The 72,089-nt window shown below is 37.3% G+C and overlaps 1 long non-coding RNA gene across 1 annotated transcript; it reads right to left on the bottom strand.

Moving 5' to 3' along the window:
* Positions 1 to 31,729: 31,729 nt before the first annotated feature.
* LOC107079881 (uncharacterized) lies at positions 31,730 to 69,527 on the bottom strand. Its single transcript, XR_001480788.2, has 3 exons — positions 69,358 to 69,527; positions 41,154 to 41,223; positions 31,730 to 31,927 (listed from the first exon to the last, which is right to left on the bottom strand). It is a non-coding gene; the product is annotated as an uncharacterized lncRNA (long non-coding RNA).
* Positions 69,528 to 72,089: the final 2,562 nt, after the last annotated feature.

Genomic DNA, 72,089 nt, shown 5'->3' with positions numbered 1-72,089 from the left:
AGCAGTACACTGTCCATCGTTCACCACTACCATACACACTACCATCCTTTTATCATCAAATGATAGATCTCTGCCCTGCTGTGACTCTGTGATTTATGACATTCATTCATATTCAGATTTATTTATAGAGAACCAAAACCGCATTCAGTAAACAGTCTACATGTGCAGTTCTTTACCGAACATAAACATGCTTGGAACCATATTGTCCTTGCCAGGCTGGTACTGGGCATATGAGCATAAACTGGGTAGCCCTAAGGTCATTTACAGAGATGTAACCAAAGAAAAAACTAAACATGGTTAATTATTTTATGTCTTGTGTACTGTAGTACACTTTTCTTTGTTCCTTGCTACAGATGGATTTTGATTGACTAAACCAAATGAAGTCACCATACATTAATTATACCTCAAGTTTACAGACCTTTAAGGGTTTTTTAAGCAGAATCATGTTGTATGGTTTCCTTTCCTTGATTTCTGATCTCAGTGTAGCTTCTTTTTAATGTATATCTCTCTGGTAGTCTTGTCTATCTGATGGCATACACTATCCCTATCCTGAGAAATAAAAAATACATCTTTAAACTCCACCACAAGGAACTTGTATGCAGTGCAGCACTTTCAGAATGCCTTCGAATTTAAGGTGAGCATTTATATGTTGTATTTTTCAATGTGAAAAATGCAGTGCTTTGCTAGGACTCCACATCCAACTTGTATACCGTTTTAGAATTAAATGCGGTTGTTGTAAAGTTTGCACCTCTAATGTGATGTAGCTTTAGTGTAACTCCCCTGCTTCTTGTGGTTCTTAAGTAGATGCTGGGCAGAGGCAGCAATTTAAAAAGCTTCCAAAATATATTATGTGATCATTTTCTTGTGTTGTTCCACTTGGGGTGTGCCAGGATCAAACAATAACATTATTCTTTCATTGTGGCTCAGTTAGTGCAGGTAAACTGAGCATGCGCTTGTACTGGCTGAAGGTATACCCTGGTGTGAAATTAATGTCAGCTCAAATGCCTGTAAATGCCTGGATAACACTGCGATTTCCCCTTTGTCAGGCAAAAGATCCAGAACACATAACTATTTTGTTACACAATTCGTTTTTCTTTCCTCTGGCATCCTGTTATCAAAATACAGGCTACACAGCCTAAGCTGCTTTCCTCTTGAAGAAATGAAGATATAAATGTAATAAAGAAATGGCATGTTATTAGAAAAGACACAGCAGGCTGTTTGTGTTTCTAACCCACATGGTTCCAAACCACATTTTGTTTTCTAAATGCTGCATGCTTTTTCTCATTTTAATATGCGGTAATTCAGATGACAACTTTAATTAATTCATCAGGCTGCAGTGGATTGCAGTACACATTTTACAGTACTGTACAGACCTTTTTCATATTTTAAAATTCGAAACTTTATTGAAGAGCTGGAACTGCTCATTATTTGCTGATGTCTTGCTGATGCTAAAATGCATTGGGCTTTTACATTGGTAGGTTCTAAAGGTTCATATATTGTCTTGAAAGTAAACTGCCATTATAGGTAATGGCTATATAAACTGATAATAATATTACCCATGCGCAGAATATTCATGAAAGGCTCCCCAGTGACATGCCCAGTAAAAGCTGTTTCTCAGAATGTAGATTGAGCCCTGTGGTCCTGGTGTGACCATGCCTGGGATTGTCTAAGTGGCTGTCCAATACTGGCAAACCAACTCCAAGGTTTGGTGGGCAGGTCAAGTCCGCCAAGGCTGCCTCAGCTTTCAGAGCAGCTGAGACTCCTGGGATTTAACAAACGTTTGCAGTCTTGTCAGTGAGAGACTCTTTTCCTAACTTCTTCAAATCTGCAGTGCTACGGACAGGTGAATGTGTCAGGAGAATGTGGCTAACCACATGGGGACTAGACATTATACATTGACTGGACATGCCCAAAACTTTTTTTATGTTTCTTTAGCTCTCTGGGTATATTTGGTAGTTGTCTTTGTAGCCAAAATTGTAGCCAAGGGACTGTTAAAGGCCTGGTTTGAGGTGACACCCCTGGGAGTAACACATTGGTGATAGTGCCCTGAGTGAAGAAGAATCTCCATACTACTGCAACTCCAGGCTGTTAATAAAGGCTGACAATGAGACCAGGCCATTATCCAAGCTGAGCTTCATTCTTCTGTTCTGGCTTCAGCATTAGGGAACATCTGTTCTTTAAGCTTTTAAGCCCTCCTCCAGCTGTTTCCACCTTTGTGGAAGCTTAGCAATTTTGTTGGAATTACACATAGGCCTACTTGTATCTCGGTGCTTTTTGATTTCCTTTTACTTTATGAGTGAAGCTGAAATGAAACTCTTCATCAAGAACCTCCTCAGCCCTTATCCTCAAGATGTCCCCCAGAAGTTTTGTCCTGAAAAATCAAGGGTTAATGTAATGAAGAGAGAATCCTTCATTACATTATACATGGAAAGGCCAAGGGTGCTGTTGATCACAAATCCCTGTTATTATGTGCAGTTAAGTGGTTATGTTACACTTGAACTTGGTCACTGAAACTGAGGCCCAAATCTGGAAGTGGTCTTAAAAAGTGTTTTCCTAAATAAAGCATACCACAGATGCTAAATAAACCATTTTCTGATCCTTTTATTGTTTTAGTGTTAATGGTTAGTTCTTCTACACAACTGTTAGTTAGGTTTTGAGAGGCTGTACTGCGTACAAGAGGCTTCGGAGTAAAACTGTATGCCAACAGCACACTGAAAGTGTTCAAAAAGAAACAAACACATAAGATAATCAACCATGGAGTTATAAATGATACATTTTATAATTGTTTCAGACAGCTTCAACTTCACATAGTGTATTATTATAAATAATGTTATAAATAATAATAAACTTGATTTTAAAAGGCACCTTTAAAAGTGGCTTTTCAAAGCTCTTTAAAGAATAACAACAATAAAAATTAGAGGAGACAGTAGATGGGGTTACAGAATATGGTAGGAACAAAGGGGTAAGCAACAGAACCAGTTAAGTAAAGGTCCTTCTAAAGAAGAAGATTTGGAGTCTGCAATATGTACAGTATAGATCTGGATGTTATTTGGTGTCACAACACTGTCATCAGCATTTCAACCACATTCAGTCATTTTTTGGATGTAGAACTGAACTGCGTTTTAATGTGCGTTGGTTTAAAACACAGTGTCTTCAGTTCACAGATGCCATATACACAAATGACATTTGACTAGTTCCATATTTTCCCGTTTGGCAGCTAGCCTGTCTCATTAGAGAATCTGACAAAGCAACACTAACAGCAGTAAGGCTCAGCTACCTCCAAGGAGCTTTCCTTAAAATAATATGCATAATATTTCATATTTTCATAGTGGTACTACGAGTTAATCATTGGGTGTCCATACTAACTGTTCTTAGAACAACAGTATTACTCACCAAATTGTCACATCAAATATTGTTTCACTGAATGAATACCATAAGATGGTATTGCTGATGTAAGAGTGCATCCAAGAATTGCAATGTGGAATGGATCTTTATACATTTTTTATTATAAAAATATTATAAACGTAATATAAATTATATCTAAATTAATGTTTGTGTAATTAAAAGCCTGTCAAAATAAGTAGTGGTGACAGTTCATCTTTGAAACGGCATTAATGTATTTAATGTAATATTATTAATTGATACAGTATTTGACAATATCTTCTAGGTGTGAGTACTTTTTCTGTAAATCTGTAGATGCAGTAGCTATAGATTTTTTGTCAGTTAATTGCAGTTGAATAAACAGCATAATGTGTTCGGTTCCGGTTCTGTTCATTGACTAGATTGAGACTGTTCTTCACAGTGTTGCTTCTGCTTGTTGGAGGGATTAAAAAAGAGCACTGCTCCCTTTAGATGCTGGGGTGTTTGAATGCAAGACCAATGTAATCCTTCCATGAAGAGCTGTGCTGTTTGTCAACCTGCATAACTCCCCAAACATTCTAAAGATCATATTGCTAACATCAGTTTAAATCTGTTCTCGAACAGTCTTGTCTTCAGCATTTGCTACTTCCAAGGATCTTGTTTGTGATTCCTTTTTGGCTACACCAGATGCTGCCTGAAGAATGTGCTGATTAAAATAGTGACATCTCTTTTCTCTGGCGTTTGAATGACTGTGACAGAAATTAGCATTGTGCTCAGTGTGTGAAACTGCTCTGAAGGGATGGATATGTGATGTTACTGTCTAGGGGGGCATTAGTAGACTTGGGACCGTAGCCAAAGTTCTTCAAGCAACTGTGTTTTGTTTATTGTGTAACGAAATGCGATTTGAATTAGTTGACTGTGCTGAGGTATTAAGGAAGACTCTTAACACTGTGTGTAATCTTGAATGTAGGGCAAATGTATTACCCATTCATGCTTAAAGGCAGAAATCCTTAAATATTGCATCTTTTGGATTGCATTTTTAATGACAAATATAGATTGTTTGTACTCTACCATTTCCGTGTCTTCCGATCTGTCTCCAAGGAATTTCCCTTGATGAAAGGGAAACTTGACTAGTAAAAGAAAGTAGCCAAACAGAGATATGTAGCGTATTGTTGAATATTCAGATGTGTCCAGTGGATGTGTTTTTTGGTCGGAATTCCCATCTCAGCTGTGAAGCATAGAACTACAGGAAGTGTTCATGCTACTTCTTACAAAAACTGCTGACAGCTGACAGCTAAGCTGGCAAAGGACAGTTACACTTTGTAATTTGCCCCTTATGGGTGCAAGGGTGGGAAAGTGAGGGCTTTCCTCTTAAAACACTGCTCTGGTGCACTGTAGACCTAAGGAAAGGTGGAAGAGTGGATGTCAGGATCTCCAGCTCTTCAAGCACTGAGCAGGTATTTTACTCATGACTAACTGAAACTGTGTTCATAGGACACAGGTAGAATGTTTTCTTCTAGCCATTCTTCATTCTAGCATAGGTTTAGCATTTTACAGAGAAGAGAGATGGCTTTTGCTTGCTCTTAGGTGCCTGAGGCAAGCCCTGGGTGTTCACTGTTGCACAGGAAGTTGAGGGTAGCCCTGTGGACTAAGCCCACCCAAGCCTAGTGGTGCTCAAGCGGTTGCTCAGGGAGTTCCTGTCACAGCTGGCTAACTGGTCTAGGTTTCAGCCAGTGATGTCTACTCTACAGGACTTAGTCTGCACTCTGAGTTTCTTGTTGATTAAGTCTCGGGACTCTATTAAGAACAATTATACATGACTTGTTCATTCAGTGAAATTTCATCCTTCATCTTAGAGTGTCTTTACTATTTTAGCCTTTCTTTCCCTGGAAGCTGCAAGTAAGCATTGGGTTTCACAGCTTCGTCTCTGCAGACTGAGTCCACTTTTGTTTCATGTTGCGGAGTAGTTATCCGAATAATGTAACAAAGATGTTCAGTTAATCAGTTAAGACTTCTGCTTTTGAACTTCATTATCTAATATAGCCTAATAACCAGTGCTGCAGGGAGTATCATATATTACAGATACATAAAAGCTAAAATTAATCTGTTAAAGCAACTTATTGTAATGACCTCATATTAGTTCAGTCTCCAGCTTTACATTTGTTTCTTCAAAGAAAACATAGTTTAGATATTACCAGTTGTCTCTTTTTAATAGACAGCTGACTATTTGATCATTTGCTATTGCTCAGGACAGCTGATAAGTTTGGAAGAGAGTGAATGAACTGTTGTAGGAGACCAGGTCCACATGACCCCCTCATTAAGTCAGCTATAGCCACCTGCCTAGAAGCAGTGATTAGCAGATACCTTGTTTTTAACTATGAGTGTGCCTTATGTTTGGCAAGCTGCAAAGATTAGCTTGCATTATGCCTAGTTTATTTTTGTGCAATTTCTAAATGAATGTGGAAGAAGTACGGTTTTTAAGCTGTACAAATGCAGATCAATTCATACTTGAAATACTTTTGTGGTCTACTTATTGCCGAAACTATATGTAAACAATTTAGTTTTCAGTCCATTTTAAAATCTTAATTTAAAGGAGAACATACAGTGTTGTACGCACTTAAAGTAATTATCCTTTTTCTCAAATACTGTTACCCTTGGAGCTTCAAAAACTGAAGTATGTGTATATGAATCTAGTCAAATAGTTTAAAAATAAAACTGGCTACTGTATGTGACATGGTGGTACAAGGGATCAAGATGCCAGCTTCTGCTAATCTGTTTTAGGCAGTTGCCCTACCTGCTGTCATCACATGAGTCAGATGAGCAATAGTGATTGGTCAGGTGATATTGACCAGAAAGCACATAATATCCTGGGAACTACACTCTATCCCAAGCTCGCAGAGGGAGAGAAGTCTCAGGGAGTTTACTGCAAAGGAGGCTGAGTGCAATGAACTAAAGTGAACTAGCAAGCTAGCGAAAGGAAAGAATGTTTGTTATGGAAGTGGACGTAGATTGCGATTTGGAATTGCTTATTATATTTGTTTTTTCATTTGCCTGCAAGTGAGCATGTTAGCAGCCCAGTTCTAGGACAGAGATGTCAGGTAACAAGAGTCTAGATATCATGCCACCACGGTTATTATTTTCAGTTTTAAATCTGCCCAATTTGGAATTGCAAGCAATCTCCTCAGCTTAATATTACAACCCTTGTGCTGTACAGGGACAGAATCTGATTTTGTTTCTAATATAATTAGCAAAATAGGCCAGCATGCAGTTGAAATTTAAAAACAAAATCTACAAAAGAAATTCACACAACCTTAGATCAAGACTGGGCAAACATCTGACAGATAATATTCAATATAGACTAGTGGGGGTAGTAAGTAGTGCAGTGGTTACCATTGCTGCCTCATAGCACTGGTGCTCTGGATATGTTCTCCCTGTTTTTGCTTCGATTTTCTCCAGGTTCTCCAGTTTCCTCCCACAGACTGAAAACATACTGGTAGGTTAATTGGCTTCTGAGAACACTGGCCCTGTTGTGAATGTGTGCATCCTGTGTGAGCCCTTTGATTGACTGGTGTCCATTCCAGGGTGTATCCTGCTCCCATCACAGCCCTGTATTGGAAATGGATGGAAGTGAAATGAGAAAAAAGAAGGACAATATACAGTAAATGGGAGAGCTTGAAGAGGCCACTTGATAGAAAGATTGGCATTTATATAGTCACCTCATTTTCATTTTCCTGTCACTGTGAGGAAGCAACACAAAAAGCAAACCAAATATTAGGATATATAGTTTAAAGTACAGAATTCAAATTAAGTGATGGCATGTTAAAGTTATACAATCAACTGGTAAGACCACATTCTGAATGTTGTATCTTGGTGATCTAGTATGTCCACAAAATAGATATTGATGCTCTGGAATTCTTTCAGAAAAGAGCATCAGGATTGGTTTCCTGGCTGAAGAGAATGTCCTACGTTAACTGGAAGCATTGAACCTTTTTGATTCTGACCAGAGATGACTAAAAAAGATTCAGAATCTTCAAAGGCAGAAAATCAACCCACTGGATGTCTTCATATCAATAAGGAAACACAAACCAGACCCAAGTGCAAGCTGTGGGGAAATGCATTTAAAATTGAGAACACAGAATGATGTGGGAGTTAGGAACAAGCTGTCCAGCCATGATGATGAAGTTGATACCCTGGTTTCTTTCAAGCAGTATCAGTTATCCACTAAAAAACCCAATGAGCTTGAAAGACTGAGTAACCCCCTCTTTTTGTAACCATTTTATATTCTTAAAGATTTCCTATGCTTTAGGATTTTGGAATCATGAAGTTTGGGACTACCTGTATCACACCCTTTGTCGAAGATTAGTGCACAAGGAACATAGGAATATTCATCTTTCAAAAACTTTGTGATGCATTTCTGCTTTGCTGAACTGTAAACAAAGCCATTTTGTTCAGGTACCAAAGCATATCCTTTTTTTAGTAATTAATGTAAACATGTAGCTGATTAGAGTAGTGCCTTAATTGTCCTTAACCAGGCACAATTGAAAAAGCACTAGAGATCTTAAAATCCCTCTAGACATGTTATGAATATATGTCAAATGTTATCATGATTTATTGAATGCATGGTGGTTCAGTACTATGTTAGGTTTACAGTTCAGCTGAAGGTACCACATTGACAGAATTTTCTGCTGGAATTTGTTAGAAATTTGTTTGAAATGTAATTTAACTGAATGGCAGATGCTCAGTTTGCACATCGGCGACAGATGATGAAATGCTATAATATACAGAATACAGTTCTATAGGTACCATTTGAAATGTTAATGGTATCCCGGACGAGCCCTAAACGTTTGGCCAGCAGCGATATCACTCTGCATCTCACAACTGGCAGCCCCACTGAAGCCAAGCAGGTGTGAGCCTGGTCAGTACCTGGATGGGAGACCTCCTGGGAAAAACTAAAATTGCTGCTGGAAGAGGTGTTAGTGGGGCCAGCAGGGGGCACTAATGCCCCAGTATAGTGATGGGGAGACTACACTGTAAACAGGCGCCGTCCTTCATATGAGACGTAAAACTGAGGTCTGGACACTCTGTGGTCATTAAAAATCCCAGGGTATTTCACAAAAAGAGTAGGGGTTTAACCCCGGCGTGCTGGCCAAATTTCCCATTGGCCCTTACCAGTCCTGGCCTCCTAACAGTCCCTGTCTGTGAATTGGCTTCATCGCTCTGCTCTCCTCTTCACTGATAGCTGATGTGTGGTGAGTGTTCTGGCGCACTATGGCTGCTGTTGCATCATCCAGGTGGATGCTGCTCATTGGTGGTGGTGGAAGGGAGTCCCCATTACCTGTAAAGCGCTTTGAGTGTAGTGTCCAGAAAAGCACTATCCAAGTGTAAACAATTTTTATTATCATTATTATTATTAATAATAATAATTATTATCCACTTTCAGGATGATGATTTTACTTATTTTTTTACTTCAAGATCATACATAAATTGACTTCAAGATCATAGATATAGAGCATCTGTGATCTTAGAGCTTCCAGGGGCTCAGATGGGCACTCAGCCTCAGACAGGCAGATAATGTAAAGGTGATGTCTTACATAATGAAATCCTTGATTCATAACAGCAGTTTTCTGTGAAATTCACGCTACACGCAACCCATTGTCATTCATCATATAATAATAAACCTTATTTTATATAGTGCCTTTAAAGGTGGCTTCTCAAAGTGCTTTACAGAATGACAACAATACTTAAAAAGAATACATAAGACGAACCACAATTACAATATACAGAGGAGACCGTGGATGGTGGTACTAAGAAAAGCAGAGGGGTGAAGAATGAAACCAGTTAAGTAAAGGTTAATCTAAAGAAGAGGGTTTTGAGTCTGGATTTGAAGGAGTTTAGAGAAGGTGACTCTCTGATATCCTTGGGCAGAGAGTTCCAGAGCTTGGGGGCATAATAGGAGAAGGCCCTGTCACCTAGACCGAAATACATCTTAAATGCATTCAGCGTAATGGAAGGAATAGAGTAATAAAAGAAAATCACCAGTCAAATTATTTTCTAAAAAATAATCAGGATTGTATTGAGAACAACAGACAGTGATATAATACTAAACATGAATGAAAGAATGATAAAATTGCGTGCAAGTTTAATAACTAGAAATTAGTTCTATTTCATTGAAGAACATAATCAGGAAAGATCCTCTAAATCTAAGTCACCTGTTACTTTTTTCTCTGAGACCAATACATATTCAAATGAAACAATACTAACTGGTAATTCCTTCTGACTTCATTGCACAACCAATAAGGCTGTCCAAGAAATCCTAAATGCTGACCAACAATGCACGAACAACTCAACAATCCAGGAAGGCAACATTCTTGTTTCCTAAGGCTTACTTTGGACGCTCAATCTTAATGCAAACTGACTTTTACAACATGTCAGTCATATACCAAATTGTCTAACACTACATTCCTGGACTTCCATTACATCCTTTTCTGCTCTCTTAAAGTTGCTTTTTAAGTAAATATTAGGGCTCTGCTGCCATTGTTGTTCATTTTTATATATTTGGAAACAACAAAAAAAGTCCTAAACAAATGCAGTATTTGTTTTTTTTTAAGTGTTTTTTTATAGGCGTAATATCAGCCATTCTTTTTCTCTTAAATGTATTTATTTATTTTTTTCAAGTGGGGCCCCTGCTTCTCTGTTAGGCCCCCTGGGTATGGGGCTAGACAAACAAGCCTTCTGGCATGCATCCTGACAGCAGACAGATTAAAGACAGGGCTTCTTTCAATATGAATGCAAGCAAAATCTCTCCCCACTGCCTTTCGCTGTGCCTCTTGATCTGGGTTTGATGTGGATAGAAGTTCAGCTCAGGACACTCTGTCTGGCACACACTTCGCAATCTGTAAACGTGAAACCTATAGCTAGAGTGAGGATACTGAGTTTCCCAGTGTACTGCATTTATTTTTTCTGCTTTTCGAATTCTTTTGGCAGTGAGTGGGAAGTAAATGCACTAGGAGGTGAACAGCACATGTGTAAAACCTTAAAATCAGAGTTGATAGTTCATAGGATACTGGCAGTTACTCCTTGCAGTCATTTTGTGTAATTCCCTATGCTGGCTGTTTCCCGCTTGTAGTTTGGAGTTGAAAATTTTACTGTCTGAATAATGAATTTCTCATATGTAAATAAAGTAAAAACTATGTCTGTTTAAAAGTAGCTCAGATTAGTCTCCGTGAAAAGTAGGCTTCAGATTTTGCCAACAGAGGTGAATTTTCATTCTTTGCTGTAAAGGTATATGTTAAAACAGACTATTTTAAAAGTGAGATTGTTAGCAGGGCAAAATGGGAGGATTTTTAGAAACAATGTCTGCACAACTTATTACAATTACAATTTCCAGAACACCCTAAAAACTAAAACCTTTTTTATAGAGATTTGGATAAAAGTTGGGTGGATTGAAAAGTCAGGTGTTCTGTTTCAGTTGGTTTGGGTTTTTAAAGACAATATCAAGGTGAAAATCGTCTTAACGTTTTACAAGGTGCTCAACTATGATTCCTTGGTCACAGGTCTTAAAATTGTTCATAACGAAATATTGAAAAAATGTTATTAAGTTGTTTTTGAAGGTGAGGGAGAAAAAAAGCTGAAGGTTTGGGGATGAAAAACAGTCTCTTCTGGTAATTGAACCAACATTCTAGAAAAAACTCAGGCAGAAAGCAGCTCAGGCCATGAAAAATCTCTAAGTCCTACTGTACATCTACATTAATATAATTTAACATTTCAAAATGTATTTCAACCAATGAACAGCTTTTGTAGCATGCATATATTTCAGCTGACAAACACAGTATTGTAGGGAAAGTTATCTTCATGGTTTATATGGACACAAAATTAAAAATCACAAATAGTAATACAGGTATAATGTGCAGTAAAATGTGTTTTTCATAGATTGCTTTTACTGTTCTTTTTCTCAAAACTTTTGTCCCACATGAAAATCAGTTCTTCTACAGTACTGGTCATGCTACTCTATATATGACTACTCGTAAAAAAAAAACTGAACCCTACAGTTCATAACAAAAGTGCTTTAAAATCATTAATAAATTCTTATATACTGTGTTTTGGTGACACCGCAGTAAGGGAAAGCTCTTGTAAATGAGGTACACTGTATGCTAATCAAATCTGTACTTTTCAGATGTGTTTTCAAACAGCACTGCTGGACACGGTCTAATAAATTAAATGCCATAGCCCACTCGATACAGACTGTAGTGCAGTGTCTTCACTGGGAAGTGAAGTCACCTTGTAGAGGCACTTTAAACCACATGTCCCATTACATCACCTAAACAAATCCCTACAGATGACATCAGTCTCGTGTTATTTAGCTTAAGGATTGGTGTGGCAGACTTCCTTTCACATTGTACTAAATAACTTGTTGCAATTATAAAGAAATATGATCTGTGGTTACTTTATACAGTACCAGTATAATATTTTAACATATACCAATGAGATTATTTCCTAGATTTTTTTTTAACTCATTAAACAATTTTTACAATTAGTCAATACAGTTTAGGTTCTGCTTGCCACTTTTTACACAACACAAAATCCAGAATCATGGAATAGAAATCAAGAGTTGTAGGTGAATGGATTGAACTGCAAAAATCATGTTGAGTGTGGTAGGTGACTAAGGGTATTTAACAAATGCCTTGATGAAAGCTCTTAGATGAGTGAGCAAGCTACTGATTTAGGAGAATAGGTGATGCCACCAGCATCTTCTCATCTGTGGCTTTCTTATGCTCCTCAACATAAATCAAGGTTTTGATTTTTTTTTATTTTGAGTGATTGATGCAGTCACTGTGAAACCTAATGCAATGTTAGTTCTGTGTTCTGTCTGTCATTCATATCCACTGCACTTGGATTCTGGTACCAAATATTGCTATAGTATTCGCTAATTGGCCTTATATGGACCTATAGAAATGTGTTCTGCTGGAAGAGCTTTAATATTTAATGCAATTTTTGTACTGGATTACAAAACAGTTCAGAGTAGGACTAATTACAAGACCAACACATACACTGTACATTACACTGTAGGCGCTGTGTTTTAATATGATTTGGAATTGTTCAGATATCCACAACCTCTGGACTTGTCTGTACACTGGGGAAACTAATTGGTATACATTTCAGACCAGACCCTTGCCTGTGCTTGATGAATGATGATAATTCAATTGATTTTAGCAGTGTAGCAGTGAAAAAAACCCAATAACAATTCTATATCAATGTGAGAGACTGATAAACTTACAAGGAATGTATACCTCAAGTTATTACTGCTAGAGGGGATTCCTCTAGAAAAAAGGCTTCTAAATGCTGGATGATTTTTTTGTGTAATAATGACAAAGTAAAATTTGTGTGTGTTATTTGTCACATAAGGTTAGGTTGGTCTACTGTTAGAACTTGTGAGGCTTAAGAGAAGGTCAGATATGTCTTAATATATAAAACCATAGAATCTTAAGAAGGTGTACTTTATTTTTCATATCACTGTAGATTATTACAGGCTCCCACAACCTCTATGAAGAAGTGTTTCCTGGTCTCAGATTTTAAGTGCGCTTTTTTTAGAGCTCAAAGTATTACCGTAGTCCTCTTTCTTTGTTAACATCTGCGGTATCATGCGGTACATGCAACATGGTTTACCTCAGCATCCCTCGCGCCTTTTGATTGGCTGGATCTGTACCTGAATTTTCAAATAAGAATAACTCCTTTTCTGATTGGGTGTTGTCATTCTTTGTGTAATTGAGAGTGCAGAGTTTAAAATGTGAGTGTTGTGTTGGGGTGTGAAGGTCTCTCATCCTAAACCAGTGGAATTGTTTTCTGCTCTTTTACTTTAAACAATGAACATTTACACCCGAAGGGTCAAAATAAAAAAAACCTAACCAGGTCTGGGAAATGTCTTTGAAATGCAAACTGAACCATGCGCCCCTTCAATAAAAATCTCTACTTGCAAACAGTGGTAACCAACTTCCCGTAAATAATATTGCACTTTGGAAACACCTTCATAAAAGGGGCTTACTTTTAGTGTGGCTGTCAATTGCTTTGTTTTTCTACTGAGCTTTACTCCTATGATGTTATTAACGCAGAGCACAGTGAATCCAACAAGGGAGAACAAAAGTCTTTTGTTGCTGAAGCCGATTAATGGCACCAGCCCCAATTTAAAAAACAGCACTTCTTTATACTTTAGAACATCTCTTTTCATCAAATCGTACACTTCAGGACAATGCTAGACATTGTGTAAAACATTGACATGTTTGTGCCACACACAATAGGTTCCCTGAAACGTTTGGTTGCACTTGATTTATAAATACTAAGGTTTAAGTATTCAATGAACAAATAAAGACTTCTTAGGAAACATTCTCAGGGTAAAAGGCTGGCAGCTTTACTTTAATATGAATATCACAGTAAATGTATCAATTAATTTATCTTTTGATTTTAAACATTGCTGGTGCTTTCTTCATTAGAACAGCCTAGGTTATGGGCTAACCTAGCTTAGTCTGTAATTGTTTTGATTTAAAGAAAAACGCTATAAAATGCAACACTGAAAGTGTATTTTTATGTGATGCTATTTATTTCAAATCAGAATCCTGTGTTAACAATTTCTTCTCGATTACAGTGTCAGAGAAAAACATTTAGAAAATGACAGTGCTAGAGTGCTATTATTCCTAGAAATGGACAATGTGAGAGCTTTCATGTTTTAATATAGTTTCTTAATTTTCTGGGAATAGTTGGGAAATGTCGAGCAATATGATCGTTCTGGTTACATGCTTCAACATGGATGAAAATGTTACAGCACTGATTGGTGCTGTACTTACATGTACATCTATTCACTCCTCCAGTATGTGAAAGCCAATTGTTCCTGGTAATGGAATTATTCAAAATTAAATCATATGAATTTAAACTATGATTAAATTAAAGAGTCTGTGAAAGACGTCTGTGGGGAGTGCCATCTCAGCTCTGTCTGGAATAGGGAGCGTATTCAAATTAAAGAAAAGTATTGCATAATCCTTTAAACAACCTTAAATTTGAAAGAATTGCAATTAAAGAATGAAAGTTTTAGTATTTTTTTTCTATAGGCTTTCTTTTTAAAATATTGATTGTGGTACTCCTTTGCTTTTCATGTCAGATAGTTATAGTCGGCAGATACAGTATATACAGAATACTAAACTGTACCACTGATTTAAGCTTTCTTTTTTAGAAGGCAGTGTCTAGCAGCAACGCGCAAATAAAATACACTTACTTTCAGAGTCTCTCCTGATTGGCTGATTCCAGTATCCATCCACACAGTTGATAGGAAACCACTTACTCCTGGTACAGTGAGTTCTGTACAAGAGCCTAGCTTGGCAGAAACAGGGCGCAATGTGAAACTACGTCTTGGACAGGACAGGATGTTCTTTTCAGAGAGGGCACACACAATTTAGAGGCTCCAATTAACAAGTTCAGCATTTCCTTAGAAAGTGGGAACTAAAGCTGATTTGTGGAGAGCATACAAACTCCACACAGCAGGCCGGAATCACACCCAGGACGCAAGAGTTGCGAGGCAGCAAAGCTAAATGTCTCCTCTCCTTGCCATCCCCAAAGGCAGTACGTTTCCTGGAAATAATACTCGAAGCAGAAACCAGATGTATTTGGAGAAGCATGTTTCTTTGTTTCTGGAGACTGAAACAACAAGAGTAAACAAGGTAGAGGGTCTTGAAACATGTTTTCATGTTTTGGCTGGGCTTAATTTAATACAGAAAGTGATTTTTGCAGAGCTGTCTGACTTGAAAGGCTTTTAAAAATTAAGAATGTAGTCTCTTGTTTCCTGGGAGTGTGTTTGAGGTCTCTATCTTCATGGCTTTTGAAGTTCTGCTCAGTCATCTTGTTCACAGATGAAATCTCATTTGACTAGTACATGGTATATACGTACAGTATATTATGGAGATGGCAAACTACAAACCACTGACAAATCCGGTTAACTTTACCATTCATGAAAGCCTACCTTGTGGCCTTTTGTTTTATATAAAGATTGTGTGTTGTATGTTAGCATTTTATATTATTAGTTGAGAAATTGCATAAATTAATAACATTCCCACAGGTGTTTTAATTGTAAATGGCTTACTATCATGTTTTCCAAAGATTCAAAGTGCAGTATTAAAAACGAAGTATTAATTATACTGTATTTTGTAGGCTACAAGCACACTGTGTAGATGTGTCCATTATATTTTCCTTGTTAGATGTTTATAGATTTGCAAAACTACAAAAATATTGGCTCCAAGTGGTCTCACTTCATCCATGTTTGTCTGCTCTTTACCAAAAAGGATTTTTTTGCAAGTCCTGCACAACACTTAAGACATGGAAAGCTCCTTGGCAGGAATATTTCAAGTATTTTTATAGGAATCTCGTTTGTGTAAAAAAGGTCTCCGTACTGAAATCTAAGCCTTGCAAGTTCGTGCTGTGAACCCATTCGCACATCAGTGGAGTGCCTTTTTATAATAGGCATTAATGTGAAAACCAGATGAGGTGAAATCAAAAGTTTAAAAAAAATGTACTATAAAAAAGGTCTTTCCAGCTCTTGACCAACCCGGCCAAGAGTTGCAGGAGAAGGAGAGAGGTGTTTCTGGGGGAGGCCTTCACAGCTGGAGCTGACTGAAATAAAATTTTATTGTAGTATACAAGTGACAAACAACAGAGCATGGTTTCTGTCTAAGCTTTACAAATATGTATGCAGTGTGTCAGGAAGACGTATATACAAAAAACACAGAGATGACCTAACCACAGAATAGGTAAACTTTTAAGCATTTACACGACTTAAGTGTGATTTATTACTGTGCATGGCTTTTCACAAAGTGACCAATGCATTTGGTTTCTTCTTAGTACACCTCAGTAAAAGCTTTTCTTTTGCTTGCTTTTTAGTCCAAGAGCATCTTTACAGATATCAGATACATGGTCCTTTGAGCTGTAAAAAGTGTGTCATTTTGATGTGCTGCTTGGTGTTTTTGTGCTGGTGCCCATAGTTCGCAGTGAAAAGGTTGATTGAAATATTGGTGGCTAAAAATAAGTCTGGCTCAAGCCTACTGAGCTAAACAACAGAAAATTCCACTAAATGTCTAATTTTACTGTCTCTTGGGGTGGGAATGTTGAGCAGTTGTCGCGTTGTAGTACAGTACAGTAGTTGCGTTGTGTTTAGACGTCAAGCAGCATCGTTTTCATTATTTAAAATATCCTAGGTAGCTTTCAAGCCATGTTTCTTTCTCGATTTGTGCTCCTGAAACACTAAAGACCACTGTCAATCACTATGAAATTCAAATTCACCTCAGACACTGACTCTTTTTCTTGACTGTTTCAGACCGTTATCCTGAATAACAATAAGCAATGCACTATTTAATTGGGAGTGGTCATAAAGAATGATGTATAGAAGCAGATTTTAGAAACAACTCTTTGGCATGTGTACTGTATTTACAAATGAATTTTGAGGTAAATATTTGGGCAACACACAGTATGTAAGTAGCAATAAGACATATAGTAAACAAGGCACAAAAGTCATGTATTCTCACCCACGAACTATTTCTTTAAGACCACTTTCAATACGGTATGGTAAAACTGGAAAACTGTCAGAAGAGAGGCACAATTTAACTGAATCTGTCTGAAAATCTTGTCTGCAGTTGAAATGCTAAAATAGGATATTTTCTAGAATATTAAGGAAAAAAGAAACCAGGGCCGGATAGGGGCAAATATGCTGGCATTTCACATAAATCACTGAATGTTTATTCATCTGTCTGTTGAAAATCTTGATGCTGTAAGGCCAAAATCCCAAAAGGATACTTAAGTGAAACCATAGCTCTAAAACTGTCCCTTTTTCCAAGAGGTGCCCCATGATTTTAAGGCTTCTTTCCAGAATCCCAGTGGGAGGTCCTGTGGAATCCCAGTTTTAATATTCCTTTAGAGTTTAACCAATGGAATCAAAATTGTATATAAGGGCTGGTAACATATGCATAGGAATATGAGTCCATTTTACATGCCTGAACCTTATGGAGTAATATTGGAATAAATCTTAATAAAACACAGATGCTGCTGCCTTCCTTCAACAATCTTTCCCCTTTTAGGGGTTACATTCATTAATTCCCAAAGCCCTTTGAAAGCACACATAGACATACACTGGGTAGAAGGAAATCTTTAAAAGATCAAGTGAAAACAATATCTAATAAATCTAAGAATAAATGATTATGTTTGGCAGGTAGACTACTGAGCAGCTGCATCTTTCTGTAAAACAAATTTTGTCATTTAAGATTCTCATTTCATCTGTTTTATGGATCTGCAATCCTCTTATTATTTTTCCATATTGCTTTTTTTCAGGACATTCTTGCTTTTCATGTATTTCTACTATTTCACACAGGAAGTTGATCTTGCTGTGCTCTGTGCCAACATATTTTTACAGACAGTAAAAGCTGACTGATAACCAGAAAAACAAGTCATATTACTGTAGGTTCATGATTGGCTTAGATTAATACAACAAATGACAAAATAATGGTATTCCATCAATTAGTCAATCTCAATTTAGTCAGACAGTAGTATTAAGACAGGCCTGAAACAGTGAGGGTGCTCTTTGAGAAAATGTAGTATTTGTGTGTTTTTGAAAATGGGTGTCCAGTCTATTCTAGGAGCTGTTGTCTCTCAGCCCCACCTTTTTAACCATGAATACCATTAACAAGACAAGCAGCTTTCTGATAGTGGATGCCTGGATGGTCAAGTTATTCATATAAAACCCCTACAACAAATTATTATTATGTTGCAGTTATATTCAGACAGAAACTCAAAACATTGTTTGATAGGACACATGTAATACACGTAACAGGCGTCAATTGAAAGAAAAAAAAAGTCCAGTGCACTTTTTCATAATCAACGTTTAACTAACTGCAGGCTCCAAGTACCTTACAGGGGAGTAAGCCCCAAGTGAAGAAACTTCGACAATATTGCAAGCTCACAGAGAGTGTTAACTTTTGTTAGACAAGTTAATATTTTGATGCACCTTTATTCTTCTTAAAACTAAATTTTAAAATGCTGCTGTGCATACTGTACACATATTGAGCTATAACCTGCATTGAAAAACAAATTGTCAAGAAAGAATTGACGTCTCTGGGTCTTCACACCTAAACATCTAGCTCTTCTACAGCTGATTCATTGAATCTCTTCTACTTCTTCCTACTTTTCAGTGTGGAAGTAACCTCTACTGGGTCTCTGTGCTGTTGAAAAGTCAAGATTTCAGTCGGCTTGTTCAGGTTCAGATGATGGAGATCCTTGTCTCAACCACACTGCGCAGGGAATGAGCTGCTGCCCTCAGACACCGGATAGATTGGGAGAACACAGTTGGTGTAGTGATAAATTAAAAACCAAGAAGAGGCTTCCAATGGTTAGTCTACCTCTGGCTACTGGTGATTGAGGACAGTTGCTCTTTCATGCAGTCTCACTAGAGGGGGAAAACTAAAGTGAGTGACCAACCATAGCCTGTGAAGTTTGGAGCTTTCAGAAATGTTGTTCTGTTTGAAGATTCTCAGTGAGAAACTACATTTTGAAAAGTAATTTTGGGGTTTGGAGAGAGAATGAGTTTTAAAAAGAGGATTTTGAAGGAAACATTAGTCATGGAGAGAGCCTTTAATTGTCAGGTCAAAAAGTAACCTATCTGCCTAATGTGTAAAGAAAGTAAATCGAAGACGTATGGGTAATAGCTTAAAAGATCCCTTGTTACGACAGCCCCACTCCCACGTGTGCCACAATGTCTTCTTCATCTTTATCTCAGAATTCAATGTCTGTCTAAGATGCTCACATGACCTGGTTACATGATATAACTGCAAATACAAAACCTGGTTAGGACGTGAAGGCTTATTATGATATAATAATAACCTCCATTTTTCTACATCAATATGCTCTAGAGAGAACAAACCTTCAGTTAAATGGTAGCTCCCCCACCACCTCAAAAACATTATGGCTCATATTTAACAGGCAGAAAATTGTTATGTTTTTATGTAACTTCATGTATGTGATAACAACTGGGTATGTGTATTACCATAATGTGCAAGAAATAAGACGCACCAAATATTTAATTTTGTAGTCAGTTCAGCAATCATTTCCATTAAGACTGCAGTATGGGACAAAAAATAAATTCAGTCCTGCATCAACCCTAGAAAATGCAGCTCTTGGCAAAATATACTCACTTCATGACCTTTCTGATTGCATTTTAGAAGTGTATGCCCTAGTTAAAAGAAATATTTAAAAGGTTGATAAATAGGATGACTGAATATTTCCCAAGAACAATGTGAAACAATGCAAATCTAGAGATCTGTCCAGATCCATATAATTATGGGGGGATCCCAAATTAAAGAGCACAGCTTGTCAGGCAGTGTTCTTTAACTATATCATTATACTACATTCACATTTCACCAAATTAATTTGTTTATGAATTCTGCTCAGCCACTATAACTCCAGTACAGTTAATTAAGTCCTACGCCTGGGGAAAGGAGGAGAGCAATTACTATCACCTGTAAAACAAAATTGCGACCAAAACCAGTTGATGAAAGGCACAACAAGAGCAACAGGTTGCTGGCTTGGATGTTCCCAGTCAGGCAGACCCAGTCAGGTCCAAGGCCCCCGTTGAAAATCCAGGACAGGGTCAATAATAAGCAACCAACTATAGAGGAAACCAGAATGTACAGACACTGTGGAGCACAGACAAGGTGCAACTGCATATGTACAAAGTGGAGCATTACAAGCATAATATTCTGGGACATAAACTGGACATTGAGAACTGAATTACATGAGCATAGTCCAAAGTCCATAGTCCCCTCATAGTCTTCTTTGTCTAAGACAAAGGTTCAGTTCTTTTAGCATGTCAGTATAAAATTCCTTTAAGCCCAAGATCTGTATTTCTTAAATAAAATTGTCCTTCTTTAAGTGCACTAAACTGCACCATTTCATTTTTAAATGAAATGTAAAGCAAAGACGGACTTATTCTAAATGGTTTGAGATTAACAGTATATACATATTACACTCATGTAATGTGGACGTTTGCTTTAAATTAAGTAAATGAAGCACAATTGCTGCTGTCCATGGTTCTGAAATTAAATGAGTGAAAGTATGTAAATGATGTCTTTGACAATGTGTTTGCTTACCTCATTAACTCTCATATGAACATGTCTTGGTAATTTATTTTTCTATTAGTGCATAAAGTTGCTTCATCTGCTTTGTGCTCTGTTCTCATTATTGTTGCTTGACCAACATATTTTTGTGGCTTATTTACTGCTATTTAGGGAGACAGCGAGAATGGCACCACAGTGTGAGCTGCAGATACTACTGATTTAAACTGTGTAGTTGAATCTTAGCAGGACTGTACTGTTGCCTATATAATTTATAGCGTGTGGGGTGTTTAGTGCTGTCTGAGGGCGCTAAAAACAGTGTGTCTGTTTCTGAAGATCTCAAGTCAAAAAAAAGATAGGCAAGTTTCGTTTTTTTGTGAGTCAGTTTAAATCTAAAATAGAACAATTTCCCTCTGTCCCCTGAAATCAGTGATGACCCCCTATGTTTCCACCTAAGAACCCCAAAAATTTAAGTCAGATCGTACTACAGAAGTACTGTAGTGAGCAATAAGGATTTGACTGTGTCGGCAGCACATCTTGCCTCTAACGCATTGCCCTCTGGCACAATGGATCCCATTAGTAGAGAGCTCCATATAAATAATATCAAGATAAGACAGGATGCAGAGAGGACAGGCGGGAGGACGATGGAGGCTCTCAGTGCCAACATCTTTCTAACCAAGGTGTTAGAAGCCAACTAGGAATCTAGAGTACAGTAAGTCTTGATTTTCACTGTGCTATTTTTTTTCTTGAAAATAACTAAGCTCTATATGTGTTACAAAAGGGTTATTGCACAGCACTCTGAAGTGAAGTTCACAGGTCAAGCCTTGGGCAATGAAGCCTCTGTAATGATCAAGAATAACATTAAGATTGACATTATGATAATTATTCATTTCAGCCAATACCCTGGCTCGATGGACAGACTTGTGTCCTAAATGGCCTCCACTTATTGTGTCCTTTCTAATGTTCTTTTCTAATGGATGGACCACAAAACATTACAGTACACGTTGGAGAGGACTTCTATTGTATAGCAGAACTGCTTTGATGTAGCAGCAAATTGTGGTAGGACAAATGTATCATTTTCTCCACCAACTAAACTGACAGGAAACTCTTGTTCTTTGTTTTCTGTCAAGGTTCGGCTTGGATTGGCATCTTCCTGTCTCTCAGACAGTCGCCAGTGTTATGACCCAAACACTTATTGGGTCTGTGTTGCCCTCCTTTTACACTGCTCCCTCTGGAGTTAGTTTTACTCCCTAACTTTGGAGTACAGTATATGTACAGTCTTTAGGGTCAGCTCTACATTATCTATTTTTAATTCCAGTATTAAATAATGTTTGTCTTCTAATATCTTCTGTCTTCTATCTGATATCTTTTTGTCTTCAGTATTTTACATTTCTTTTTAATTGGTCTGTACAAGTACATTGAGCCCCTTACTCTATGTACAGTATAGGGCACAATAAACTTTTTATCTGACCTTTGTAGTAGTTATGGAGTTAGCTTAACAGCACATTCAGAGGGCAGGGCATTCCACATAGTGTCCCCTGTCACCACTGGTTTAGATTCTCTTTAGTCCAAAGTGGTGATTCCCACCTTCATCAGCAAGAAGCAACTAAGGAATGAGGACACAGCATGCCAAACAGATTATGAAAAATCAGGAGATAAGGAACAGGACAATCAAGCATGAAATAATGTACATATTTAAAGAGTGGGTTAAGAATTTGCTTGTAGGCATGCACTATCTTTTTATAATGACATTTCCCTGACCTTGGCTGACAGTGACAAGAACTCCAGCACAAGAACCGTGTACACTGAAACAGTTGTATAACAAGTATCTGTATAACAGAAGTTGTATAACATCTATAACAACTGTTTTGATGGATGTCCAATCGTAAAAGAAGTTGATGGGTTACCAAGTTTTTTGCAGGACACTCCTCATGATTTGTGCTGCATTCTTTGTCTGTTGGTATTACACCTGAGGGTAAGAGTGTTCTTAAGTCAGGGGGGAAGTGGACAGCAGCTCCAGAACCTTTTAGGCCACTCAGCAATGCAGCTGGTATATAGAAAACTAATGTAGTGAAACAAAATTCAAAAAACATTAAACAGATCCTAGATATTAAACATGCCGCGGAGGTTTATAAGACAAGAATAACAGAGGAGAAGAGCCTGACCATAGATGAACACAGCCTGTCCTTTTTCTGGGATATTGCTTGGACAGTGTAATAGAACAAAAAGGCAAGAGGTCACATCGGCTAAGTATGTAACTGTATATTTACTTACAGATACATTACTGGTACAAATTAGATTGATCTGGCTTGAGTCTGATATTCTCTTAAGGAGGGCTTAAAGATTGATGGGTTGGCGTAGGCAATAAGAGTGTGCCTAGGATAACGGCAGGTATGTGATAATTTTAAGAAACAAAAAAGGAATCAGTTCAGGTAGTATCTTGTTTTAAATCACAACATCAGGATTGTAAAGTAAAAAAAATGCGTGGATCCAACACACGCTTCCAAGCCTCATGAATGTGTGGTGGCATTCTGTCTTCCTGATTTGGAGCGTTGATCAAGGTGACCTTCAGACCTTTTGTCCGTGTCCGTGACACGCAGTGTTATCTCCGAGGGTTAGCTCTGTGGTTAGCACGTTTGGCATTTTGCTGAAAACACATGTATCTCTCTGTTTTGTGTCATGTGAATGGGGAGGCCCCCTTTGCTGTGCGGTGCCCCTGCACTCCCTCTGCTTGAGTGTGCACAGATGGAGAATAGCCAGGTTTTCCCCTGTGAAAATCTGGCAGCCCAGGCAAGCGTGTGACCTTGAATGCCATCACTGTCTAATCCTCATTATGCAGTCTCTGCGTGAACACATGCATTAATACCCCTTTAAGAGCTTTAATAAGGCTAATTTAGCATAGATCCTGTTAAAAGTCATATGTTTAACATTTTTGAGAGATATTTTGCAGTATTGTATGTGGCTGGCTTTTTAAAAAAAGGGTTAATATTTCACTTTTTTTCTCTTTACACAGGGGGCTTGATAGCATTTCTCATCTGCATTAAATTATCTCAGTTTTAGTTAAATATTTCTTCTCGTAGAAGTTATTTTAATGAGTTACTGCTAATATTAATTAGAAAAATGCAATAATTGGATAACTAGCTACAGATGCTTTGATTTATACTTGTACAGTGTCTTAAAGTGGGTAGGATTTAAAAAAAAATAAAGTTCATCTCCTGCTACCCAAAGACGTGCACACAAACACACACACACACAACCCAACACTCATTTTTCCAGAAGGCTTTTCAATACTGTCTTTGATGTAATGATCTGGAGAAGCCTACTTTTTCAGACCTTTTCTGGCAGTGATTTCAGACATGTTCAGACATGCTGAGACATGTTTAGAAGATTAGCTCTATTAAAGTAGTCAAAGCTGTTAGCTTTTTAGCTCTTAGTTGCTGCTTCACGGTGCAACCATTTTATAAGAAGCAGAGGGCAGTGTGGCTGTAAAAATGTTTTACTACAGATGTCAAAATTTTTCAGAGACAGCTGCCCTGTTATTTTTATTATGATAATGACTATGACCGTTATAATAATCAGTGATAATGATTATAGTTCAGCAAACAAGAACTGTGTGCTAAAAAAGATACAGACTCCAATAAAGTGTCTTTGTGAACACTGTAAATGTGGTGGCAGTTTACACAAACTGTGCTTTAAAAGAAAACGGTCTCTTTTGCAGAAAGTGACAACAACTATAATGTCAAGGTTAAGTTATTGACTGCAAATACCTATGACAGTATATCAGTTAAAAGTAGTGCAGCACCATAGCAAAGTTATACTTTTCATCAGGTGTGAAAAAGAAACAAATGCAAAGATATGCAAACTATTTTCAAATATAGAAACCAGGTTTAAGACAAATGCATAGTGATTTTAACTTGTGGATTATATTCAAATTAGATAAACCTATGTTTAATGATGCTACAGTATCATAATGCTAAGTGGCTGTATTAACTTGACACTCTTTATGGCTGTGAAGTGGATTATATATTGATTTTATTGTTTGTATTATGTCAGTCTTGAAAGGCCCTTTGTATCTACCTCAAAACCAAAAATCTCTGAACCTCCCAAAAGACCAATGACAAATAGAAATCCTGAAACTCGCTGCTGCATCTGAGTTATCAATGGGAACATTTTTTTTTTACTTTCTGTGCTCTTCGACTATAATAGTAACTGTACTACTGGTTCAAGTGAAATTGAGTGATGTTAAACTGCTCAGAATCGTGCACACACAAGCCTACACCTTTAAATAAGGAATGGAGATAATCATATTCCCCACTCCCCTGTGGTGAGTTGACTAACAGAGACATCTCAAAGTATGCAATTCTGTTTAGAAACCATAAATCAAATCATGGGTACATTTGACCATATTGGTTATTAATACCTTATGATTTGATTATGATCTTTTTTTAAAGAAATGTAAACAATTAACCTTCCAAGGAACACATGTAGAATTTCTCACAGGTTAGAAATAATGTAAACTGCTAATAACTGCCCATCTGGATCTTCCCAGTGGATGTCAGGAACCCTTTTAAGAGTAGTGCATTGTCAACAGCAGCAGCAAAAAGAACAGAAACAAGGTGGGTGTGTTGTGTTATCCCTTCGTATGATCATGTGTGTATAGTGCTGTCAGAAGGCATTAAGGAAAAGACATCCCTGATATATGTAGCTGTGTGTATCTTGCTCTTTGTTAATTTCATCATGAATAATTATTGTAGACATATTAAAATAAACAGTTAAAGCACCCCATATCTGGTTAACCCCTCAACAGGAGCCAAGTCACTTCTGTATCCCAGATTTTTAAGATGGTGGTTTTATATACAGTGACATTCAAGAAACCACTGAAATCCTTTAACCTCAAATCCTTCCAATTAATCAAAATGACCAAGTTGTTGAGATGGATTTTAGAATACCAAGCTCTTTAAAATAAATTAAGTTGAAAAGTCTGTGTTTGGAAATCTGAAAATCTATTTCCACTGTATAACACTCCCTGGGGAATTTCTCGGACACACAATTTTCCACAGAAGTCCATGTCTCCCATGGAATCAATTAAATATGTGAGGAAAAATTATTTTAAGGCCAGAACAACAACATGTGAGTTATATAAGAAATTAGTAATATATAGTATCTAACTGATCTTGCAGGAGACAATCCATGTCCTTGGAATTCCTCTGTGAGTGTTGTAATCTGATTCATGTCATGTAAGTTTACATAAAATTAAAGTAAGAACATAAGAAAGCTTGCAAATGAGAGGAGGATTTTTGGCACATCTAGATCATTCTAGTAATTAATTGGTTCTTAGAAAATAATTGGTCTTTCAGGCATTTCTTGACAGAAGCCCTTTTCTAGACTCTCAGCAGGACCAATAAAAGACAAATCCAAAATGTTACAGGCTGGCAAATAATAAAATGGTTTTTAAAACAGCTCTGTATATTTCAGAAGGGCAAAAGATTGACTGCCCATATATTTGCAAATGCCAAGTGCCGCACGTCTTTTTATTTATCTTCCTGTCCTGGAAGTGAGCATTCCATGTTAGTGAATGCACCCCTAACGGAGCCAGTAATTACTGCTTTGGACTATGATTAGAGCATCATTTTTTCATTCCACAGTGACTCTCTGTTGCTGGTCTGGTTAAGCAAAAGAGAGAACGGGTTTGGCCTGGAAGCCAGATGCTAACAGATTTTGAGTCTCCGATGAGCAGCACAAAGGCCCGCTTGGCTCGCTAGCGTAGTGAGGGTTAACGTCTTTCCTGTTTTATCTGTCACCCCTTGTTTATTTTGACTTGGGCTAGTCAGGAGCAGCTTGGGCAGTGCAGCGCAGAGATGTGTGGGATTTCTTCTGGGCCACAAACGGGGAGATTCTTTGAAAGAAGTGGGCCTCACGCTCAGCATGTTGAGTGTACAGGTTGGCCAAAAATTTAAGTAGCATATGGTACAGCCGGAAAAAAAAAAACAGCAGTGAGTAAGTTTAGACAGATGTGGTACAGAGGGAGGTGGGAGTCTTTCCCCTCGGTGAGGCTACTTCCCAGGAAAGGCCAATCAGATATCCTGGCCCCTTCTCCGTACCTCAGTCACCAATCTGCGCCCCTCCGGCACTTCTGGCCCCAACTGTACAAAATCACAAGGCTCCTAGGTTACAGACACGTCTTTCTGTTACTTCAAAGCGCACCCTCTTCTTTAAAAAAAAAGGAGAAGTAAAAGGTGTATATAAAGAACTGCCATTGCTGTTTAGGCTGACCATTTGGTCATGTAGGTTTTTGATTAAATGATGAGTATGGTTGCAGTGTGCTTGCACAGGGTTTAAAACAGCTACAGTAGACGTTATTTATGTGCCCTACCGAATGGAACCATATACTGAGGAAATTTATTAAATTTACGTATTGATATCTGAAGCCACAACGCATATTCAAAATCAAAACCTTTTGCAAGTCTGTAAGAAGATGAAAAAAGAGAGACATAAAAAATATGGATGGATGCAGAGGACAGAATTGAGAGGGGCTTCACTTCAGCCACCTACTTGAAGAGGAAAGAGGCCTCTTGTGGAGAGTGGAGAATGTGGAGAGAATTCCAGACAAGGTGCCATTCGGGTTTGTTCACAATTTTTCTGGGAAATAAAAATTAATCTTCTGTCTCTTATCAAAATATGTAGAGGGAATACAAATGCTGAGAAGTCAGAAATGAAGTCTCTTTTCTTTCCCTTTTCCCCCCTAATTTATTATGAAGTCTTGATAAAGTCAATTGGCAATAAAACATAGCAGGTGTAGGAAAGAGTTGACAAGCTCTCATTTTAAATGTAAATGAGGAATCAATACAATATTTCTTATATTGCATCATTTGATGAGAGTCTGAATGGTCTGATATGGTCTGAAAAGCAGACACAGTAGTATATGAAAATGTTCTGTACAGGCATGACAAGCATCACAAGAAAAGAAAAAGACAGTCTCTACTCCTAGCCAGTTTTAGAAAGCTTAGTACCTCTTAATACTTCTTAATAATAATTACCGTGGAATTATATTTGATTTAGAGAATCAAATCTAAAAGTAAGTAATGATGGCAAAAACTCATTACTAAATAATTTCCTGGTTAGCTCCATATTTTAACATGTTTTCTTAAGATACACTGTGATTTTATTAATACCATTTCTTAAGTATCACAATTAACAACATCATAACATCATAAGGAGGATGAATGAGATGTTGGCTCTAGATGGGAGGATAAAAAAGCCACAGTCTAGGTAAAAGGCTGAATACACTGTCAATCCCAGCACAGTCCAGAAAATTACATAGCCGTGTAAGCACAGGACACAAAACTGTCTCTTCAGCTCTACAGTTATGTCTAAAAGTATAAGGAGTTTCCGAAAGACTGTTAGGATTAAGGTTTAGATGTTTGCAATCAATAAACTGCAGTATATAATGAAAACAGAAGCATGATAGTGTAATTGTTATAGTAGACAAAGGGAATAGCTAGATAAATAAGAATCAAAATGCATACCCTGCTTCAATCAGTGAGTCTAAACCCCAATATACACATCACGTGTTTTGTTACTGTATAATTTCACATAATCTACAAGCTGGAAGAAATAAAATGAGCTAACAAGTGCATTCTGATGACCTCTGAAAAATGACATGTCTGAATACTTGTTTGACATCAGCCAGGCACTAACACTTACATTTTAGGGGTTGCAAATACCATTTATTAATATTTCAGAAATGAAATGTATAACTCCACCATTAAAAGACATGAAAATGTGTAACTTGACATAAATATTATAATAACCATCCCCTGCTTTAGATTAATTACATATGTATAACACCATAGTTTACACACACCCCTAACCCTGACCCTATGGTTAGCTTGCTCCATATATAATAATTTTTAGATGTATTAAAACTGATTTATTATCCACTAATTGTAATTTTGCAAAACTAAACTGATTTGTGACCACACTGTACATATTTCACCTCCTAGGAACTTGATGTTGAATCTGCTCTGTTTATAGAAAGCACGATACATTGTCTGTACTCAGTCAGTCGGTTCTTTTTCTCTTTTTCCCCTTTGGGGAGGAGTTTTCAAAGTGTCAAATGTACTGCTCAGTGCTGAAAAAGCACCTGTCTAGAGACATTTAGGCATCTCAATATTTAGATCTTGGTTGATATAAGTGTCATATAGGAGTGATTATAAATATAATGGAATAAACCTTTTGTGTTTTTACATTTTTAAACAGTGCTGAGCTAAAGTGTGGCTGAGCTAAATGTTTGCTAAGTGTATAATTTGTATAATTTTTGTTGGACTACAGTGGGGGAAAATTTAAATCAACTTAATTGACATGGCAATAAAGTATTGAATCTTGAATCTAATTTAATGGCTTGAATTTTCTGTGAGGAAATCTCACAGAGATTCTACTCTGGATCAGCAATTTGTCGTCCGTTATTGGAACAATAGGACTGATCAGTGCATATCAGGGTCATATCAACCAGTTCTAATAACATAAATGTCAGTAACAAAGGAACATACTGTATGTTCCTGTTCTTTCTGATTGAGATCTGATTCTGATGATTTTGAAAACCAATACTCATTTTTTTGGCTCATACTCTTATCCTTATAGTTGTACTGTTGCACCGGTTTGTATACATTTTTTACATCAGGGCATTATAGTGGATCAAAATGAACAAATTACCTTGCTCAAGGGTACTTCTGCACCATCACACTCAGGATCTGAACCCTTAACCTTCCAGTACAGAGCCCTAACCACTCCTTCACACAGCTGACACATTTTTCACATGGCTGTAAAGAATATACAGTACAGTGGAGAGTGCTGTAATGGAAGCAATCAGTCGTAAATGATCCAGTGTTTCCTTGATTAATAGAGGCAATGAGTCACTAACAAGTAATTAATGTGATTCTAGCTTTAAGCTTACTATCCCTGGAGCAAAAAAAAAAGTTTGGGAGAGGAGACATTTGACCCATTTACAGTACCTTGTTATTATGGAAAAATGATTTGACGAAAATTTTGAAGAATTACAATCTCATTACACAGAGAATATGAGACTCCCAAAAGTCAAAAGAGGTAAACCAGTCAAATGCTCATAATTGCTATTTGCTAGAACAGGTACGTGCCAAAGGTTACCTCAGATTGCAGTCAGAAAAGCTGTGTTCATGGTACTCGGTTCAAATTGAGCGAGGTTCAGGGGAGCTAGTGGACATTGACATCAGGGTCCGGGAAGAGACTAGAAAGAAATCTCCATGACTCCTGATTTTACTTTTGAACTTAAAGAGGGTGATTTTGTATTTCAGCTCAATGAATAAAACAGCCCATGTGTGCTTTGGAATTCCAAAACTAGTGGACTTTTTCTACTATGGAGAAAAGAGTGAAAAGTGGGCCAAACACACTTTTTTTTTTAAATTGTCCATTAATACTCCTTTATACTTGTCGTGATTTGGAAGAGCCATTTTCAGTCACCTGGAAATCAGTCATTTTCTTTAGTGCAACGATTCTTCATGCGCTTAAGCCTCACAGCTTATACAACAGCTCCAGCAGCAAATTGGAGTGATGCAGCTCTCTCACTGACCCTGGGCAGTCAAGAGTTTGCTGCTGTGTGACAGGCTGAGGATACCCTAGTCGACTCTAGTTAACCCATCCTCTCTGGCTCTTGGCCAGAGAACAGTGTGCTACAGCTTGGGGAGTCCTGGGCCCGGTTTGCTGTGTGCATTCAAACAATTACTCTGTCGCAGTTACCCTGTAAATACTCATTAGTGATGCGAATGGATAAAATAATCACATTGCCACTGTGCTGAACTAATTCCGCCCTTAGGGATTAGTACAATAGTACAATACATCACTGATATTAGAGATGTTGCCGGTTCGAATCCCGCGGCCGGCAGAGGAATCCTACTCTGTTGGGCCCCTGAGCAAGGCCCTTAACCCCAACTGCTCCAGGGGCGCCAGGGTAAGAAATTCTACATTTACAGTATATGGCCAATAAAGTGATATTAAAAAAAATAGTTAAGAAAGAGAAAAATGATTGGCATTTTGATATTGTATGCAAAAAAAGTTCTAGTAATAGGTTTTGATGAACTAACCATGTTAATTCCTCCATGATGATGTAGGGAAGAACTCCTGTTTCTGGAAAAAAAAGGGTTTTCTTAATGGTTGTCAACTAAAAAATAAATTCTACACTCAAGTGCAGTGTAGAATTTATATAGAAAGAAAGGTGATCTTGTGACAACTATGTAAATGTTTCATATTTCATATCATGTTAGCATTACTATAAGAATAGTCCATGAGCATTGTTTGTCAATAATTAATTATTTTATTGGTATTGTCCTCACATGTTGTAGTAACTTATTCTGATGAAGGTTTGCTTTTACTTTCCAGCTTTGGAAACCATGTGGATGTTTCCTTGAGATGTTTGAAAATTAAAATGAATCCCAGTTTATCATGCCACTAGATTTTAAGAATCATCTATTTAGACAGTGTTTTGTTATGGGGTAGACAGTGAGTTTGGTGAGCAAAGAGAATATTCATTTGTACCTTCATTGTTACACTGGGTCACACTGTACCAAGGCCTGTTACTTTTATCCAATGTGTGAGTGCAGAGACAGATGTGAATCAACAACCAAAAGATTTTAAACACAGACTTAATTTGATAAATTATTACCTTATTTGTTAGGAAAAATAATGAAACAAAACAAATGAAAACAGCAGCCAAAATGTTTTAATGTAGAATTTACTTTCTAGCTGACCCCAGGACAGTCTGGGACTAAGGCTGTGAAAAAGAAGAAGAAGAATTTACTTTCTAAATTATAACAGGTCACTTGCCTTATACCATACCAAACATCATTTGAACACAAACATAATGGTAATACTTTATTTTTAACCTTATACTGAACTTTCTATATCCTTGGTTAATAGTACCGCATTTGTTAATCAAAATATAAATACTGAAGCATTGCGCAAACATATATACAGTAACAAAGAATGCATTTTCTCGTAGACCTCGAAAAGAACACTTGACAATATACCAAACCTGTAGTTCTTGCTCAATCCAAGTAAAATGACTAATTTTTGTATAATGTAGACTGGAAAGCCTGAAAAACCTACATTTTGCATTTTATGCATTTCTTGTCTTTGTGGGTAATGATATTCCAAGACAAATTACTTTGTTACACAGCACTACATAGAAAAATCTAACCCTGAAATTATAATGCAGATGAGTATGGAAATGTATTGATCACCTGTCTTTATGTAAAAAAGTAAGATTTCCGTACCCCAGTGCTTCCACTAGGTGGCGGCCATACCCTTAATTTGGCTTCCTTTTTGGGTCTCAGTAAATGTTTCATTTCGTAATCTATCGATAAACTGTGTTATGTAACTTCTGGTAACTTCTTGCAGCAACTGATGTTCTGTAGATGGCAAAAAACAGGAAAAAAAGCTAGATCTCTTACTTTGTGGTGTCTTGCAGCAACACATTAGAGATGCAAAGATAAGCATATTTATTGACTCAGGATGTTCTGCCAAGGAAGAAATATGATCTCATAGTAATGACCTTTCATACATTTAACGTTTAATAATAGCTCCAGACATTAATGGCTACCTAACATATCTGAATTATTTACATACACACTGTATGGATATGTTTGCAGATAGGCTGGAAAGCTGTGGAGTACATTTGCTGGTTTTTAAAAAGAAATGCTGTGAGCATTGTTGTGTTTCTCATAGCGCAAAGTGTAACAATCAGATTTCTTTATATCAAATGACATCCTCATTAGTTAATTTCCAATATCACAGGAACATGGAAGTCTATTGTAACAGCAAATCAAGATATGACATTCTTAACCTCCATTCAACGTCTCTTGAATTTGACTTCTAGAAAATGGGACAAAATTAATTTAATACATGGGCTTGATAGAATAAAATAGGTATATTATTTTGACTCATGCATTTCTGTCTGTTGTGTAATCATATATTGTACTGGGAAAGTATGTTTAAGATAGTGTGGTTCTGGACTCTGAATTATGCAAGGCAGCAGGGCACTTACAGTACACATTGTATGGATGTTATCCATAATGATCTGTAGATATCACTGAATTGCAATAGATAAAGCAGGAAGTGGGTTTACTGGCATAGTTGGTAGGGCTTGAGTGTACCTCCATGTGTCCAATGGAACTCATGCCCTGTCATAGAAGAGCAGTGATGCCCCAACTCTCTTTCCATTTTTCCAGTATACTATCAAAGCAAACTGGATCATTATCTCTCATCAGTGCCAGATTTCCTATTAGGCACTGCAGGCACAGTACCTAGGGCCTATGAAATTTTTAGGGCCTACGAAGGAGGGAAACACTAGTGACTAACGAAAAAGGAGCTGAAGCAACATGCTTGTGATCGACTCTTGGTGCTCCAAATCAATAATATCTAGGGGCTGTTCTAGAAACAAGAAGTATGGAAGTGATGGTCACTCAATTTGCTCCATCAATCAAGTGGTTTAGCATTAGAATAGTTTAAGGTGCATCTTGTCAATTGACGTAATTCAGTTGGCGTGTCCCCCTCTTTTTGCACATTTCGGAGTGAAAGTGCCCAGGGCCTACGAACACCAAAATCTGGCCCTGGTTCCCATAACTAAACAGCCTTCCAGAGAGCTCTCCAAGGCTGCAAGTGGGCATTTGTCACCCAGAAGAATCTGTATGTTTTGGACAGAAGTTCCAGCTCCTTTGTTCCAGAATTACAGTCCTCAACCTGATATAAAGATGCCACAGATAAACAGTGCCACACCCACACATACCCAGTGTTTGGAAACTGGGAACACCCTGATTCATCAGGAAGAATGCGTGTTCTGAAAGACTGGTGGATATGGCAGAACATGTGTTGCTCATTGTAGTCACTAGCTGTCATTGCAGTCGTGTTACAGGAGGTGTGATGTTTTCTTGCCTCTGTTTCACTGTGACCCGTACAGGGGAAAAGATGGGTCTGATGACTGGTGGGTCTTGTGAACATGTTTACCCACAATCTGAGTCACTGTCATGCTTGGCTTTTGGCTTTTCTTGATGGTTGAGCTTTCCAGCTGTGTATACATTAGTCAGTCTTTTTTCATTGTCATTGTCCATCCTTGTCATGGCATGTCTGTCTTCAGAATGATGCTTCTTTACTCAACCTTACCTGTTTTTACAGCTACTGTAACAATCGCATGGTTATCATTTACCTGGAATGGATAGGATTATTTAGGGAGTTTGCTATGCAGTATGTGTTATTAATCCATTAATACTGGATATGGGTCACATAATTCAATGGACCAATTTGGAAAACACTATGCACAATAAACACAATAAGGTTTCATGGATCTGTTCTGCAGACAACAAAGCAAAACTAAATTAACATTGTCTTGTTGTCTTGATAAAATATGACATAATGAAAGAATTCATAGAACATTTCTGTAGTAAACAGGAAGATTGTCTATAACACATGACTATTATAACAGAAACATGGGATAAACTAATACATGAAGTTTGTTCTGAAAATATTTGACCATCTGTAGTCTTTCCAGGTAAAACTGGTCTTTGTAAGACACCTAGCTTATGAGTGAGATCTGTAATTGCAACAGTCTTATGCTGCTTTTTGAAAAAATATGTTTTTGCATCTCCAGCCCTACTCCTGGAGAACACTGGTCCAGTAGGTTTATTAGGTAATCACCAATTTCTAAAGACTTAATTGTGTTCAGCTGCAGGTGATTAGTTAAATTATGTAATTTAGAAATTGTTTGGAAGCAAATGTCAGCTATTTAGGACCACTGTTCCCTTAATTGAGCACATTACATGCTTGATTGATCTTTAACATACAAGATTCTCCATCTTTATAAACAGGTGATTCAGGGTGACCAAGAAGACACCTTGGACTGGGGCGGTCCAGGACCAGGGTTGGATCAGAGAGATTCCCACAAACGTTTTTAGAAAAGGTAGAGACTGAGTATTAAAATAGTCACGGTGCTTGTAAATAAAGCAATGTACCATTTTCATTTGAGAGGTCTTCCTGTGTCTGCAGGAAGATGGCGTCTAAAGAGCTGAGCCAGCTTTTCCCCTGGCACCCCAAATTTGTAGAAATGCCTGGGCACTTGGCAAAATGCCCAGCTGCTCCAAGCAGATGCCAAAGTAGGTTCAAATTTGAAGTAATTGTGCATCTGCCCAGCCACTTAATCAGCTGCCCACAGCCATGTTTGTATTCAGTCTTTACTCTGAAAGACATAGGGCTCCAAATGAGCAAATCATCAGAAATATGCATGCCCCTGATGTAACAAGAACACAAGACATTGAATAAGAGATTGGTTATGTCCCATGGTGTTATTTGTGGCATAGAAAAGTGAAGCTAAGACATTCATGGCTTCTTTGAAATAAGGAAGGGAATTGTTGTGCATCTTGCGATCCAGGAGCCCTTGTTAAGATAAAGGTAATCATGAATGCCAAAACCTCCCAAGACATTTTAACCAGTGACCTGAATGCTTATTTTTCCTCTGCCAAGAAGCTGAAGCTTGGCCAAAAATGGACATCCAGCATGGCATGTCTAACAATCCAAAATATACATTGAAATAAAAAAAGAAATTGATTACTCAATGGATGCACACAAAACAAATGTTCTTGACTGGTCAGCTCAATCTCTACACCTCTATCCAATCGAGACTGGATTGTGATTCTAAACCAAGATGACAGTTCATTCTGGTGGAATGGTCATAAATACCCCATCAGAAGTCTTTGTAATCTGTGCCAGAGGGGTGTGAAGATCCCTTAGTTCTCTGAAGCTAAACATTTCTAACAGATAATGACTTTGCATTGTGTAATTGCAGATTCCAATTTAGATGCTATTTTTGTATGGTCCTGTGTGTCTCCTGATACACTATCCAGTACTCAACATTTTCTTCTAAATACAAATGAAAAATTCCTTTATAATTGGTGGAGTTAATAAACCTAGAGGATAGTGCTGAGATACAGGAGAGAAGCAGGTGATACTCCTGACGTGTGAATTGCGAATCTAACTTTTTGACATGTTGTGTTAAAATCAATCGAAAATGCATGTTTAAAAGCATAGCATCAGACTTTGGCCATTAGTTAGATTTGCTTCTTTCCTCTGCCACAATGTGAATATTTTTTTTTTATTGTTGTGCATTTAGTATACTTTATATTAGTTTATTTCATAACAGCAAAAATTATTACTAATGAGAGAAGGCCATTTGGCTCATATATCTTGTAAGGTTTTTCCATAGCTAATTAGTCCAAACATCTCATCCAGTCATTTCTTGAAAATAGCCAGGGTTGTGGCTTTGATAGTATGCCTGGGTAGTTTGTTCCACATTTCCACATTGTTTAAAATGTTTCTCCTCGTCTCATTTCAATACAGGGAATCACATCTTACACACGTCCTGCGGTTTGTATTCCACTGTTAATTATGAAGAAGTCTATTGGGTTGACTTTGTCAATGCTTTGAGGTTTTTGAATGCTTGAATCAGGTCCCCTGATAATTTCCTCTTTTGAACACTGAAAAAATTCAGTTCTTTCAGCCTGTCAGTGAAGGACATTCCTCAAGCCCAGGAATATATCTGGTTGCCCTTCTCTGGATGGAATCCAGAGCAGTCATATCTTTTTAGTAATGTGGTGACCAAAATCGTGCACTATATTGTAAATGAGGTCTCACTTGTATTATAATACATCCCTTTATGGTAATCTTCCAACTTTAGCCATATTGTTAAACTATGGCTGCTTTTCATTGCATCTACACATTGGGATTCTTCAAGTCAGGTCCTGAGTTGAATCATAAATTTGAAATATTTTGGCATGCAATACTCTGCGCTTATCTACCAGTTGTTGACAAAGTCTTGAATAATGTCTAAATCTTTTTACATTTGCTTTGCCCACTTCTATGTTGGTATAATTTACAGTACTCAACTAGTTTGCCTGCACAGCAAACCCCATTTTAAAATTTACCCCTTATCTGTCCTCTATTTTATATCTAATAACCACGTGCAATTTGTAAAATTAACACCTCTTGATAAACTTATCAAATGCCTCTGAAATCTAATATGCTGTATCATAAGTACTGTTTGTATCCAATACTGCTGTTTCTTCAAAGAACTCAGCAAGTTAAACAAAACATTTTCTTAATTCATATCGAGTATCCCGTAGAATTCTACTACCCTACAGATGATGCTCTACTTTACTTCTGATTATTGTTCCATAACTTTACATGAAATAGAAGTAAGTCTTATTGTTTAGTAATTTTTCACCCTATTTATGGATGAGTTCTGTGTTAGCAATTTCCCAATCAATAGATATCACGTCTCTCTTAAGTGACTGCTGTAAGTTTTGTTTAACGGCCTTGACGAGCATCTCTTTAGCAGTATATTTAACAGTATAATATTGGGCCCTGGAGGTTTGTTTTTCTTATTGACTTTAGTACTGGATCACTTTTGTTTCTTCTATGTTAATATTATTTAAAGAACTTCAGCCTTGCTCAGTCTAGTTCTTACTTTGGAAAACACCAGAGGGAAATATTAATTTAATACATGAGCCATTTCTCCTTTCATCATCTAAAAGCTTGGCATCTTTATCTCTTAGACACTTTACTTAATCTTTCACTGTTCCTTTACATTTATAATATAGAAAACGTGTACATTTATGCCTCCATTTATGAATGTTTGCAAATTATTGTATTACTTTTCTTTAAATGGGCTCTCTTCTTTTTTCATTAAATGTTTTCTTTAATAAAATGAGTTCTGTAATGCTTTCTTTTGCTCTGTATTTTGCTTAATTGATTTATTAAACCATTTGTTTAATAGTTTATTAAAAACAGCCATTGATCTGAAGTACAGTAATATGCAATTATACTGTACATTAGTATCATTTGTTTCACTTTAATTAACAGAACTTAAAATAATACCAAGGATGGTTTACAATTAAATTGCTTATTAAATTACTACAAAAAAATAAATAAAACATCATTCTACAGAACAAAAGACTGCTTAAACAATCACAAATACAGTAACTGGTATTAACAGAAGCCTACAAGTTAGCCCTGTAATAGAAATGAGTGCTGTACTAGAAATGCAGTAGCCAAAAGCATAAGGAATACAAAAATGCACTACAGGAGACTGCAACACCCAAAATAAACAAAATAAGCGTGGAGTATGATTCTTATTTTTAACTAAAAACTGGTAAGCAGAAGATGGATGTGGATTAATAACTCACAGCAACTCAGACATGCTTGTTTAATGTCAAATGTGGAATTGATCTATGCTAACAGTTAAATTATTTTTCTCAAATGTTTGTGTTACAATGGCTGTGCTCAGTGGGTGGGGAGGACAAAGTCTTAAGACTGCCTTCCTTATATAGTCCAGAGCTAGGTCTCCATTTGTGGGTCAAACACTAAAGAAACAATTAGCGATTCCTAATTGGTCTCTCTAACTAGTTGGTATAAAATGAAAAATACAAATGGTTTGGAAAATGTTTGGAGATTTCTTTTAGCCAATATGTCATGCCTCATATTTTTAAGACAGTCATTGTGCTGTGATGAAACAGCTTGTTTCAGGGGGTTCTAGAGATTAAGCTAGCAGTGTGTCCATATCCCTGGGATTTGAGAGAACAAGGAGTATTAACAAATGAGAAATATTAATGACAGATAACCTTGTCAGGCCTGCTCCAACAACCAGCCAGCACAAGGGAGTTCCCCTGTATGGAGACTTTTCTGGGGGAAACGAGGGAGGGAGGGTGTAAACATTGTTTTTTGGGATATCTCCTGGCAGGAGCTGATGCCAGACTCTCACCACTAGAGTCGGTGCCTTTATTTCCTCACAGAAGCTGTCCTTGCACCGGCTTGTACAGATCACAAACTAGACAGTTACTCCAGTCCCAAATCTGAGTTCTTCATGAACCCCGGGCTGGGCATGTGACCTCCACAATATCAACACGACACAAATTGAGATAACAGACTGGGTTTCATTCCATCTGAGCTCTTTGGTGATTGCAATAGATGTTCACTTAATTCAGCTACTTTAACTAAATCAGGTGATGATTTCAAGAAAATGTTAAAAGAGTTTTCCGTAATCCCAATTTCTGCTACACTGTGGATCAGAAACATATAGATATATTCAGCCATTTAAATGGAATAAAGAGGTCAGGCAGCCCTACGTAAACCTGGTTAGAAAGGTCTCTTGGACAAATTAGCTGATATCACTATTAGCTTTAACGAGACACATCCATTAGTAAAACACATAGCCTCCTCAGTCCCCAGAGACCAGTAATAAAAAGTATCTGATTGATATTTAGACACCTCTTTATTATTGCAGGAACAACAATACTCATTTATACCCTTAGCCAAGCTTATTAGTGATTCTGCAGGGTTAGCTTTTACAATATTGTAGGCCGAGGAAAAATAATTGCTACCTACAATATACTTACAGTAAATGAGGAAGACTGAAATGAGGTGAGATTTTAAGAAACTCTGCAGATGTAAGGTTACAGTAGACAAAATGAATTATAAAAAGGACCAATCGAAAGAAGGTTAGAAAAGAAAAAAAAAGGTATCACAGAGTGGTTAGGTGTAAGGTGTTCAGGGGGACTTATCTGTAAAATAAAAAAAAAAACACTTTACAGCAATTCACATGCGTGTTAAACACATACAGTATCATACTGTTGCAATCTGTCTTTGGTATGAGCATGACACCAAAGTACTGGGCATGATTTTCTGCACTTCTATATTTTAATAAAATAATAGCATTCAGTCCAACACATAGTCCTGGTTGGTTTAACCACACTGGCTCCCTTCAACAAATATTTTAGTGTGGTTTTAACATCATATGATCAGTTGGAAGTGTGAGCACTTATATTTGTACAGTAAATTAAAAGTAAGAAATGGAAAGATAAATGAAGCCTGGTGTCCAGCAATTAATTTGAAATTAGTTCTGACTTGAGTAGATGTTTAACATTCAAGTGCCAAGATATGACAAAAAAGTTGGATATGTTAACTTGCATAGCAAAACACTTTGATTCTTGTAATATTTAACCAGTATTAATGAAGACTGCCTTCGTCGTTTGGACAATTTTGGTGCATAGATTCTTTACAATTTTTTGGTGATATGCTATTAAACCACTATTACATAGCTTTTTGGTGGTGCATTTATACCTATTGGTAATATATAAAAATAAACAATGATTAAAAATAATAAACCACTTTAATGCACAGCCTGATAAAACCATGATTTGTTTATGACTTAAATTTCTTAAAAACCTGAAATTGTATCATCATACCATTGAACTCAGTTATCTAATTGTAGATATTTAAAATTAAGAGACTGATTGGAACCAGTGAATCACAGTTTTGGTGCTGGAATTTTAAATAAAGTTCCTTTACAATAAAAACAACCCCAGTTCAAACCATTAAAACCAAGGTGACTCAATGTCAGAAACCTGGATGGTTGTTTTCTAGATCTGACTCCAAATCACATTGCCAGCTGAGTTGATTCCCAAAGAGAAAGTCACTGAAATTTCCCCAGGCCTATTAAAGGATGTTCTTCTGCATTGCCCTAACCTCACTATGTTTTGTGCACCTCTTCTAGGTGTCTGTGCCACAGTACAATCAAATTCAGATACAGCAGCATGCTGAAGGACTCCCCTTTGCAAGGGCTGCATTGCAAACAATTGCCCAAATACTGGATCCGAACGTTTTAAAAGTATCACACAATGCGCGGTGACAAAGTGCAGCTGTAACACTGGTAAAATTGACCAGTGTTTAAATGTATGATTCATGGTGCATAGGGACTTCTCAATCATTATTCCTTTCCTTGTACAGAACATCTTTATTTTTCAACACGCCATTTTCAATTTCACTTACTTTCCTTGGTTTTGAGATGAGTACGTAGCCTGAGTTCCGTAAGAACGGAGTGAAACCACAGAAGTGAAAACAAAAAACATTTCGTGTTAGAAGGATTTGGAGGATAGAATTTGAACATTTTTTTGGTAAATTGCTGACTGTCTTTGGTTCATATTCTATCCTTTATTCTGAACAGCTTGCACTCTCTTTCAGAGCTTTCAATAAACTACTTCCCCTCAAATAAGCTTAACACTATAAAAAGTGACTCACTCTAAAAACAAAAAAGGGGAAAAAAGCTTCATTTAGGAGCAAACGGTGATTGGGACTCATTAAACTGTACTGTCTTTAGAGACGTTTATCCCATGAGTGGTTTCTGATCGTTTGCTTCTGTCTGCCCTTGTTGTATTGTTTCTGTCTTGGAAGCTGAGGTCTTGATTAATTACCTTTAGTTTTCTTTTGTGCACAATTATTTTTTTCAGCTTTGCTCTCCAATAGCATTATGTATTTACAAGTTCAGGAATTACAACTGTTCACCATCCTGTATTTCATTAGAGTTGCTACTTCTTTCCAGAATCCCACAGGAGCATTATGAAAATTATCTGGGGGCCATTGGACGTCATTTGAACCCTTGATTATGGCCAACAAAAGTGGAAAGTTTACTGAAGTAGCAGAAACATCTGATAGTACTGATTCAATATTTCTTTCTGATGCATAAGCTATTAAAACCAGGCTCATGAATCATAATATAGTCCTTTTTACTTTCTTTTTTATGTGCTGTAGAATCACCTCTTTTCTTTTCTTCAGGGTATGTGCCATTCTTTCCTAGTGCTGTCTAACGTCATTTTGTTTGATGATTCTGGAAAACAGAAGGGAGTTGGTTTTTTAATAATATGTGAATTGTTTTTAGATCCTTAGCTTGTTCCAATGTGAAATTAAAATAGTACATTTTTTATGTTCTGATTTGGCTTTCTCTGGGCAGTATGGTACATTTCCAGGTTAAAGTACAAGTGTGGAGAACTTTACATTTTTTACGTTTTTTAAAGAGCAATTTCAAACACATGCTCATTCTGTACTGTTTTAAAGCTGTTTGGAATGAGAGTAGCTTACTGTAACAAACATAATGGATTGCATGATATAGACTTTTTTAAATGACAGAACATCCTTGTTAAATAACCTGTATAGATTAGCCCCAGCACTGCATGTCAAGTGAAGACAGTTTACAATAGATATACAGTACAGTCTTGCAAAGTGTCAATAGGCTTAGCCCATTAATACACCTCCTCTTTTTTGGATTCAGACACTTTCTCCCAAAACAAACTGAAATATTTATAAGCTGGCTTCTTAGTCCAATACATTATGTAAGTTGAGCACTTTGTAGGATTTTGTTTCCTGAATTTTTTCTCTTTGTGCGTCATAGACCATGGATAAGTTAAGGCTAAGAAAGGTTTGTATTATCATATAGAGATATAAAATGTCTGAATATTAAATGCATTAGTCACAGATCAGTTGAGCCCTGTTGTATACCTACAGAAGCTCTTGCATACAACTATGCATTCTGGCAGGAAATTCAGTGGGATTTCTACACAGTCCTGAAGGTTTTTAATATTTGTTCTTGCTCAGACCTTGATCAAGTACTTGTTTCATGGTTAAACCATGCCAAAGACTGCAGTGAGAACGTCTAGAAAAGACTATTATCCCTTCTCATAATAGCTAAGCATTGCTTAGGTAGGAAAGCAGAAACATCTTAAAGATTGCGTTGGTATTAAGCGTGTCCCAGTGGTTACTAGTTGGTGGAGCCTTATTGTGCCTGGAGTTGAGTCCACTAGTGCATCCTTGACTTTTGTTATGCCAGCGGCCCCTGGGAGTGACTGCGTGCCTGTGTGTCATCTTGGAGACACCTTGCGCCTCATGGTGGTGTTAACTGCCAGATAGTTTGTGGATGTAGACTGTGTTTGTTTGTGGAAAGTGTTGAAAGTCTTCATTGTTCCACTGTGGGTACAGGGGCTCAAAATAATGTGATGATTCATCAACAATTGCAGATTACAGATTGGAAGGGATATAAAACAATTGGCGATTCAAAATGTTGGAAAGCAAAAACACATTGAAAGGATATTTGGGTTTGTTTAGCTTTTTTTGTAAAATAAACCGCAATCACGGTGCTGTGTGTGTATCTGTACAGTAAATATATAATTTGGGACAAATGCTGCTTTGGAGAGTGGCTGTCATAGTCTGTTGTTTTGGTCAATATCAAGAGAAAAAGAAAAATAAATAATTAGGACAAGTAACAAACTGAAAGAAGAAGCCCTCCAGCCTACAACAGGAAAAATAAGACTAGGAAAAGGATCACCTGCACATGGATTAGGAACTTCTGAAATATGAGCAGGAGATTCTTATTTTAATAAACAGTGAAACAACTGTTTATTAGTTTCATAAATAAGTATAAATATGGGGTTAATAAAGTTCTGAATTACTTTATATCTGGCTTTAGCCATTTTTCTTGCCTCTGCCAGTTATTTGATTGATGTCTTGTACCTAAATTGGCTTTTGCAAATTTTCTAATGTCTCTTTTTAAAATTTAGGACCCCAACTAGCTCTGTTGGTAGAGCTTGAGACTCATAATCTCAGGGTAGTGGGTTCGTGTCCCATGTTGGAGGCTGGGCACAAGGCTAAGAAACCTGTCCTGGAAAAAACGAATGGTATTGAAAACGGCAACAGGATGATACTCCCCCTACAAGCCGGAAGGCAAAATGGGCAAACAATCCGGATCCATTGTTTTAAAATTTAGCATCCCCAGAATCAAGTGCTTGCATCCTCCACCACATGTACCCTAGGTAAGTGAATATACAGTGCTTTGCAAAAGTATTCTGACTTCTGAATAGTTTTCTATTGCATTAAGAACTTGTAGTCATGACACTTTAAGTGTTCTTACAGATTTCTAATCAGCTTAGGTCTTTTTTGTGTAAAGCACTAGAAAGACAACTGAAAGGAGCCTCTCTGATAAGCAGCATATCTCAACTCTGTAACACAGACCATGGCATTGTAAAATGAAACCATTCTCAAAGTTCCCTATTGATGGCTTCTTTCAGACTGGTACCATTGATCAGAGGTCATGGCACTGAAATGATGACCAGTCAATGAACAATAGCCGTGTATTTTTAGGAAACCATAGTTCAGAAGACTGCTAACTTACTTGGAGACCTGTCTTCAGTAACAGCCAGGTGAAGCTCCTCTTCTCCTACTGTACCCTGGCTAACCCCTGGCTCACAGCCAGCCATCTGAAGGAGATTGGACCACTGCACCAAACCCAGTGTCTTCACAGGGAAGTTCAGATTTCTTGAAGAAATATTTGGCCAAATGTTCTTCGGGGATAAAGGTTCTGTATTCACATTTTAATTGTTGAGAGTTGAACTAATATTCCAGACATCTTTGATAAAGTTTCATTCACAATATTAAATTAACATTTGCTTATTTTTGTGAAAGTGAATGAAATTAAGTATTTTAGCAGCCATGAAAGCATTCTTCCATTTTACTGTTCCAATTTCAAATTGTTTCAGTAAATTAAAAACCCTCACACAACTGCATACCCAACCTACTCCAACCTACCTAAAAACAAGAAAGAAGTAAATAGATAATATGAAATTAAAATGAAAAAGTAATGACTGTATAAGTATTCAAACCCTTTAATGTTTCAAACCTAAATTGCTCAAAATTACCTCAGCAAGACAAGCAATGAGATGAGTGGCCTCCATCTGTGTGCAATAACAATGGCACTGATAATAACACAATAAATACACCTGTGTCTATAAGATCCCTCAGTCAGGTAATGAACCTCAAGCAAGAATTCAACCTTGAACACCAAGAAGCTTTCAAAACAGCTCAGAGGACTCTCCTGAAATCGAGAGTACCTTAAGAATATGTGAAGACCCTTGAGTGGCCCACTCAATGATTCTACTCCTGACTCGATTCCTATTGAGTATCTGTGGAAAGATTTGAAAACTGCTTTTAATAATCGATCCCCAAGCAGCTTGAGAGAACTGGAGCAAATCTGCCAATAAGAATGGGCAAAAATTGCAAGTTATTAGGCAGAGATGGTAGAGACTAACTGAAAAAGAATTGTGGTTGCGATCGCTGCCAAAGGTGCTTGCACCAGAAATGTGATTTTACAGAATCTGAATACTTATGCAGTGAACATATTTCAGTTTTGTCACTTTAGTTTATGCTGACAAGAAAAACAGGAAAGAAGTAAATAGATAATATGAAATTAAAATGAAAAAGTAATGACTATATAAGCATTCAAACCCTTTGCTGTTGCAAACCTAAATTGCACACCTTTGCCACAGCCAAACAATTAGATGAGTGTCTGTAATGAGTTATTTACTGTAACTTATATCACCCTTAGATGTCTTAAGTTTCATCTTTCAGGTCTTGACTAAAATATTTTGTTTAAAAAGTGTGTCTGCATCATTTTGAAATTTCACAAAATGGAATTCCACAAGAAAGGTCTGAATACTTGTGCAAGTGGTACTGTGCTAGTTTACATTTTTTTCTGGTTTGGAAATATACTCTCTATATTTTACTGTAAGTAATGGAGCATGTGTTTTCTTTAATCTAACAGCCCGCTCCAACCTATTGAAAACACCAGAAAGTATTCTTTATATTCTTTTCAAAAGTTGAATACATGTCATTTGCAACAGGACAAAAAAAGGAGATCCCACAGAATTAGCAAGAAACCCGACTCGCGTTTGATTAACAATTCAGTTTAAGGCTAATTTAACTAGGTGCACAGACTGTACTGTGCGTGTTAATCTTCAGCCTTTCAGAGTTAAAAAATGGACTTACTGTAATTGTAGAATAAACTAAATACAGTCCTCTAATTGATCATGATTAATTTGGCCCTGTGTTTATAATGAATGGCCCTTTGACATACGTGTTTGTTTTTGGAATGTAGTATAATTTTAATGGAACTGATCTTTTTCCACAAAGCTGAAACTGGCATGTCAAAAGGTCTAAGGGTTTTCCTTACACAGCAGTGCTAAAACATGGGTCGCACAGTGGCCCAGAGATTAGCATTGCTGACTCACAGTGCTGGGGCTCTGGATTTAATTGCCAGAAGGCTATCTGCGTGGAGTTTGGATGTTCTCCCTTGATCTCCTGGGTTCCCTCTGGGTCTTCCCGTCCTGTCCCATGGTCCAAAGGTTAAATGGCTTTGTGTCCCATGGTCCAAAGGTTAAATGGCTTTGTGTCCCGCAATGGACTGGCACCCTGTCTTAGGTGTGTCTTGCCTTGTGCCTGCTGTTTGCCAGAATAAGCTCTGGGTCCCCTGTGACCCTGTATTGGATAAAGTGCTTAGAAAAAGGGTGGATGGATGGAAGGAACAGGGCTGAAAGCTATTCTGAATGTTAAATTGCAGAAATCAAGACTAAAACTTTTTACTAAAACCTGAAACTGAACTCTTTCTTAACTTTAACATGATCATTGTAGATGGGAATGCGCTGTTACTTTACTCACCAACCTAACACTGTTCTCCTCTTCAACATTGGTATCTCGTTAATGCATTGTAAAAATCTCCGTGCGTCTTTTAGCTGCAGCGCAGGTACAGCCAAGTTAGAAATTGTTGTATTACCACATGCAGCGAGAACCCCTCACAAATGGTGGTGGTGGGGGTTTGGCTAGTGGGACCACCCTCTGCTTCTCCCCCTTGTTCACGCTAATTTAATTTGGGGCCCCTTTCTCCGAATATTCTGCCAGGTGGGCTAAATTGTGTTTAAGCTTTGTGAGTGAATAACAGTTCACAGGGGAGTGAACTGGTACCACTGTGCTTATTTTTGCTTATAACATGAGCCAGATTTCTACGCAGGTTCTAAAGGCAAGGTGACTTTAACAGAACCACCATTATGTCCCTGGAAAAGCAGACTGTGGGCCATGTTTGTGAGGCACAGGGGGAGGAATGTCCCGTTGACATCCATCCACTGCCACTGAACCCTGCTTTTTTGCAGGGTCTTTTGGAAATGTATTTCTTGTCTTCTCAATTCTAAAAATTCAAAAGTTGGTTTCGTATTTGCTTACCCTATTCTGTTGTACAACCTACCCCTCTCCTGGCATTTTGGAATTTGTTTTGAAGTTACTGTCCAAACAGGTGAACCTAATAAATAAAGGTTAATAAATAAAGGGACATTTGTTCCCTTTCTTTCAGAAAGGGAAGTCTTGCCATACAGACTCCAGAGTGGAAAAAATAAAAAATTCTCTTCCCCTGAAAAATTACATAGTCAGAACACTTCTACGTGGCTACACAACATAGCATTGCCACAACACAACAATGTAGTAAAGTTTCACGCTGGCTGAAGCCTTGGTTCCCTCATTTTTTCCTAATTTTACAAGGATTCATTGCTCTCCACAAGAATAGTTTCTGGGTGGGAGGTACGTGGAATTTTTTAACAAGAAAAAAAATTATTTACAAGTTCCCATGTTTTTTAAACTTTTGTGTCTCTCAAGGATTTTATTTCTCTCTTGGAAATACTGTAAGTGAAAATATTGTGTAACTAGGGGCAGCCAGAGGAACACAGTTTAAAGTCAAAGACAATAAAGACGATGTGTCACTAACAAAGAGACACTATGAAACTCAAAATCATACAGTACAGGAATGGAAATTTCTTACACAGATGATTGAAGGGAATTGCATTTGTTTGATTATGCACTGAGAGGTATACAGTACTTGGTGGAAGATTACATTTGGAACTTTGTTACAAATATGTGAAATCCTGAAGGTTATTAACAAAATCAAGCAATGGAACAAACTACCCTGCCACTGCTGAGGACAATTAACCCGTGGTCCTTCTAGAAATGTCTGTTTAAGATCCCTTAATCAGTAAACTACTAGAAACCAAATGAAAGGTGAGATCGAATACCGTCCTTTCATTTGTAATTTTAACTTTGTTTATAAATCATGACCATCCATCAATTTTCTAACGGCTTCTTCCAATTCAGGCACGGTGGAGCAGATCCTAGCCCCACAAGCCAGGAATAGTAAAGCAGCATACACCATTGACAGGATGCCAGTCCATCTCAGGGCACACAACTACAGACCGCACAAGCTCACACCTAGGTTCCCACACCTAACCTACCATTATGTCTTTGGAAAGTGACAACAAACCGGAGCACATGAATGCCACATGAGGAGAACATACAAACTCCACACAGACAGCACCCCACGTCCAGAATTGAACCTAGGGCCCCAGCACTGTGAGGCAGCAATACCAACCCCTGGGCCACTGTGTCACCTGATTCACGATCATTGTGGCCTAATTCGATTACTTTATTGGCCATATACAATTTCTTGTATTAGGAATTTGTCTTTTCACAGACCCCAGCTTGCTCTCCAAGAGACACACAGAGAGGGAGAGAAGCCTGGGGTCAGAGCACAGGGTCGGCCATTTCTACAGCACCCCTGGAGCAGCTGGGGTGAAGGGCCTTGCTCAGGGGCCCAACGGAGTAGGATTCCTTTTCCGGCCACGGGATACGACCCGGCAACCTTCCAGCCACAGGCACAGATTCTTAGCCACAGAGCCACTGCACCACCCCATTCATTGTAATGAATTCTAGTGAAACACTTTCCTGCACTCTACTTTTAATAAATTGGTCTAGTGCACAAACATGGTGGTTTTTCAGTCCTGACATGGAGCTGAATTTCTCTGGACACTACTGCCATGTAATCAGCAAAGTTCTGAATGAAAGCATTTTGGTACGGTACATTAAATTTATCAGTGGTGATACCATAAAACAGAAGCTTTGTGCTTTCCCTTTTCGACTTAATTTTGTGCTATGAAAGCCACATTAAAACAAAATTTGTAAGGAATTCCACTCATTCACGTTGCAGTGCAATAAAATTAAATTCATATGTTTTGGTTTAGAATCGTAGAGTGATCTTTGTGCTAAGCATTCCATTGTGTTTTACATCGAAAGCAACTGAAAATCTTGCAACCACCATTTTGACCATTTTAACGGGGTTTTCATTCCAAAACAGTTTTGAAAATATGTGACTGAGATACTGTTCAGAATATTAACTTGCAAGTAATGAAAGCAAAGCGTAAGAGAGAAATAGGAGCTCAGGTTTCTTCTGTGTATAGTTTACCTGCTCCTACTTGATAAATGTTCCTATGATACTGAACTGTAGGTCTGCTACGTACAGGAGATACAGTATGTAAGCAAACTGGATGTATGGAACTATGGAAAAAGCAAGGTTGACTTGATAAATATTCATTAACATACCTTAACAGTTGTTTATAGTCTCAAATTTAGTAATGCTACTTAATGGAGTTGTTGTGCTTAAGAGTTGATATAATGGGAATAAACAGTGAGGAAATAAAAAGATTGACAAATTATGTGTAGTAGATTTGGGCCTGTTTTATTCTTGACAGTACCTGTTGTGAATCATGTTCTAACCTTTACCTATATGTATATTGATTCTTTTAAGATTTTCTGCTATCTCATTTTCGGTATCTTCTTATTGTTATAATTTAGGAACAAAGAAATGTTTTCTTTGCTAGATGTGTTGATTGGTGTGTTCTTTCACCAATGCACCAGAATAAGTCATTCCTGCTGCTGAAGATGCCTTATTATCATTAAGAATATGATATTATTAAGAATATTAATAAACATAACCAGACCAATACATTATCACGGTTGTGTATCATCTGGTAATGTTACAACCACTTCTAGCAGTGCAAAAAAAACCCAGTTGAAGCCATTGTTTTTGGATCCAAGTGGCATGTTATTGTATTTTTACTATATGAGCAAGGAGGATTTGGGGATGTTAGCCCACTACGATTTGAACATATTTTGCAGTTGTTAAAGGTCAGTGATTTGATAGGAGTGTACTGTACCAAAAAAAAACATCTCTCAGCAAAGTGTTTACTCTCTGTCTATCTTGTCAGATGTACACTTGAAAGGATGTTATTAGAGGGAGCACTGTCATCTCTTACCGATAACATCCCATGCTTGTGGTTATTCACCCAGAAAAATAAATTTGCAGCAGTTTAAACTGGTAATTTAGGTGGTTGCATGTTTCTTTAATGAACTGCCAAGTAGCAATTGTGAAAAACTACAGATTAAAAAAAGAAGAAAATTATCCTAATTATCATTCTGAAAAAATGTCCGAAAAACAGTCCTTTGTGTCAGCATTATATTTCTGTACCTTAACCAGTAGTTTCATCAATCAAGCAATTTTTATTTTATAGATGGCTCTTTCATGGTGAGCAGCGCCTAACAGTGCTTTCAAGTGCATCATGTTGCAATCCAAAGAGTGCACTGAAGAAGCAGGTATGTGCTCTATTTATGTACTGGCTGCTGGCATTCGCATGTTCTGAGAAAGAAGCTATTGCACTCTCCTAGCTTCCTCAGTTACTATACACGTATGAACAATTCAGACTTCAAGACACTTTCACAGCCCATTTTATTTGCTTGCTGTGACATCTCATAATACGGTGTACTTTGTATAATATTGTGATCTTCTTGTCATAACACTTTTAATGTTTGACAAGAAAATCACAACACATTAGCTCCAGGTAGAAACATCAACTAATGTAAAGAAAGGGATTCCCCTACAGTTCATTGTAAGATCTTTCAAATGGCAGCCAGTCATGGACTGTGTGTCCCTGCATTTATTTTCTAGCAACTCCTGGATTACCACTTTCAGCAAACATCATGTCACAGTCATGTCATGTCAAAAAAGTCCAAATGGCAGATACCACTATCACGTACAAGAGTATGGCAGTGCAGTGAAAGAGAGAACACATTAAAAGTAAACTCCTCTTGTTGTTGGTCCAGGTGTGACATTAAGTGTGTAAAAAAACCTTATTCTTCTTTGCTTTTGAGATGGAACATCGTTATAGTTTTATAAGTGGAGAAAATGATGCATCGCAGCAAATCTGGTGCAAAAAAAAAAACTAAGATTGTCAGCTGGGAGACTCTGAAGGCTTTTTGCTAGTTTCAGAACCGTTGCGGTATTTTTTCTTTTGTAGAAACTGGTTCTTGCTTCAGCCTGAAGTAAACAGCATGATAAACAAGGGCCAAAACCCTAAAAAATCTCTGTCTTCCTTGTGTGGTCTGTTTTAAAATAAAACTGTCTGGTGGATATTTATGGAATGTTGCTGACTTTAGAACAACCAACAAAAAAACATAATTTTGCTGATTATTTTCTGGGACTGCTTGAAAAGTGGCCATCCTAAAACCTTCAAGATATTAGTGTATTTCTGCTTTAGGAAAGAGCAGCGTAGTTTGAATGTGTTATACAATAACAGGTGAGTAAATGTTTTGGTGACTGAAGAGTGTTTATATTATATTCTAGTAAAACAGGAGACTTATGACAATTGGAGCATATTAAAGAAACACCTTTAAGATGTTTATTTTAAAAAAAGATCTTTGAATACTTTGAACCATAACTTTTCATCTTCAGAACCATTTCTTATATTTATCATAAATACTGTATAAAGGAAGTTGGGTGTTTCTTGTCCTCGCGTAGATTATGTTTCTAGCCTTCTCCATTAAGATGGACAATGCTACAACTAATAGTTTTCCAAATATTAGACAAAACATTTTTTTATTCCACTAAGCACTTGGATTTCTACCTACTGCAATTGGATGCCCTCTTAGAATATCTTGATGTACTGTTTGTAGAGGAATCAAAATTTGCCTATTATAAAAATAATTTTTCTGAAGTTAAGAGCTAAATTAAGAGAAATTACAAATCAATGTTTTAACTTCTACTGAGCTGCTGTATACTCTATACAGTACTGTGCCCAGTGAAATCCAAGATAATATAAAATATGTATTTTGATAGAGGGGCATGGCAATTTTTTACTCTTAAATTAACTGCTTTAGCTAGTGATAATCTGCATAAACTGAAACAGCAATCCTCGGCTCAAAACCATCAAAATAGCTTCCAAATCTTGCTCCATGGAAATTCATACACTTGTACTTTGTCTTATGTACATGTTTGTAGCTGAACCCTTACATGCACTTAGAACTAGTTTGCCTCAACCTTTTTAAGAATGTATAATTAAATCTCATGTATAAAATCTTAAAGAGATTATCAAGATGCCCTGAAAGCTGAAAACTAGGTTTGGGTCATGTACAGTAGATTTGGATTTGGGAAGATATGCTTTGAGGCAAAAATGTAGTGCTATTATGCAATAGATTTAATCAGTCTAATGACATACGATGCTCACCACACCTGTTATGAGCTTGTCCACTAATCCTAGTGCAACAATGTGAAAGATGAAAGCCCTCATCTTGTCGGTCTCAAACACACTTATTGCAAGTGATTACAAACGAAATGGTTAACATTACTCCAAATGTGATGCCTAAATCCCTGTTCATATTTAATGCACTGTCATGTTAGTGGTACAGTACATGTATGTCATATTACAGTACATACTGTACTCTGTCACCTTTCATTGTGTAGCTGTTTGGGAAATGGGGTGGGCAAAAATGAAGTACATTTCAATTTAGGGTAATGTTTCAATTTAGGGGAACAGCCCATACATTGTTTCTGTTCACTTTAGAATTGCTATCTCACTGCTGTGCTATAATCAAAACTAAGGTATTCATGTGATTTTATTCAGCTCTTAATGTTAAAGCCAACAGGTCTGTTATTAGGGAGATATTTATTGTTTTTAAGACATTTGTAGGAGATCGAGTGTTGTTTATCTTAACATTTAATCAAAATTGAATGTACAAAGTTAGCTAAGATGCAATATCATCTCCCAGCATTCATTAACAGTTTTCTTTGAGAGTGACATGGTTTATTTTTCCCATAGTGTAACAAACTGTTAGATTAAAGATACAAAACTAAATTCATGAAAGAGATGTTTTCGTTACTCCTTAAAGGAAATAATGGAAACACCAAGTTTTCAAGACCATGTAATTCATCTCACCTTTAAAACCCCTCAGCTGTAGAGGCCTGGGCTAAAAAAATGATGATATATATACATACATTTCATATCAGAAAAATCAGACTTCTTCAATCTAAACAAACACTGAAAGACTGGAAGGCAACAGCATTTTTTTCATTAAGTGAATTAAGTTGTTTTACTTCTGTATTCATGGCATGTACTGTTATTTTTCTGTTGAGATTTTATGATTTTCCTACTGTACATAGCGTGCAAGTTCCTATTCTCCTTTTGGCACCAGGTGAGAGACATACATGCTCTTTCAGGGAGGTGTCAGAATTCATGTAAGCACATAGGCGTCATGACTATTCATCAAGACTATTTTAATTTAAATTTGGCTGAATATTTAACATTCCCTGGATACGGGGACACATCATTTAGTTTATTTTGAGCCTCAAAGAATATCATATGTAACAGCAGATGCACTGTCATTTGATTAAAAAACACACAACGTAGTTTAATCAACAGGCAGTCTGCATCTAGTAGCATGTGTGAACACCTTTGGCAGCAATGCAAACTGTTCATCTGTAAGTTATGCTTTGCGCCAGGTTGCAGATGCTGTACTGAGGGATGGTGTCCCATTACTCTCAGACAGCCTGTTGAATCGTGTGCCTTTTGATCATCCCACTTCACCAACAAATGATTAAACGATCTCAGATCTAAAGAGTAAGGGATCCATAGTAAAACTCACATTTTCATCTCACAGAATAGCGGTTATTCTATGGACTAAACAGTAAACTCTCTGCTTACCTCTGGCTTTTCCTGTTTACAACTGCTTTTTTGCAATATATGCCAGGGACTTGTGCAATATATTTATATTTATAATGTGCAATACGACTTTTTGTGTACTGTTCTGGTTTGTTCTTTGTATATTTTGTACTGTGAGCAACTCTTCTTAGTGCACTTCTCACTGACTGTACTGATTGTATTGTACTGTATGTATTGTATTGTTGTATTATTGTATCATTTTGTTACACTGTGCTGTGTTGACAGTGCTAAGCTGCTGTTGCACTGCAGTTTCCCTCACGGGAGCAATAAAGTATCTATCTGTTACAAAAATATTATGAACTTTAATGGAACTGAGGTCCCAGGTCTGAATCAAGTAGTGCTCTACAATCATATTGTCATCTAACATTTGTTATTTTTTGTAGTGACAGGACATTCACACCCAGATCATCACACCTGGATTTTCTCATCAGCTAATCTGTTGTACACACGAATTAGCATGAGGTTCTGTGCATTGAGTCACACTTGCTGATGTTCATCAGTGTCCTATCTGCACTCTCAGAAGTGAGGTAAATGAGTATTTATGTGCCACTCAAGGTCACTTGTGTTGATTGCGGTTTGTCATTAGGGATTAATGAATCAGTATGATATCATATACTGTATACTGTATATATAATCAATATCCTAAAAACATTTTCTATAATAATAATAATAATAATAATAATAATAATAATGCCTATTATTATTATGCATGGTAAATAATCAGTAATAAAAATTCTTCATTGCGTAGAGAGATAGAAAGCAACAATGCAGATTTAATATAAAGGACACATTTTTGTATTTGGGTTGCATTTTATTTATTGTGCGGCTTCTTGATATCAAATTTAAAAAGAACTGCAGTTTACTTTTATAGAGCGCAAGTAAGCAAGTCCAAAAAGAAACCTAAACTGTGGCATAACTACATGCCCAGCACTTGCAATGCCTGAGCTTTACTTGCAATGTGATATTTTAGAAAATGGCACACAAAGCATTAGCATATAATTTTAAAAATAGTTTGTGATCCACTTGACCTTTGCAAGCCTCTAAATGTTTTGTCAGCCTGCTTAAATGTAATATGCCTAATGTGATAACCTTAGTTCCAAGCGGTTTCAGTTTCCTTGCAAGGCTTAAAAAAATTGAAATGGAAACAATTCATTTTTAAAAAGCTGCACCTCATTGTAAGGGTGGCAGAAACTATTTCCAGGAAAAATTCTGCATTGCGTACGGGGATGTTCCTGCATTGGCAAGCGTGTAGTGGCTGACAGAGTCCTGTGCATGCAACGATAAAGCTAGTGGCAAGGAGAACGTCAGGAAAGCGCTGAAAAATCAGTTTATCTCTTCATCTGACCTTTACAGAAAGCAAGTCGAGTGCTCTTAGAGAAATAAAAATGGGTGTCTTTCAACTGCCAAGTAACATTTGTTGTTACTGTTTGCAAAGCTGAGGGCATTGATTAAGAATCAGGGCACATGTTGGGAATTACTGTTAGGTCAAAGCAGACCTCAAGGGCGAGACAGCAGACATTGGAATACAGGACAGAGGGGTCAGGCCTGCAATGCAAGTGTAATACAATAAACTTTATTATTGTACAGTATTACCCTGGAGGAGGGGGTAGCTCTCAGTCATTGACTCCCAGAAGTTTCCTGACAGTTTAATTAGGTTTTCCCTCCCCCCCTGTGCTGTGCAGCTTATTCTACGTGTGGTACTCTCTCGGTTGACATCCTACCCCTAGAGGGAGCTCCAATTCATTCCCGTTCCTAGTTTCGTGTGATTATGCATGTCCTTCCGGTGTGTCTGGTTTCCGTTTCCTATTTAGTCCCTGTGTCTCCAGTGTTGTTGGCTCAGCATTAGGGTACGGATGTCATGAGGCCCATCTAGCACCAGGTCACCCCACATTCGTGTCCTGAGGGCATAGGCCTCATCCCCGACATCGCCTGACCCCTGATCCCGGAGCAAACCTCTGTGTTTGTCCCGTTTTTGCCTCTATGCATAGGGTCTCTTCTGCTCTTTTGTTCATTCCATGGCTGGCCTTTCTGGCATCCGTGACAGGAATATGATGCAAAGGTTAAGGGTAACTATGGTGACAGGAACACGTGCTAGGAAAACCTGGGTTCTGGAGAAAAAAAAACAACACTCCAGACATTCAGCTGCAAAGATCAGAGACATGACATCCAAATGAATAAATCTGAATCTGTGAGCAAGAGTGCAGGGAATTTGTAAGATTGTCAAGTTAAATGAAGGCAGACAGACATGGAGATTTGAAAGAGCAGATAGGAAATAGTGGAGTCATGCTGGGACCGAGAGGGCTATGATTGTGCACTTGGTGGACTTTGGAGATGACAACAAGCAACAAAGGAACAGGAGCTGATTTAAAGCAGATGCAACGAAAACCTGATTGAGCCAAGTGTTTGAGCCAACAGCATTTTGATTTTGATCCTTCTCTTTGAAACCTTGATTGTGTCTCATGTACATGACATAAAATCTATAGACTATTATACATCATAATATTTTTCTAAAAACAGAATTTGAATGGAGAGCAGCCTGCGGCTTAGAAATATTTGTAATACATAGTTTACAATACTTTTTAGGCATTTCATTACCCATGGATGAAGTATGTTTATATCACCTATTTACTTCAGTATAAAAACCATTATGGCATTTTTGGAGAAGTTAAAATAATCATGAACAATTTCCATGACAATCATCACATTTGTTAAGTGTAGAACTACTGTATTTAATGTTTTTAGATGTACTTCCTCACCATCTTTAGTCTATTTATGATACCATGCAGTTTTAAATTCTCCCTTACATTGTTCCATTGAATCACCTATCTCTGTTTATACAAAGCCAATTAAATAAAAGACAGTAATATAAGTCAATAAAACCTGTTACCTAACCCATTGCTTTTCATCTTTTAGAAAATGCACACATTAAAAACAGGAACTTAAAGGTTGCTCTCTCCATCAAAGATATTTCCCATTTTAATGTGTTCAGAATTATTGACTACATTACCGTACAAACCACGTCCTGTAATGTTTCTGTGCAGTGTCTGCCCTGGGAAGCATTGCAGGAATAGATTTTCTAAACACATACAGCACATTCACATTTTTTATATGCCAGTTTTACATACTATCAAAATGTACGTTATCATTGATAATACAGTGCAATGTGCTTTTTTCCACCCAAGTATTCTTTGTCATATATTGATGGTGAAAACTGCAAGAGCTCCTGGAAATTTTAATGAAATACAATTAAGACGAAACATTGATTTTTATTCAAGTGCATTAAGTGACTTCAGAGTAAATTTGATGGAGGATGTGGTATGCTGGCATTTTGCTTTAAACTTTTATAATCGATTTATTACCCCTTTTCAGAAATGGCAGCTGAAGATTCTGTATGCACTCAAATTAGGCAGTGTTGCGATGACAGATAGCCGGTCCACATCCTGTCCGACAGAATATTTGTACATCATTCAATTATCATATTAACCAAAATCAAAGACATTTCAATTTCACTTGTAATTCTCTAAAGTAGAAGATAAAGGTTCAATATGAAAAAGTACCAGATATTTAAACTCAATTATGATTTCCTGAAATACACTCATTTCTGTATTTGTGGGCGTCTATTGTAAATGTGTGCAATGATTTTTGTGTATCGGGAGTTTATATTTTACGTCAAGAGCACTATGATAGTTCTGTGCAAAAAGCTAAGTAGATATTCTGTAAAACATCTTGTAAAATGGTCCATGTTTTATTGTAGGCACTGTACAGTATTTGACAATCTCTCATCTTGTTTTTGTTCCACTTAATATTGAAAAGCTGAGGCTTGTGTTTCATCTGGGACAAATCTTAATTTCTGAAGGTACCAGATTCTGAAGGTGGCTTCCTGAGTTTACAGTAAATGCTAGTTTTATTTTCAGGTATTTTTTAATTAAGATTTTCTTGGGCTCCCTAGTCACTGGATTAAAAAATTCAAAATGTTAAATACAGTAGGCTGAATAAATAAACATACTAATTGCAACAATCTTTAATTACAGTTAGCATCTGATAATTCGGTTTAGATGGTATTGTAAAGGTGGAGCAGAATATTGCCAATATTTTATAAAAGGTATTGAATATGTCAGCAAAGATAGAAAATGTTGGCTGAATGTCAAACTTAATTGTTTTGAGATATGTATTGTATTTATAATATCAGAATTGTATTGATTTAACGGGAAAGGACATATTTACTGAATTTATTTTGTGTCGTATGCCAAGTTATCTTTCAGTTATAATAAAAGGATAATCAATTACTTATCATTCCCAAAACACCTGAAGCATTGATCCTGTTCTGTAGTTTTAATGGCTCCAATTAATGTCAAAGCTGAAATGCTCCTATAGCCAGAGTAGTTGCAATTGGTAGCCTTCAACAAGGCCAGGCAAACATCCCTACTGCTGACTTTTGATGCTGTCAGCTTGCTATTTTTTATTAACATGTAATCATTTCATTAACTTGGTTTCTGGCATGAACTGAAATGGTCAGAAGAGCGGTGAATAAATACATTTTTGATTCTGGTATTTAATCCAATTCAATCCAGGGTAGAGCTTCAAGATCAACATTCATACACAGACCTAGGAAAACAAGTGGAAATAATGTATAAGATAGCATTCCATACAGAAAAAAAGCAGACATTTCTTTACACAGAGTCAAGAGACAATGTCTGGAAAGAGTTCACCAGCCACTCTGTTGAGATCTAAGTTTATATGCTTCTAATATTACATCCATCTGTTTTCTAACTGCTTCTTCAAACTCAGGGTCACAGGGAAGCTGGAGCCTATCCCAACAAGAAGCAGGCACACGGCAGGGTACACTCTGGATGGGACACTAATCCATTGCATAGAACACACAAACACAGACACAGACACGCAGACCCTCCCACCAGGGCCAGTTAACCTGCCAGTACTGTATGTCTTTGGAAACTGCAGCACCCAGAGGAAACCCATGCAAACACAGGGAGAACATACAAGCACCCCAGGGATTGAACTAAATGCATCATTGCTGTGAGGCAGCAGTGCCATTTCTAAATCATTATAGTACTTTAATCATTTAGCGTCATTTCTTGAGAACTGGATTGAATGCATTCTTAGATCATTAAGTTACTAGGAATTGAAGTCTAGGGCTATGAAGCTATTTTGTTTTCCTATTGTTGTTTTTTTTATAAGATGGATACATCTATAAACTAAAGAGGAAGAAAATGAGAGGTGGCAGGAAAAAATGAAAACTACTCAAATGAACTTGCGCATGCTATGCCTAAATAAATGGAGTTTTGCTTACCTTATCAGATGATGTTCATTCAGAAATGACAATTTGCATGTGTTAAAATATTTCCAGAAACTTAGCACTGTTCACAACAGTTCAGCAACAACATTAGGGTTGTATTGGATTTTTGTTGAGGGCCCACATTTTTCACATTCATTCATCCGTTCTACTGACCACTCACTAGGGGTGTACTTCACTGGGATTCTTCTATGTATTCCAATTTTTGGAAAGTTCTCTGTATTGTTATTTCAATATGGGATTGGATATTCATTTATACCATGAGGTACAGTAGTTGAGATGACTAAATGACAATTTCCTTTCTTACATTGTGATTCCCAGACTTGCCAAGCTTCCCCAGTTGAACCCTTTGATGCAACAAATCAAAGGTCATATCTGTTTCGGGCTAATCATAAGACCAATTTGTTCAGCAAGAGTGAAGGAATTTCCTTTCCTTCGTTTATCCATTAAGATCGACTACATGAACTTTTTGTAATTCTGCCCCTCACATCTGAAGCTGCAACATTCATTCTGGCCTCCTGAGCTGACAAACTCGTAAACTAGCAGCCAGAAGCGATCAGCTGGATGTAATGTTTTTCTTTAAACTTAAAAGGTGAGACTGCCAGTTCAAATGGCTGTAGTAATAGGAGCACCTCAGACAATTCAGATCCTCAATGGTAATGACTAAAATACCGGCTTCCAGAAGCAACCTTAGTTTTCCTGGAGGGGTCACACCTGTTCAGCTTCAGTGAGTTGCAGGATAATACAGCTACTTTTGTTTCTGCTTTAAAATTTCTAGCTCATTTCTAAACCATTGCATCTCCTTGCACCACCCTGTGTAGCCTGCTAAAGTCACGCTCACCAGATTAGATTTGATACTAGAATGATTTTCTCGTTCCCTCCGCCTTGTCTCTAACTTTCAATAAAAGCTTTGCTTTTCAAATGTTCACCACATTGTGAATGTACTTTTGAACTCAACACAATACATTTTGGGAGTTTGAAAGTGGGTATGGTGATTGGCAGTGCATCACTATGATCAGAGAAGGCTGGTACACGTTCACATTTCCCTCTTTTATGTTTTAAAGTTGGACACTGTATACGGATGATTGATACTCTATATCATTCACAGAGAAATTTGTAGCCCTAATCAAGTTTGGCTGGCTATGTTAGGCTGATGTTTGTTTGTGTGGTATATAATGCAGATCTGTATATCCAACAACAGCTTTGCTTCCTCTCAGAAAGCTTCTTGTGCAGCCTAAATCAATTATGAGAAACCCCTTCTCTTTTACAGCAAGGAAAATAAGCATCAGTTACTGGAGTTATTAATTTATTACTGGAAGTCCCAGTTATCAGCTCAGTATTAGATAAGAAGCCTTCCTCAATAATGCAGTGCTCAACATAAAGATCAGCTGTTTTTAAAGAACTTATATTTTCTCGTATTAAGCTTTTTCTGCAATGATTTGTTTTACAGCATTTGTTAAATATTGATAATGGGCTTTTTGTTATACTGTAACAGTGCTTACATTAAAATTTGCTTTATCATTTAACCTTACAAGTACAGTGAAAAATAGTATTATGGTACTGAAAGATAATTTATCATTTTCGACTGATAGTACTTCAAGAACAATCATAGCACTTACAGTATATCTTAGGTACTGTCACATGTTTAGCAAACTATCACACGTATTCTCCTTTTGGTATACACCATGCATAAAATAAAACTGTAGGAAGTTTCCAAATGGTAAAGATATTGATGCATTTCTTTGAAAGAGCTCCCTGTGCATTTCCCTGAATCATTGACACTGTTAGATGGGATTGATACTGGCAGTGCCAACTGAGGAACTACCGGTCAAATAAGCTTCAGTGGTGCCAGTAGCATGAGTCATACACTGAATGATCTGAGTAGCTTAAGGGCATATCAAGCCTGATGTTGAGAACAGACTTATCTTTCCTGACTGCCAAATCAGTTTAGTCAGGAGGAAAGGCCATCGTGGTTGCATGTTACAAAAAGGCACACTACCCATAGTTACTACTTCTACACTTTTCAAGCAGAGATTCTCCATAAATGATCATTTCTTTCTCAGGAACCCTCACCTCATTGAATTCCACAGTGAAAATTACCTAAACAAATTTAAATAAGCCGTCACATTTGCTGTAACCTTAAACAAGATTGAATATCCTGCCATCTTATGGAAACAAGGCTTCGAATGCAAGTCCATGACGGTCTCTTAGGAAACAGTATCCAACAAGTCACCAGCATGCCATCAAGCTTCTTCTGGACTAGAGAGCAGTCTCTCATTACTCTCAACAGACTTTTTCCTGAGGCCCACTCACAGGATGACCAGTGGCAAGGAAGTCTGTACCAGTTTACCTTCAGAACCATATTAGTTGAAAGGTCACCTGGCAAGTTACAATGGTAGCAGCTTGAAAAATCTGCCTGGTACCTCGGGGGCAACCTCTAGGCAATGGACCTTAAAGCCTTGTCTCAGAAGATGCAGACCCAATTCTCTCTCCAATTGATAACACATATCGTCAATGAATCATTAAGGCCTGGAATTTATCTCTCATCCCACACATTTACAGTTAATATCCCTTTGTTATAAAAGGTTTCTCATTAACGGTTGGTCAGTATCTAACCATTTTTGTCATAGATTCTAGAATAGGCTATTTCTGCTCAGTTAAAAGCTCACTTAAAAGTAAGATGTCTTAAACCATTTCAATCTGGGTCCAAATAGATGCATAGCAGAGGCATCATTCTTTTTAGGCTGATGACTGCTAAGCCTGATTTTTATCCTTTTATCCTTTATTGTCTTCTTCCCCTCCCACATACAGTAGGTTAGAGTAGGTTGTTAGTATTATTGGAAGGGCTTTGTTGTGATTTAAATCTAATCTATCTGATAGAAAATAATTTGTTTAAATAGGGCATAGTTTCTAATCTTCATAGTGGCTTTAAGAACTTTAATATGGACCTAGCAAAGTCCATATGCTCAACAACTTGAAGTAATAGGTACATTTACCATGGCTGTCCGGTACAGTACTCATTTGCTGATCTCCTCTGTTTTGCTTTGCCTACCTTTACCCCACCCTGTATTTAAACTGGGCTCTTAGTATTGTTGTATGACCAAAGTACTTGCACAGAGGTGTTCTGGGGGCATATACTGACTGTTAACACCCTGGCATGTGGATTGATTCCGACCATCTCAGTGAAACAGTGAAGCTGTAAAAACAGCAAGTTGCTCCAAACATTGCAAAATAAACATCATGTGTTGTCATCTGTATCTGCAGCTGCTTTATTATTTGAGAAATCCAAATGTCCCTGTTACTTATTGTGACATAAGAACTTTTTTTAACACCCGGTCCCTAAATTGGAAGACTGAAACATTAAGGTATTTCAGCATTGAAAGCTGTGTTGAATGTAACGGTGTCACATATGTAAGGAAACTCCATTCTGATGGTCACAGTGGTAGTTTGGCTACATTCTATAGGAAGGACTTATTTATTAAGGATCTATCTGTTTATTCTGTCACCTCTTTTTAATATCTTATTCATAAATTCTGGCCCCACTGCATTGCTGATTTTACTAGGCTAAGGGCCTCCTATGTCCTGCCATGTGTTTTTATCTGCATATGATTATTAATCTATTTTATACTGCTTAGAACTTATTCAACTGGTAAGTATTACAACCCACATTTGCTGTGAGACCCTTGATTTGGTCTGTGTTTCTGGCCAAATGATAATGATATTCAGGAAATGTAACTATATATTTTTTATCTTAAAGCTGTGTTATTTGATGTTTGTATCCTAAAAGTAAGATGCATTACTTTTACACTAGATATTTGAAATCTGTGAACTCCTCTGATTTGTCTAATGCTATTCTTAGTTCTCCCCTTGTTCAGGATTGGACATATTCAACTGGCTAGCAGTTTGAAGACTGTGTTGATTAGTACTCGGGATAAATGAGCTCCCCTTAAGACATGCTTGCTTTCCTTTAAGCTCTACTCATTGACTTCACAGCATCTGGATTGCTTGAGTAAAAAACAGGCTTTGAGATTCACATGCAGGGATATAATGAACATCTCATGCTTCTGCCAGATCTTCTTATATCTCAGATCTAATCAGCTCTGGGCTACAAAACCATAAAGTGCTTTTTCTGTTACTAACAATCTCATGATTATGATTATGATTAATCTACTTTGTACTGCTTTCAGCTTCCTCAACTGATAAGTTTTCCAACCCACATTTGCTGTGATTTGGTCTTTAACTTTTATAGACTGTTCTTTTTCCACCCTGATCTTTGTTTTTTGCATTTCTTTCAGTTCACGATTGATGTTATAACTCTACATTTATCTGAAGAAAGCTTTAACCTTGTCCCTGATTCTAATAATTATTTCTTAGCAACTTGTCGGGTGTTGGAATCAGACATTCTTCTGTCTTCCATAGATATGGAAGATTATATGTGACTATGGAAGGTGGAGACTGAAGAACCTTCAAGTAATTTTTTTGCTAGAGAAACATAAACTAGATGTAATCATTTCTATAAGAGCACATTCTACAAATGAATGCAACCAAGTGTGATTTAATGGTGTCTTAGTCTTCAACCAACTAAGGAAAATAGATTTTTTGGCTGCAGTTAGACCCACAAACATAAATATTGTGCCTGAAGATTGATAGTTACTTGGAAATTGTCAGACTTCAACAATGTTTTAGAACATTTCCAAAAATGTATTGTTTTTGATTGACTGTCTTTAAAAATAGTCAAAATAAAGTAGTAGTGTCTTGCCTTCTCAAACCCAAACAAGACGCTTTACAGATTTCAGCTGCACTTCTATACTTTTATCATCTTCTTTCATCAGCTGTTTTCATCAAAAATGTGATTCTTTTTTTTTTATTTGGTCAATAGCTGTCAACATGTTTCTTTAAAGATATATTCCCGTGATTGGAAAGTCATGCACAAATCTGTGTTTGTTCTCGGTACGTGGTGGAGCCTGGGTCTTTCAACAAATGGTTACTGGATTCATTTCAAAGCATTATGTTCTGCAGCAAAATGTGTTCCATATTTTCTGAAAATGGACATGCATAATTTTAAAAAATAAAAATAGACAAAAGGAGTGAGAAAACTGTTGAGTTGTGAGGATCTTGAGCTGCTCATAAGGGACAGTGTTACCGCCTGTGGACTGCCAGGAGGCTCAGTGGTAGCTCTCTTACAGTTTCTCCATCATGACCTGAGCTCCCCTTCCCTTTGGTCCTGGGCCCCTCTCACACGAAACTCCTGGCTCGAGCCAGACTGCATTGTGGTTTTGTGTTGACTAATGTCCAGTGCGGCGTTGTACTAGAGCTCACCAAATTCATGAACTGTACATTTCAAAGATCAAAATTAAAATACTCCGAAGACTTTTGTACGTATTCATTAACTTCAAAGCCACCACCGATATTATTTGCAACAAAAATACTATTTGGAAAAGAACGAAAATAATTGCATTAGGCCAGGAACAAAAATTAAATTGTATTACTTTCCTCATTGGGTACAAATGTCTCCTCACATTGCTCCATTTCAGTAATCCTACTGGTGTGATTACTGTGTTTCTAAAAGGGAAACTGTTTATTTGAATTGAGTGCAATTCTAGAGGTCCCATATGGAACTGGTATATCCTTCATTTTCATGTGGTCTGTTTGATTTGAGAACTGTGGGGCTGTCTATAGGTGAGGGCGTATTTTGGGGTATTTGCAGTTTTCTATAGGTATAGTTTCAAGGCCAGGGGAACACTAATTTTGTATAAATTGGCCAAAAGCCATGAAGCTGTCTTCTTGAAGTAGCAGAAACAGCCAAACTCTGTCCTACACCTAAAAGGACTGCTTGTTCATTACCTTTGCGCATGGATCCTATAAATATAAACCACTTTAGCTCTAGAAGAATCCCTTTGAGTCTCATACACCTAACATTAAAAATACCATTCAGCCCAGTCTCAAAGTCCTTGGCCCAGTTTCCATTCAAAATAAAGGATTCAGCCTCTTAAAAAAACAAGTTGGGGAAAAACACAAAGCCTTGTTTCCCAGTTCCATGTTTCTGTTCTGTTTGTTTGACCCATAGGAATGTCTCCAGAGTAACAACCTTTACTTAAAGGGTTTCCACAGACTAAAAAGGTACCTTAACCATTTCTGACACTGGCATGGAAAATGCCTATGGCCTATAAGAAAAGGCCTTGCAAATGAACAAGTCCTGAGTCATATTTTTTTTCCAATTTTACAAATACAGCCTTTTGCTATAAACACACATTTCTAATGGTAAAAGGGGTTGTGTTTTCCATGTTTCTATGGTCGTCTGGGGCCCAAATTTAAGTTTTGTTAAACATTAACAGTTTGAATTTTACTAAGAAATGAAACATTAACAGTTTTTAATGCTACCTTAAAATAAGTAATACAAGCTTTGCAGCGAAGCAGATGCCCAGTAAATGTGCACTCCTGGGGTTTTCCACAAAAAATATATTGAGCTATTCGCTGAACCTTTAACTTGCTATGAAAAAACAGGTAAAATGTATGTGGACATATTTTTAAATTTGTGTTATATGAGGAAAGCAAGTCTGGTTAGATATGAAAATATGTTTTTATTTCCATTTCAGTCCTGTCAATATGTTATGAAATTTGCTTAAATATCATTCATATGAATTAGTCTCATAAGTTATATCTCTGTCTCTAATTATGTAACCTGCTTTTGATTGCAAAGGATTATTCAATTTCAAAAAATTAAATTGAAATTACATCACCAAGATAATACAAATTCACTTTTTAAGCTTCTCTACTGGTCATGAAAACACATAGAATGCCACAAATTAGAGGACAATATTTGATCCTAAATGCTTATTTGGTTGCAAGTGCTCGGTTCTGACTCCACCCTTCTTCTTTAATTAGTCATGATATCTCATTGGAATTTTTGTTGAAATGGTATCCCATAAAATGTCTTTACATTTTCGTGAAGTGGGGTACCCAAGCTTTCGCACAACAATAGGGTAAGCAGGCCCAAAGTGGTGGAGTGTCATGTCAAGACCATTTGGTTAGTTTCAATTGGTTCCAGGAAACTGCTGGGCCAGATCCCTATTCTGGAAGGACGTAGAGCTGTTTAGACATGTTGAAGGTTCCTGTCCCATACACGCAATGGTACAGTATATGCCCTGGTGGAGCACAGCAAGTGTAGCTTATAAAGCATGGTTGTCAGTAGGGTGGGGATCATGGCCACAGATTTCAGCTTAACACTTTGTAACACTTTAAGAAGAGAAAGGCCTCTATTCTCTCAGGTTCTTCAAGTCCTGGTCAACTTCATCATATGAGAAGTGGCCATAAATAATTTCTCCTTCATGAGCTACGTAAACTTTACCTGTTTTAAAGCAACCTTCCTAATTTTAAAAATATGAAAGCAAAAGACTTCCCCCCACCTCAGACCCCACCACCAGAGTGGCCAAGGACCAGCGAGCCATTTACTGTAGATAGTTAAAGAGCTTAATGTCTCATTAGTGAATGGGGACCATTACTGTCCCTGTGCACTTGGAAAATAGTTGGGGGTTTAAGGAAAAGCCTGAATGGTGAGATGCAAATCTTGTAGGTATGACCTTCAATCAGGAAGAGGAGGTTGCAACAGTAATGTTCTGTACTGGGATCATAAAAGTACACATCCGTCAAATCTGTAAATGCAAATCAATCCCTGCCTTGATTTGTCTAGAGCAGCGGGTGCATCATCAGCATGTAGAACTTCAATATATTCAGAGAGGCAGTGAGCCATCTTGGTGACTAGTAAATAAATGAAATAGAAATGCCCTGCCATTTTTAAAAGATCAGTTGGGCAGAATACTGTACACTACAGCAAAAACTTGGGTGTCTGGTGGTTGATAACAATCGGGAGCATGTAACAACAAAGTGAGAAATGATAGGTTGAGCAGCCCTTGGGATTCTGCTCTGGAGAAGGAAGTGGTTTAACAGAGACAGAGAATAGAGGATGTAAATCCCTTTAGGGGATAACTTGATAACTTGCAGCCTTGGACTAAAGCTGCTTCGGATGCAGAAAATCTACATCTGCTCCTTACACTATAACGAAAATCTCTGCCCTGTGGTGTTACAGTCCTTGGTTGGAGTTTTATTTTTTTCTAATTGCTTTCTCCTCTTTTCCCAGGTGTTGCCAATTAATTAATTAAGTAGAAGAAGTGGGAGCATTTAAAAGGTCAAGACGAGACTGCAAACAGGGGGAGGAGGCGGCTGAGAGATCAGATACGTGTGGGGAATGGAGATAATTGAGCGGTATGTGGCTTTTGGGATGGGGAAAGACATGTTGTATGTATTTTTGTTTTGGTTTGGTTAGTCAGTTAGTTTTCCCAGGAGAATCCAATCTTTTGGGTGTTCTTTTTATGTTGCGGCTTTTGGTCAAAACCTAGATATATTATTTTAAGGTCGTAACAGTGGGATGCAACAGGTTCAAAAAGCTGGGTTCTCCCAGGAACTCTCAACCTTAAGGAAGACAGGGTGGCAGTTGAGACTGCAAGGGTTTATTTGTATCCATTCTTACTGTTAAGAAGTATTCCATATAGACTTGACATTGCTATATTAAACAGCTTGCCTTGATGACCAGGAGCTCCTATTAGTAGTTAAGTCAACTTAAGTTTCTTGGCAAAGCGAATCTGTGACAATTGTTCCTGTGCAATAATACAGCAAAACTTTCAACTATCTGACCTTGAAAGCATTTCACGGCTTTCCTTTAATCCATTCTGGCTTTTACACCATCAGCTTTATAGCAGCTTTGAAAAAATATGCAAATACTTTACGTCAAAATGAAATAATTGCATCATTGAAGTCATCAGAGCTGTATAAAGTTTCTTTGAGCTCTCAGTAATCTGCTGGGAGCTGGATCTAAACATCCCTATCAAGGCAGAGGATGGGAAAAGACCTTGTCATGTCTTGTGTGGGCTGTGGAAAGGGATGTGTTAAATCAGAGAAAAGAAATATGCAAATACAAAACACAAGATCACCTGTATTCCTGGAAAAAAGCAAAAGAGAGATAGGGGGTGTGGAAGGGAATCTTATCAATGATTTGGAGCCATTTAACTCTTTTTTAGTTGGAGTTCGGATACCCTGACCTTTGAAAGGTTTTATTCTCATACTGTTTATCCCTGTCTGGTTTTGCAATTCTATCTGTTGTCTGTTTTTTATAACTGAAGTCTGTCTCCAGACTAAGCAGTCTATGATCAAAAATGCTGATTCACTTGAAGGTCAGATATATCATTTCACATTTGGCGTTTTCCAGCTTGATGGACATTTGATTTTATTTGATTAGAATCCAAGGAGGCTGATGTACATTAACAAATTAAAGTTTGATTGGCCACCAAGATGACATTGCATAATACTGGCAACTGTATACCGTGGCTTTTACTTGGAGGGGAGTGGAATTTCTTGTGTTATCCAAGCAGCATTCTCTCACCTACACCACCTGAAGAGCTTTGTTTTTTAGTTTTGTTATGTACTTCACCTTTGCAACATTACCACAAAGCATAATAGAAACGCATACTTAACATTTGTTCATCCAAATGTCAGCTTGTTAAAGCTAAACGTTAATAATGCCCCATGTGTAAATAATTCACTGGTATATGTGTCCTATCTCTGTTGTTAAAATGTCTGAATGCTATATACTGTACACTCTCCTTTGTTTTAGATTTAGTGTGTAGCAGGCTGTCTTAAGAAAAGGCTACAACCTTCCACTAGAGGCCTCTATATAGCCTCTAATTATCTGTAAATAGCCACACTAGGGGTGAAAGAAAGGCAGGTTTCTAAAATAAATGGAAGCATTGAAGTGGGATGCAAATTTTTAGAACGTTAAATCAGTGTTAAAGCAAAACTACTTTTGGGTTAGACAAAGTCCTCAACCAGTGGTTGTACCCTGTGCTTGCCTACGGATGTAAAACTGGGCCTCTAAAACAAGAATTATTAAAAAACTAAAAGCAATATAAATTAACATTGGTAAAAAGTGGCTGGATATGCTGAACAGTAAAAAAAAATCTAGATCAAGAAGATTGTGCCTTGGATCCCAAGGGATGAGAGAAGATCAATTGGAAGGCCTCATGCATAATGGGGAGATGAAATTAAAATGTTGTTAGCAGTTAAGATGGGATAGCCGTGTGTTTAAGCAACACTTTCTTTAGTCTTGAAATGACACCAGTTCTTCACTGTCTTAATCATCGATCACCTTGTAAGCTTGAATCATTTTAACACCTTCTTCATCTGTTGATGATTTAACATCTACAGTATGTCTAATGTCCTGGCTTGGACCCTGGGAAACTGATGTTGTGTACCACAACTTAAGACAGAGCAAATCTTAGTCCTGGTCTTCCTGACACTAGTGCCTCTGGGTTTTCATTTATTGAACTTTTCAGACAGTTGGGTAAGCTTCAGCTCTTAAGCCATAAGAATTTTTAACTTAGCTATTGAAATGCATAATTCAGTTGAGATCTGTATGCTTTTTAATTTAAATCTTGTATTAACTAGATAAATAAATTGAGACCAAATACCATGTAAAGTGATAACCTGGAGAGTGAACCTATTTATAGAGCACAATTGCTAGCACGATCTGAGCCATAACCTTGCACAAGGGTACAATAGCAGTGTCACACACATGATTTGAAACCATGACCCTCTGTAGTCCAAGGCCCTGAATACTACTCTGTACTGCTACCTGTTTGTGGTTCTGTTGGGACCTAATTTAACATTTTCAGCTAATTTAAATAAATCTTTGCTCATTTATGTTTTCAATCCAATAACTGTGAACTCAGTTGTACAAGAACAGGAGACACTTAAGTCATATAGTATACTGTGGATTTGAAACTTTACAGCAATAATATTAATAGTTAATTAACTTGACATGTTCAGGCTAAACTAGCTGTTATGCACTTTAAACCTTTTTTAAACGTCTCTTTGCATTTGTCTGTTTACAATGATTAAGTACATAAGTACTTACCTGAAAGGGAAGCTTCGGTGAGAAACTGGGGCAGTGTTCATTTCTGGTACCTCTTGAAATTGTCACTGGTCTGAACTGGAAAAATAAAATGTTTTTAGATGTATTTGACAGCTATCACTTGTAGTTCTTTTTTCTTCCTTTATTGTATCATTGTCTCTGTGACAGAAGGCTCTGCTATTAAAACAGTTTGGCAGCAGACTCTGTACTTTCTAAATATAAGACTTGTTGGCACCAGGCAACTTTTCAGAACTTGTTTCTTTTACTTATCACTCGCCTTAAAATAAGGGGACATAGTACTGTGTTCGTAATTATCTGTTGGCAGAGATTCTGGAGGTGATGTCAGCCGCCACAACAACTTTGAGAAACTGTGTGTGAGGTACACAGAATGCATCATAGTAATATATCAAGCCTTTGCAAGGCTATTATAGAAATTATAGGTTCTGTTTTAAAAACTAACAAATAAATTATTTACTAATTGAATTAGAAACCTTCTTAGTTAAATTACACCTCTTTTTTTGTGGAAGTAGTTTCTCTTGTTTATTAATGGTACAGGTAACAGGGAGGTTAGGTGCAATATTAGAGACCATCAATCTTCAAGAGCTCTTTGGACATTATACTTTATTTGGGAGAGCAATGGAAACTAAATTGCCCATGCCGTTGAAAAGATGGTCTTCTATCTTTAAGTGAAGATTGGTGAAGATTGGTCTTCTGTTTCATAGTAAAGTTGAAACGGATATCCCACATATAGTGTGAGGTCACTGTGGCAGTTTAATTTCTTTGTGAGATAAGTAAGAAGCCCAGAAACAATATACTAGATTTTCAATAACAAGAACCAGAGACGGACTTTAAAAGCTAAGTTCTATGAGCAAGCAGTGTTTGACTTGTGAAGTTAAATAATATCTGGTTATTCAAGCATGTCTACATTGAGTTTAAAATACCGAGCCAGAAGTATTAGTAGTAAAAGTAATCAAAGAATAAATAGACGTCTTTTATGTAGTGCAGGAAAATAAAAAGGATTGCTGTTAATGCTGGTCTTCATCCAGTTATGTAGTCCTGTTGGGTTCCTTGTACCATGTGTATATTTACTTAATAAAATAAACATTCTGCTGTCGTAATTATTTTGGCACATTTTATGTCAGATTTGGTATGCCATTAAAGGTGTTTGAAGAGCACATAAAAACAGTTTCAGATGAGTGTTTGTTTGGCGATTTTAGTCTTGGTGTGTTTGGAAATGAATGCACATGAAACCTGTGGGGTTTACCCAGCTTAACCCTGGCAGCCCTCCAGATGATGTCATTTCAAGGATGTTGTGGATTAAAGGTGATCAATTTTTAATGATTTGGTAGAAACTGGATTTTCTGTCTCATTGGGTTTAAATAAGTTATAGCAACTGGTTTTCTGAATTTAATTATTTTATTTCTAAAGCCATATTTTCTCAATAATACAAACACTGGAAATTGTGTTAAAAAAACAAACAGTTGGCAAACTGTAAGTGCTCTCCAAAAACATTGCCTGGGCAATCTCAGGGGTTAACTGTAACCAGGATTACCCTACTGATGAAGCACAATTGACGTGGTGTCACTCGTGTTAGTGTCACGAACACGGACTGAAATCTGTGTCAGATCTTGTAGAAGACCCTATGCGATGCGGTAAGAGCTGGAGAAAACAGGAACCTGTCTTGGGAGCACAGGACAGAATTCAAGTCCATTGCAAGGTGTGTGGACAAATGCAGAGGAGCTACAGACATAGAGACACCAATTAATCTAATCTGGATGTTTGCAGGAGGTGAGAGGAAATCAGAATTTCTTTGCTTTATTTTAAAAACATTTAAAATAACTTCACTGTTAGGAGTGGAATTATCCCATTGTCTACTGCCTCAACTCTTTACTGGATCACATTTGAAGCTTTTCATTTACTTGAATGATATTAATGACACCTTCAACCCGATAGACTTCTTGAAGATCAACCGTGTAATGATGAAAGTAAGGTCTTTTTTTAAAGCCACCTATTTGAGTGTAAATGAGACATACCTGTCTAAACTGATTAGTTAGCATCCAATTGAGATTCCACAGAGAGAAAAGAGCAAATATGATTCATTTTATGGGTAATCGGCCACACCCCAGGATCAGTAATCTGGTGTATATTAGCAACAAGGAGGAAAAGAGGAACTAGTCTGTGTCTAGACTCCTGTAGGAAAGAAAGAACCCAGTTTTAGGAACGGTTGCAGGATCTGTTGCCTAACCTTTCCATGACTGCTGCTTTCATTGTACTGAATCTGCTCTTTCATTTGTCCTCTCAGACTACCTTATGTCTTTGATTTGGGCCATAGTAAGTGGTGAAAAGGACACACCTTGGAGGTTGAGGAATGTGGGGGTTTTCAAAGCCATCGAAGTTCCAGTCAAGGATGCGGGTAGTCTGTCCGTTTGCGTTACTGACAAAAATGATTACCTGAGAAATCTGTGGAGACTAGGAAAGGAGATAGCAGAAGATCTGTGGAAGACAGAAAGAAGGACTGCTTTTCAAAACTCTGTTAGAGAATTTCCAGAAACCAAAAAGCGTTTTTCTTGATTATATAAAAAAGCATCAGCAGTGTTTTATTTAGAATGATGGTTTTTTTAAATGATTGCTGATTTTATTTACCTGAGAAAAATTGATTTTTCTGTTGTTGTTTTTGGGAATATTCTCTTCATGTGTGCCTAGATACCGTTTTAGGTATTTATACTGTAGATTTG

Source organism: Lepisosteus oculatus, chromosome 24 (genome assembly GCF_040954835.1).
Source record: "Lepisosteus oculatus isolate fLepOcu1 chromosome 24, fLepOcu1.hap2, whole genome shotgun sequence".
Classification (NCBI taxonomy): Eukaryota; Metazoa; Chordata; class Actinopteri; order Semionotiformes; family Lepisosteidae; genus Lepisosteus; species Lepisosteus oculatus.
The sequence above is the reverse complement of the archived record's forward strand: the minus strand, read 5'-3'. Positions and strand labels throughout refer to the sequence as shown.